The sequence below is a fragment of the Muscardinus avellanarius genome, assembly GCF_963383645.1.
Source record: "Muscardinus avellanarius genome assembly, chromosome: 12".
In the NCBI taxonomy this organism is placed as follows: Eukaryota; Metazoa; Chordata; class Mammalia; order Rodentia; family Gliridae; genus Muscardinus; species Muscardinus avellanarius.
The window spans coordinates 72,181,015-72,252,842 of NC_137798.1; the positions used below are offsets into that span (position 1 = coordinate 72,181,015).

The 71,828-nt window shown below is 48.8% G+C and overlaps 1 protein-coding gene across 2 annotated transcripts; it reads right to left on the minus strand.

Moving 5' to 3' along the window:
• Positions 1-20,045: 20,045 nt before the first annotated feature.
• On the minus strand, positions 20,046-37,163 carry TMEM229B (transmembrane protein 229B; the record flags this gene model as incomplete). Of its 2 annotated transcripts, none has more annotated exons than XM_080707830.1 (2): positions 20,046-20,567; positions 37,107-37,163. In XM_080707830.1, the coding sequence occupies 2 exons, from the start codon at positions 37,161-37,163 to the stop codon at positions 20,046-20,048; spliced, it is 579 nt and encodes a 192-aa protein (XP_080563956.1). The 2 variants fall into 2 exon arrangements, with proteins under 2 accessions (XP_080563956.1, XP_080563957.1); XM_080707831.1 differs by lacking the exon at positions 37,107-37,163 and adding an exon at positions 31,416-31,506.
• Positions 37,164-71,828: the final 34,665 nt, after the last annotated feature.

Consider the following 71,828-nt stretch of genomic DNA (forward strand, 5'->3'; position numbering starts at 1 on the left):
CATAGAATTTGGAAAGTGATCCTGAGTCAGGATTCCTGACAAAGCCATTAGAACACGCTGGCAACCGAGGAAGCGGGCAGTGAGGAAGAAGCCTTAAAAAACCTTGACTTAAGAGGTAGAATTAAAGGAAGTAGGGATATTTAATCAAGAAAATAGAACACTTGGCAGGCAAATAGTGTTTCTCTTTAAGGATGCAAAAGGCTGTCCCATGAGAGGAGCACTGTGTGTGACCCTCTGAAGCCAAACCAGGCCCACAGCGTGGTCATGACAGAAAAGCAGACGGCAGCCCGACTTCAGGAAGAACTTCTAACCGTTTCAGCCAAGCAGGGAGGCTCGGCACCCTCCTTGGAGAAGCCCCGGGAGGCTTGCTCGGTCCTGGCCTGCTCATCCTGCCAAACCTTGAATAAGTGGTCACTCAATCCACCCATGAGGAGCTAACTACAGCCTGGGCCAAGTAATCTCAGCCACAGAGCAGGTCTGATCCTGCAGTGGCTACGATCCACCGGGCCTGGGGGCCAACCTCCCAGAGCCCTGGAGATTTATTTACAAGACGGTCATTATGGGGCTCAGGAGGCTCTGGAAAAGATGCTCATTCACCACACTTCTGTTGCTGATCCTTGAACTCAGAGCCAGAGGAAGGCATGGCCAGTGGGGCTCTCGGCAGGGAGTCCCCCACTGTCCCCAGCCCTTGTGGGCTGATGGGCAGAAACAACCCCCGCTCAGAAACACGTTAGAGACTGAGACAGTGCTGTGGGGCGTGACATGAATGTCATCTCCCGTCTCTACAGCTGAGGCCCAAGTGACCATGTGCCCTAAGTTACTGTCAGGGCCCGAATCAGGATTAGCCTCTTCCAGGTTTTGTAGAGGGCAGGGTAGTTGGGCTAGAGGTTAGGAGCACAGACCAAAGGTGAGCCTCCTAGGTTTGAATCCCGACTCTACTACTTAAGAAGTTTATTTACTTCTTTGTGTCTCCAATTCTTCTTTCCTTCCTGTCTTTTTTTTTCTTTTTCTTTCTTTCTTTTTTTGTGGTACTGGGGATGGAACCCAAGGGCATTGTATCTCTAAGCTATAACCCCCAGCACTATTTTTTTTTTTTTTTTTTTTTTTAGTATTTTTAGTTTTTGAAACAGGCTCCCACTGAGTTGCAAAGGACCTCACTAAGTAGCTGAGGCTGTCTGCGAACCATGATCCTCTGGTATCCACCTCCCGAATGCTGGCATTATAAGCATGTGCCACCACACCTGGCCTCCCATTTCTTGATTATAAGTTGTTACTAGAGATATCAACTACCTCAGAGGATTGGGTGAGGTTTTTTCTATTTTTATTTATTTATTTGAGATAAGGTCTTGCCAAGATGCCCAGTCTGACCCTAAATTTACAATCCTCCTGTGGAGGACGGGCTTCCCAGAGCCTCCTGAGTAGCTACATTGATAGAAGTAAGTGCATTGCTGGGCCAGGCTTAGAGGGATGTTTTGAGGACTGGGTTGATTATTATTTCCAAGGCTCTGAGATGGTCATTTGTCCAAGTTAACACAGACAAAAGGAAGCAGATTTAGAATTTGCGTCCAGCGGAATCTCATCCTGACACTCAAGGTTCTTCTGCCCCCCACCCTCAACTCACCACACTGACTCCTTCCACCCTCAAATGGAAATCTTTTCTGCTATTTTCTTGGGGATGGAGAAACAGCTTCCTTAGCCAAACTTCTGTTTGCTGGATCTGGAGAAGCTTCTGTCCTTACACATGGGGAAATCGAGGTACAGGACAGTCACAGTGGCAGGTCACCCCAGGAAGGGTTACTGAGTAGCTGAAACCTATACCAGATGTCTTTTGAGCCAGGTTCTTTCAGCAAAAGTAGCCAAATAGCCAAATGGTGAGCTCAAGAGCTGTTCCAATTACTCCTGGAGGATTGGTGTGGCACTAGGGCTTTCTGTCAAGAAGCCTGTGTGGCTGGTCAAACTGTCTCTTTTGGAGAAATGGAAGAAGACGTGAGAAGATAGAAGGACCTCCCTCGTTCTTGGATTAGGCAGAAGAAATATTATTAAAATGGTCATCCTACCAAAAGCGATTTTCAGATTCAATGTCATTCTTCAGTCCTAAAATACATAGGGAAGAACAAAAGCCAAAGCCATCTTGAACAATAAGAATTACACTAGACACTTTACAGTGCCCAATTTCAAATTATACTATAGTAAGAGAGCTATGGTAAAAAAATAAAATAAAACCTCCCGCATGGTATTGGCATAAAAAGACACATAGACCAACGAAAAGGAACAGAAGATGCAGATACATATCTTCATATGTGGATTTTTTACAAAGGCAGCCTTGGACAAAGACAAGCCTTTTCAACAAATGGTATTGGGGAAATTGGATATCCATATGCAAAATAGTAAAACTAGACCCCCATTTCTCACCCTATGCAAATGTCAACTCAGATCACAGACCTACCAATTAAACCAGAAACTTAACAATTACTAGAAGAGGGAACTGTACCAACCGCTGTGCTGTGTGCGTGTCTGTTTGTGTCACTTTAAGTCCCACTATGATGTATAATCACATTGCACCAATAAAAGTATAAAAAGGGGGGGCTCCTTTATTGCAGGGTGTGGCGGCACACCTGTATTCCCAGCACTGGGGAGGCTGAGAGAGGGGCATCACTTGAGTCCAGGAGTTCAGTGCTACACAGGGCAGCGTAGTGAGACCCCATCTCATATAAAATAAAATAAAATAAAATTTTTATTTTTTACTTATTTTTAAATTTTTATTTATTTATTTATTTATTTTTGCAGTACTGGGGATGGACCTCAGGGGCATTCTACCTTCGAGCTGTACTCACAGCCCTATTTTTTATTCTTTATTTTGAAACAGGGTCTCACTGAGTTGCAAAGGGCCTCACTGAGTTCTTGGACAACTAGCTGAGGTTGTCCAAGAACTGCAATCCACCTGTCTCAGCCTCCCCAGTGCTGGGATTCAGCCATGCCGGCTGAAACATATATATATATATATATATATATATATATATATATATATATATATATATTGGTGGTACTGGGTCTTTCTACCTCTGGGCTATACTCCCAGACCCATTTTATTTTTATTCGAAAACAGGGTCTCACTAAGCTGCTAAGAGCCTCACTAAGTAGCTGAGGCTGGCTTTGAACCTATGTGATCTTCCTGTCTCAGCCTTCCAAGCGCAGGGATTACAAGCGTGCGCCACCATGCACGGCCTGAATAAAATTTTTAAATTGCCCCTTTCTCTGGGTTCAGGTGCTTCCTGAGCTCATCAGCCATTGTACAGAGAAAGCCCCAGAAGGATGTGGCAAGGGAGCAGGGATGGGGTGGAACCAGGTAAAGTATCCCTCATCAAGCATGGAGACAGACTTTGCCTGAGAGACTCCATGACCCCCGAGATGCCTCTCATCGGCCCACTCAGGTACACGAGATGCTGACTTGTGGAATCCTTGAATGACCTCTCCTTGGGTCAGGCTGTTGCCTTCCTGCCCATCAGAGATGTATAAATAGATTTCACTGCACCTATTTTTTCCCCAAAGTAGCTGATAGTCTGAGTTGTTCCAAATCCTGTAGCAGCCAGGGAGGCGCCCCTGTCTCTGTCATGGTGGGGTAGAGGTTCAGAGAGGGGATGGGAGGCTGTGACTCCAGAGTAGGCTGCTGAGTCAGACGGGGCATGAGCTGGACCGTCTGCTGGGCCCTGGCTGAGGTTCCCCAGCTGCACAGGGAGTAGCAGAGGTGACCGGGCTTGCAGCTGAGTCAGGGGCCTCTGAAGATGCAGGAAGCAGCAATAGTAGAGCCTGGCTTTGTTGCTTAATGTCTGCCTGAGCTCTGGCAACCTCTTTGAGCCTCCGCTTTCTTATCTGAAAAAGTGTGGGAGAATCATTCTCCCCTCTCAGGAGGACCTTTAAAAGGGTCTCAAGTCTTAGCACATGCAGGGCAAAGGCTGGCTGGAAGGCAGTACAGGGAAGGGCAAGCTTGGCTTCTAGAACCACATGGTTTGGGTTCAAAGCCTGGCTCTGACACATACTATCTGCAGGTCCTAGATGTGCTGGGGGGAGAGGAGAGAGAGAACTTAACCTCTCTGCTCCCCAGTTTCCCCGTCTGTAAATGATGTAGTAATAGCTGAATGCGTTGTGCGACTATTTGAGAATTGCACTGGCTGAACACTCGCAGAGCACTTAGAATGATGCTCATAATTCATAAGCACCCACTAAATACAAAGCTGGCATGCATGTTCACCCTCACAGACCCCTGTTGAAATTCCTCTCCAGGGCCAGAAAAATAAATCCCTCCTTGAAACTGCCATCCCTCCTTCCCTCTGAGAATGGCGCCTTGAATTCCTTTTGCTTCTTGCAGCACTAACTTCACACCATTCTCTGACCTTTCCTTTTGTTCAGCTTTCTGCCTCCTCCTCCTCCCAGTGTCAGCAGAAGCCCTTGTCCAAACTCTTGTGTGAAACCCAGGACTTAGCTGGGCTTATTGAGTGAGCATAACTCCAAACAGCCATCCAGACGGTGCACTGGATCACCTGCCATTTACCACTTACCCACTCACTCATCAGACAGTCAGAGCGTACCTTAAGTGTCTCAGGTATTTCATCAGGCACTGGTGGCACAGGCCAAAGAGTCAGTCTCTGCCTTCAAGGAGCTCACAAATTGAGAGGTCGAGAAACCAAAAACCCAGATCATTCAGTAGACTTTATTAAGTTATGTAAAGCTATGCAAAATAAATTATGTAAAGCTCCCATTCGGGAGGCTGAGACCTGAGGATTGCGGTTCGCAGACAGCCTCAGCTACTTAGTGAGGCCCTCTGCAACTCAGTGAGACCCAGTTTCAAAATAAAGAATAAAAAATAGAACAGGGGCTGTAGCTTGGAGGTAAAATACCCCTGGGTTCCATCCCCAGACCCTCAAAAAAGAAAAAAGTTATGTAAGTTATATAATAGGAAGGGCTGGAGATACAGCTCAATGATAGAGCACTTGCCTAGCATACACAAGGCCCTGGGTTCCATCCCCAGCAACACACATACACACACACACACACACACACACACACACACACACACACACACACTAAGGGGAAGCCTTGTCCAGGCTTGGGACGGGAGCAGTCTCCTGGATATGATAGCTTCTTTCTGCTCAGGGCAGCTGTACTGAGCACTTCTGGAGGCTGCTGGGCCTTCTGCCTGGCCAAGGACTTGGGCCAAGTCTGGCCCCTGCCAGTCTCCCTCTGCCCATCCTGGTCCTCAGGCTCCTCACTCCCTGGCTCCTCCTCAGCCTCTCACCCCCCATGCTCCCTCCTGCCACCGGTTTTTCCTATGCCACCCCTTCTGTCTGCAGTGCCTCCCCACCCCAGTTCATATTTAATGACTCTTTTCTTTTAAACCTTGGTGCAATTTTGACTTCATCCCGGGAGCCTTTACTGACCTCACTGACTAGATCAAATCCTCTGCTACACACACTCCTAGAACTCTGCACCCTTACTAAACAGTTCTGACATACACATTCTGTGATTATCTAATGCTTATCTTTCTTACAGACCAAAAACAGGGTGGAGGAATAACTGAATGATTGACTGACTGACTGACTGACTGACTGAATGTTTATACTAACTGGATAAGGCAGGATGATGTGTTTGTTCATCCCGAGGGACTACAGAAATTACGGCTTCCTTTTGAAGTCATCACCATTTATAATAATTATAACCATCATTTATCATAACGTCACATAGGCCTCATTTGTTCATTCACGCATCCATCCGGTCTTGATTCAGCATTAGCTTGGGGTGAGGCACAGTCCCAGCACTGGAGGGAGGAGATGTGAAAGCTTCACAGGCTCCCTGCCCTCTGGAGCTCATATTTGGGTGCAGAAGACAGAGAAAAGAGACAAATGTATACGAGACTACCATCTTTGGAGAGCAGTGGCTGTCACAAACTCCCCGGTGCAGGAGGGATCTTCAGAGCTTGTCCTACCCTCTGGAACCTCTCAATGAGAAGGATGACATTGGTTCAAAAGATCAGGAAAAAGTCTGGCCACTTTAAAATGACTCCCTAGCACAGGATGAGGACTCTCTGGTTGGTACCAGATGCTCAGGAGCAGGAGACTGGCTGAGCTAAGTGACAAAGGACATTGGAGGCCCTGGCTGTGGTGGAAAAGGGCAGAACTGCTGTCTAGTGCCCAGCATCCTTCTCAGCTGGTCAGCGCTGTCATCAGCTGGTGACCCCTGGGGCCTGGCACCCGTGCCCTGGCAGCCAGGAGCGGGAAATGAAGGTGGAGCCAGATGGCCATCCATTGTGGCAGCAGTTCCTGAAGCCCTTGAAACCTGAGGAGGTGGCTAAGGACAGCCCTGGCCTCTGCTCCCTGTCCTGGGGTGAACTTCTGGTTTCGGGTTGTTGTTACCCTGAACGCGGGACCTGTTACAGTGGGTGCGGGAAGACAGGGTCAGGATGGGGTCCCTGGAGAGGACATGTTTGTGGGGGGCTGGAGTGGAGGTGAGGAACCTCTTTAACAGATTGGATTAAATGCCGTGTGGTTCAAGTTATCAAATGCTTATTGAGCCCCTACTATGTGCCAGACTCACTGTTCTGGGTGCTGGGGTACGGTAGTGAGTGAGCTGTGGTCCCCAGCCTCCTCTATATCATTTGGGTAACAGCTTGTTCTTTCTAAAGCACTTGTTAGGCTCTCAATTGATACTTGTTATAGTCCTGGGAGTCCTACAAGGGCACCCCACATATGACCAATTTTCTTCCCATTTCTCTGCCACATTGAGCCAAAGCTGGGGCCTTTGCCAGGACACTGGCATTACGCTGTTTAGACTCTCCAGCTACTACAATTGTAAGTCAAATAAATCTCTGTACCTTATAAGTTACCCAGCATGAGGTATTTTGTTATAGCAATGCCACATGGACCAAGACACTGTTGTTCTCATTTGATGCATGGGCAAGTAGCGACAGAAAGGTTAAGTACTTTGTTTAAAGGGAAGCTAAATAGAACTAGCCTCCCAGGCCTTGTTTAGGCTTTCCACTGCCCCCTACCAAGGGGAGTCAGAGTACTGGTATTTATATTCATTTTTAATTTTAATATAATTTTAAATTTTATTTTTAAACTATTTCCTTAGCTCTTGTGAAGGTAATCTGGTGAGTAAATATGTGTTCAATTTGGTGTATCTGTGGAGAGATTGCTGGAGGATCATATTCAGTTACCATCTTATTCTGCCTCTCAAATGACTGTGTGTGTGTGTGTGTGTGTGTGTGTGTGTGTGTGTGTGTGTGTGTGACTGAGCCTTGAACCCAGGGCCTCACATATGCTAGGCAATTGCTCTACCACTGAATTACATCTCCAGACCTTTTTATTTTGAAGCAATCTTGCTAAATTGCCCAGGCTGGCCTTAAATTTGTGATCCTTCTGCCTCAGTTTCCTAAGTAGCTGGGAGTATAGGCATGTGTCCCCATGTATGGCCTCCCTGTATTGATTTTAAAAATGTATTTATAGCCGGGCATGGTGACGCACACTTGTAATCCCAGCACTCAGGAGGCTGAGACCGGAGGATCGTGGTTCGCGGACAGCCTCAGCTACTTAGTGAGGCCCTCCGCAACTCAGTGAGACCCGGTTTCAAAATAAAGAATAAAAAATAGGGCAGGGGATGTAGCTTGGAGGTCAAATGCCCCTGGGTTCCATCCCCAAACCCGCAAAAAAAAAAAAAATTTATCATGGTACTTGGGATTGAACCCAGGGCATTCTGTCTCTGAGCTCCACCCCCAGCTCTATTTTATTTTTTGTTCAGAACCAAGATCTTTCTAAATTGTTGAGAGCCTCACTAAGTTGCCCAGGTTGGCTTCAAACCTGTGATCCTCCTGTCTCAACTCCCAAGTAGAGGGATTACAAGCATGCACCACCACGCCTGTTCCCTATATCCTAATCACTAGTGTCTAATAGGAAAACTTGATGAATTGGGAAAGGCTTCATAGAACCCCTGAGCTTATTTCCCCCCATTTCCTATTTCATTTTTAGCACCTTCCTGATGAATGGAAACAACACCCTTGACAGGCAAGGGGTAGACTGGAGGCCTGGTTAAAGTTCTTCACACCAGGAAGCCCATCCTGATAAGCCCTGCTCAGGAGGCCTTGCTGGCTGGATGCAAACACAGCCTGATGGGAAGCAGGAAGGCCTCCCCGGTTACGCATAAGCTCCTGGGGACCACAAACACTGCTTACGCTTCTGTGTCTCTTAGCACCAAAGAGCACACTGTGGTCCACTTAGGCGCTCAATAAACCTTAATTGATTAGTTGATTGGGAACAACAACCATATAATCAAAGTGCCTGGAAGGACAATCTCCCACAGGCTGCCAGCCAGTGGGGAGCTCTGGGAACAGGTAATTTCAAATCAATGTGCTTGCTCAGCCCCAAGGCAGTTTAAAGTGGATGACTGAGGCATTATTTTAGAACAGCACAAAATTGCAAACATGCAAATACTCAGCAATGGGGGAATAGCTAAGCTAACCAGGTTATATTGAGATTCTGGAAGACAATGTCATTACTTAAAAAGCAAATATGTTGTCTATTTCTTTTTTTCTTTCTTTTTTCTTTTTTTTTTTTTTTTTGGTGGTGGTACTGGAGGAACCCAGAGGCCTTCTACTTCCGGGCTACACTCCCAGACCTGTTTTATACTTTGTTTGGAAACAGGGTCTTGCTAAGTTGCGGAGAACCTCACTAAGTAGCTGGGGCTGGCTTCGAACCTGCGCGATCCTCCTGTCTCAGCCTCCCAAGCGCGGGGATTACAAGCGTGCGCCACCACGCCCGGCTTGTTGTCTATTTCAATACAAAGAAATGTAAACCAAAATGGGGAATGAAGAATCTGAGACAAATGTAGAAATACACATACATGCACTCAGAAAGGCAAGAAGAAGACCTCACCACATAGTAGCTCTTCCAGCGGTCCCAGCTTTGTTTTTTCTATAAAGTTCTGTAGGCAAAGGGAATGTTATAGCAGGGTCATATCTGTCACACTGTCTGGTGTCTCGGGAGGACTCCCTGGGCCAGATCACCTGGGGATCCTGGTGCTGACAATAACAGATCATGAGACCTCAAATAACCCACTCTCCTGACCCTTGTTTTTTTTTTTTTTTTTTTCTGTACTGGGGATAAAACCCAGGGACATTCTACCTCCAAGCTATACTCCCAGCCCTATTTTGTATTCTTTATTTTGAAACAGGGTCTCACTGAGAGGCAGAGCCTCACTAAGTAGCTGAGGCTGTCTGTGAACCGTGATCCTCCTGTCTCAGCCTCCCGAGTGCTGGGATTGCAAGGTGTGCCACCACGCCCGGATTCCTGACCCTCAGTTTTTAATCTGTGAGAATAGAAATTATAATACTTGTCCTGCCCTTCTTACCAGGTAAGAATATAAGGAAATTTAGACCCTTTATTTACCTCATGTGATATAAAATTTACAGATGTAGAAATAATGTCTGACTATGGGATGCTGTCACATCTGGCTCAGGAATCACAGCATATAAATGTTATGACTGGTTACACCTTGTCATCCCAGTACTTGGGAGGCTGAGACTGGAGGATTACAGGTCAGAGAACAGCCTCAGCAATCTAGTGAGACTCTGTTTGTTTCAAAAGAATAAGAAACCGGGCATGGTGGCACACGCTGGTAATCCCAGTACTTGGGAGGCTGAGACAGAGGATCCCAGGTTCGTGGTAAGCCTCAGCAACCTCTGAGGCCCTCCACAACTTAGTGAGACCCTAAAATAAAGAATAAAATAGGGCTGAGGGTATAGCTCAGAGGTAGAATTCCTTTGGGTTCAGTTCCCAGTAACACACGCATGCACGCGCGCACACACACACACAAATAAAATAAATAAATAAATATTAAAAATTAAAAAGGGCTGGGAGTGTAGCTTGGAGGCAGAATGTCCCTGGGTTCAATCCCTAGTACTACAAATAAACAAATAGATAATAAACAAACAATAAATGGTTAATTTTATTACCTTTGTAGAATCCAAAGAGTCTTGCAAAATTTGATGGGTTTTAGGTAAGGAATCATAGATCTTACTAAGTGTATTAGGCATATTACTTTAACTTAACCTTTACAATAATCTTGTAGGGTTTTTTTATCCATTTTTTACAGGTGAGAAAATTTGTGTGTATAGAGGTTAAGCAACTTGCCAGCCTATTTAAAATAGTCAGATTAGGACCATTCAGAAGCCCAGGATTTGGCCACCATGCCCACACCTGCCAGAGCCAGAAATGCCTGCCAGAGCGGCATCTGCTTGCATTTCACGTATGAGACTAACAAAAGGGAATGTTTCTTCCCATATCTAACATTGATTGCATGCTGGGCACTTGACAATCAGCGTCTCAACTAATCTCCACCTCTGGTGGGGGTAGGGCTTCAGGCTATTATTAACCCTGTTTTCAGATGATTCTAAGGTTACATAACCCAAGTGAGTCAGGAACCTGGGATTCAAACTTAGGTATAATGACTCCAAAGCCTGGGATGTGAATCTTTCACTGGGCGATCAGGAAGTTCCCAGCAGTACATGGAGTGTAGACAGCCACATTCCAGACAGACTGAGAAAGGAGCTCTTTGCAGAGAGTTATGGATGTGGAGCCATCCGGCTCCTTCTGTTTCCTGATCCTTCCCCCTCCCTTACCCTTGTTCTCCCTCCTTCCTTCGGAGTCAGCTGTCGTCTCTAGGAGATGAAATGTAAACCAGGATTGGGTCAGGTACCTTTAGCAGAGTTGCAGGAAGGGAAAATGTAGAAATAACTAGAAGGATGCACAAGTGTGTCAATCAGAAGACGAGTTGCTTCTTAGGATGCTCAGGGCCAGGCAAAGGCACAAACGGAGACAATCCTGCAAAAGGCGCCATCTGGTCCTGCTGGTCAGCAGGCCTGAGACCCTGGGGGAGCAGATTGAGTGAAAGTCAGCAAAACAACACCTAATGTCATTTTGGTTTTACTTTTAAAGGGATCCATAGAAAAGGCTTGCCCTTTGGTGTCAAAGAGGTCCTGGCGCGCTTCGGCCTCCTGCCTGGGCTGGGCTCAGCAGGTCAGACTGTCGCAGGGGTTGCCAGTGGGAAAGGCAAGAAGATCTGGACACTAGCTGCCCTTGACTGCCTGCCTCTGAAGAATCCTGGGGACCTTACTGCAAAAAAAAAAGACAGCATCTAATTGGATCAATCTCAATTGGGTCAGGTCTGTATCTTGAGTACATATACAATTTGAAAGATCTGGATGAGTTACAGATTATAAAAAAAAAAAAGGACCTAGTTTGGAGCACTTCCATATTGGAGTTTCCTCCATATCTCAGCAGTCAACCCAAGACTCAGGAACAGATGACAGGGTGCTGAGCATAGGCTGTACAGGGCAGGGCTCCCAGAGGGAGGGTGGGGATTCGATGGGAGAGACTGGCTCAAGGCAGGAGCAGGATCGCATGAAGGACAGAAAGGGAGAGTTTGAGAGCTGAAGATGATGATCATAAAAGCCGGGCATGGTGGCACACACTTGTAATTCCATCATTCTGGAGGCTGAGAATGGAGGCTCATGGTTCGCAGACAGCCTCAGCTACTTAGCGAGGCCCTTTGCAAGTCAGTGAGACCCTGTTTCAAAATAAAGAATAAAAATAGGGCTAGGAGTGTAGCTTGAAGGTAGACTCCCCCTGGGTTCAATCCCCAGTACTGAAAAAAAAAAAAAGATATGATCACAGGAGATGGTCAGATGTTTAAAAAGAAGTGGGGTGTGTAGCAGTGTTTGGATTGTCAACATACACAAGGTTTTCACTGTGGGATGATCGTAAGCAAGAGAACCAATTAACATAAACCATTTTTTTTCTTCCGGTACTGAGGATGGAACCCAGGGACATTCTACCTCTGAGCTACATCCCCAGCCCTATTTTTTATTCTTTATTTTGAAACAGGGTTTCACTGAGTTGCAAAGGGCCTCACTAAATAGCCGAGGCTATCCGGAAACTGCAATCCTTCTGTCTCAGCCTCCCGAATGCTGGGATTACAAGTATGTGCCACCATGCCCAGTTTTTTTTTTTTTTTTTTTTTTTTTTTTTTTTTTTTTTTTTTTTTTGTACTAGAGATTGAACCCAGGAGCATTCTACCTCTGAGCTACCTCCAGCCCCCACCTTTTTTTTTTTTTTTTTTGAAACAAGATCTTGATAATTTGCTGAGAGCATCACTAATTTGCTGAGCCTGGCCTTGAACCTGTGATCTCTCCTGTCTCAGCCTTTCAACTCCCATCATTACAGGTGTGGGCAGAATCTATTGGAAAGACACAAGGGGCCCCTCACATAAAGGAAAGGCTGACAAACAAACTGAGAAAAAAACAGGCATCCAAATGCCACCAAGGAAATGAGTAGGAGGGATTACCAGGCAGCCCATTTGAGAGAAGCTGACTGTTCTGGTCAGGGTCAGGAATCCATCCTGAGCCTGGAGAGACCCACCAAGATATGTCTGATGACAGAAGGGTTATTCTGCAAAGCAGGAACTAACATATTGCAATTAGGAAGAATGTTTTAAGCTTCTACTAACCAGGGTCACTAATTCATTCTTATTGACCCAATTTGGACACTGAAAGTCCCATGTTCTAGGAAACCCCTAGTCTCAGAAAAACTGGGATGCCTGGTCACCCTAAAACCAACAGGTAGGTGGGTCATAGTTGGCCAGTGAAAAATCTCCTAAGAAAATACCCATAAGGCTCCCCTCCCCAGGACTGGGGATTGAACCAGGAGCATTTGCCCTCTAAGCTCCATACCAGCACTTTTTGTTATTTTTATTTTGAGACATCATGGATCACCTGCATGGCCCCTAAGTCCAATGGTAAGTGGGAAGCCTTGGATCCTGAATGTTTGCCACTGGAAGAGGCAAAGAACGATTCTCCCTTGGAGCCTCTGGGAGGAATGTAGCCCTCCTGACGCCTCCATTTCCAAAGACTGGCTTCAAGAGGTATGAGACAATACGGAACTATTATTTTAAACCACCTGGTTTCTGGCCCTTTGTTACCACAGCCCTGGGAAACTAGTGTAACCCTGTATACTAAGAAGCTTCCCCCTTTACCATCTAGTGGAGCTATATAACTTCTTTCTTCCTTCCTTCCTTCCTTCCTTCCTTCCTTCCTTCCTTTCTCTTTCTTTCACTACTATGAATTGAACCTAGGGACATTCTACCTTTGAGCCACCCCCACACACACACTCATTTTATTTTTTTGCTTTGAAACAGTTTCTCACTATGTTGCTGAGTCTCCTTTAATTGCTGAGGCTGGTCTTGAACCTGTGATCCTCTTATCTCAGCCTCCCAAGTACTGGCATTACAAGTTGGCACCACCATGCTCAGCTACATTTAACATTTTAGCTTTGCAAATAGCTTTCACATGTGCTAGACTTGAAAGGCATCCAAATATCATAAAATACTGCCGAGCGTGATGGCGCACGCTTGTAATCCCAGTACTTGTGAGGCTGAGACAGGAGGATCACAGGCTCGGGACCAGCCTCAGCTACTTAGTGAGGCCCTCTGCAACTTAGTGAGACCCTGTTCCAAAATAAAGAATAAAGCCAGACGTGGTGGCGCACACTTGTAACCCCAGCATTTGGGAGGCTGAGACAGGAGGATCCAGATTCGCAGACAGCCTCAGCTACTTAGTGAGGCCCTTTGCAACTCAGTGAGGCCCTGTTTCAAAATAAAGAAAAAAGCTGGGTGTTGTGGTGCACGCTTGTAATCCCAGCATTCAGGAGCCTGAGACCAGAGGATCACGGTTTGTGGACAGCCTCAGCTACTTAGTGAGGCCCTCCGCAACTTAGTGAGACCCTGTTTCAATATAAAGAATAAAAAACAGGGCAGGGGTGTAGCTTCGTTTCCATCCCCAGACCTGCAAAAAAAATAAAAAGAATAAAGAATAAAAAATAAAAAATAGGCTGGGGATGTAGCTTGGAGGTAGAATGCCCCTGGGTTCAACCCCCAGTACTGGAAAAAAAATATCATAAAATACAAAAGGCACCTGACCTGTCCAAAATCCTCCCTGAAAAGTCTTCTGTTTATACTGAAACAAGAGCAATTTGCAAAGCTGGGCACAGTGTCATGTGCTTGTAGTCCAGCAACTTGGAGTGGCTGAGACAGGAGAATCTCAAGTTCAAGGTCAGCCTAGGCAACATAGTGAAAACTTATCTCACAAAACAAAACAAAATAATGACCAAAAAAAAAAAAAGACCATCTGTAGAGAAATATGATAACCCAAGATTGCAGACTGGTTGGCAACGGACCTTCTCTGATGTCCATCTGGAATGGAACAAATGAGAGGGTGCGTGTGAGCACTCAGCGTAGCACTGACCGCAGTCGCGGTCCCTGCGGCCACAGCGCCAGCCACGAAAGGAGCTGCGGCCACAGTTAAAATAAGACCCAGTTCCTGTAACCTTGGATCAGTGGCTCTTCTCCTTTACCTGTTTCCCTGCCCACCAAAGGTGGTGCCCCTGTCCCTTGGTTACACCAGGATGCAGTGTGTGTGTGTGTGTGTGTGTGTGTGTGTGTGTGTGTGTGTGTTTGTGTGTGTGTAGTCCTGGGGATTGAACTCAGGGTAGTTATATATGGGTTCACTCAGAACCCCTGAGCTACACCTGGAGCACTTTTTATTTTTAGTTAGGGTATTGCTAAGTTATCATGCACTGTCCTCAAACCTTCAATCCTCCTGTCTCAGCCTCCCGAGTATTGTGATTATGGGTGTAATCAGTCACTGGGACTGGCTGACAATACACCGTTCTGAGATGGCTATCTGGGAAGAAAAATCAAGGTTATGGTTACTTAGTGCTATAAACTAAGCATTAGGTGTTTGCAAACATTTGTAAGATTTCAAAAGAAACAGATACTTGGCATTAGCTCTCTTAGGGTATTTCTGTCAATGCAGTGTCCCTAGAAGGTCACTTTGGATTGGATGAGGAAGAGGGCAGAGGAAGGGCAGAAGGAAAGCATTAAAAAAGGAAAATACCAGCTAGGGGTGGTGACACATACCTGTAATCCCAGTACTTGGGAGGCTGAGAAAGGAGGATCGTAGGTTCAAGGCCTGCCTCAGCTACTTGGTGAGATCCCATTTCAAAAATTAAAATATAGCCGGGCATGCTGGCACACGCTTGTAATCCCAGTACTTGGGAGGCCGAGACAGGAGGATCACACAGGTTTGAAGCCAGCCTCAGCTACTTAGTGAGGCTCTTAGCAACTTAGTGAGACCCTGTTTCCAAATAACTTATAAAAATAGGGCTGGGGGTATAGCCCAGAGGTAGAAAAGCCCCTGGGTTCTACAACCAGTACTGAAAAAAATATATATATATGTACACACACACACACACACACACACACACACACACACACACGTGGATATGTTTTATATCCACATATATATTTTTAATTTTTAATTTTCTTTGGCGGTACTGGGATAGAACCCAGGGCATTCTACCTCCAAGCTACACCCCCCAGCCCTATTTTCTATTCTTTATTTTGAAACAGGGTCTCACTGAGTTGCAAAGGGCCTCACTGAGTAGCTGAGGCTGTCCATGACCGCGATCCTCCTGTCTCAGTCTCCAAATGCTGGGATTACAAGTGTGTACCATCATACTCAGCTACATATATATTTATTTTTTTTAAATAAGTGTTTAAAACACACATATCTATATATCATATATATTTAAAACACACACATATGATATATATATATATGCATGTATATATATGGCTGGAGGTGTGTGTGTGTGTGTGTGTGTGTGTGTGTGTGTGTGTGTGTGTAAAATCCTGGGTCCTCTCGGTCTGGTCTCTGCCTCTTGACTCTTCTCGGACACTCCATAAAGTAAATTGTTTTATTCTGTTTGCCTTTCTATAAAACCCTATTCTAAGAGAACCACCTTAGAGATTTTTAATGCTAACATGTAAATGATTACTAGGCTTTATACTCTCTCATTTTTATAAGGGGGAAAGCTTTCAAAGAAGAGAATACCTTCAAGTGAGTAGGCAGGAGATGAAAGATTTTCTCAGTGATTCAGAGAGCACACTTTTCTCTCCCCCAGTAATTTAGGTCTCTCTCTCCCTTCCTCCATCTCTCCTTCTCTTTCTTCCTCCCTTTCTCTCTCTCTCTGTCCCTATCTCCCTCCTTCCTTCCTCCTTTCCTTTCTCTCATACTGGGGATTAAACCCAAAGGTGTTCTATTTCCACACTACACCGCAGACCTTTTTACTTATTTTATTTTATTTGCAGTACCAGGGATGGAACCCAGGGTGCACCTCCAAGGTACACCTCCAGCCCTATTTTTTAGTCTTTTTATTTTTTGAAACAGGGTCTCACCGAGTTGCAAACGGCCTCGCTAAGTACCTAATAGGCTGTCTGCGAACCGTGATCCTCCAGTCTGTGCCTCCCGAATGCTGGAATTACAAGCATGCGCCACCATGCTCGGCCCTTTTTATTTTTTTAACCTTAAAACAAGATTTTGCCCAGGCTGACCTCGAACTTGGCATCTTCCTGCTTCTGCGTCTAGTGGCTGGGATTACAGGTGTACGCCCCCTGGCCACACTGCCACGTTCTCTAGTCTAGCTACCGCAGGGGGTTCCAGCCATCTGGGTTTAGCAGGACAAACTGAGCACCTTCTAAACCCTCCATCCTCTTCCTAGAGGTATGAAGTGGGCGGGGCACCCTGCGGGGAGGGTCCAGGAGAACCAGCAGTCAGGGGTGCTTACAGTAGGCAAGCATCCACTCTCTCCAGAGGCACTGTTCAGGGACCGCACAGTTGCCAGGAAGCTCTGCTTCCTCCAGGCCTTCAGTGTCATGCAAGGGGCTGTGGCCTTTCTGCTCTCCGGGGTACCCTCAGCCCCATCCTTTAGGCCTTCCCACCCCTTTGGACATTCTGAGTTATGGCCGGTGTGTACGAGAGGACACCTGGGCAGGTGCAGCCAACTCATCCTGATAGATGAGACAAAAGGCTTGAACCAGCATTTTACTACCCAAGGGCTGGGGGCCATGTGGGTGCAGTCAGTTTACTCCAGAGGTCGGTGGAAAGGACTGACAGGGAGTGCCGCCTGCCTCCCTGGCTTACGGTGGCGCAATGGTGGGGTATGGAAGAGCTCCCGGGAAAGTAGTGCCACAGAAGAGAGAGGCCAGAGCCATTTCCGGAACACAAACACCAGTCTATTTTACGTGTACAGATATGAAAAGGAAGAGACAGAGACCAACAGAGACACAGCAGGCAGTGGGCACAAAGCCCAGTCATGTGTCCTTCTCAAGAGCTGCCTACTTGGAAGACAGTCCCACCCCTGCCCACGGTTCCTTTCTGCAGCTCTTCTAGGTCTGAGCGGTCTCGGGTGGAAGGCGCTCCCTCTCGGTCTTAGCCACAGCGCAGGGCTGGGCCTCTCACCTGCCTGCCTCCCCTGCTGGGATCAGCACAGCCAGGGCCTCCTAAACGCAGGTTCTCATGGGAGCTCACCCACTTGGCAGCTGCCTCCCCAGGAGACCTATGCAGAGTGAGGGACCAGGGAAAAAGGGCTTCATGGGCATCCCCTAAATATTATTGCTGTGAATAAGCATAGGCCATTGTGACTCCCTGGCACTGAGGAGGGACAGGGCACAGGAAGCCTAGCAGACGTCCAAAGCAGCTCGACCATGCAGGGCACACATTTGTGATCTGTAACTCAGAGAGCACACAGCTCTTGCCAAGGCCTGGCTCAGGACTCCAGAGGCCCGTAAACAGCCAGCAGACTCCACCAGATACCCCTGCCCCACTGCTTGGCAGAGCTAGGATTACTCCAAACTCCGAGAGCCTGGGCACTAAGGGACTGGGGCCAAATACTGTGAGATGGGAACTTTGCGGGTCCCATGGTCACGCTCCAGTTGCACTCCTCCCCTTGTTGGGTATCTTTGCCCTGTAAGAGGCCGTAGGAGCAACGGGAGCATCTAGGCCCACAATACAGCCAAGCGCACAGGCTCACTCTGGGAACACCTGCATTTGTGATTATTAGAGTCCAGAGAAAATGGGGACAGGGAATCCGCACTAGGCAACACCTGAAGTGGTAAGCCCTGGCGGGGCACCTGAGGGCTCGCTCTTGCTGAGAACAGGGGAGGTCTACGCTGGGAGACCACTGAATCCAACTGTAGAAGAGGTGTGTAGGTGTGTGGCCCAGAAGGGTGTGTGAGTGCAGGATGAGACAACATGGTATTGGGGGAAGGGACCAGAGTAAGGATTCGCCTCTCCACCTAAGATGGAAAGCAATCCAACCCCACTGCAAGCCTGACTCCCTGTAACCCTAAAGTTCTGGAATCGGGGCCACAAGAGCATCAAAGGCAGGACCAGAATCTACTTTGTGATTTGAGGAGCCCGCCCAGGGGACAGACTGGGAAACACCTTGCATCCTGCCCTGGACTGGGTGAACTGCAAAAATTGCTGCCGAAGGCTGGTCTCCAGGGCTGCCTCCCGCCCAGGACACCCCTACTGCCGCCCAACCTGGGGCTGTCTTCATGGTCCAGGTGGAATAGCCACCAAGAAGAGGGGCTCCTCTCTCCAGGTAGCACGGTCACTTTTTAATGATTTCTAAGAAGGGGAATGCTATTTCTACCTCAGTCCCAGCGGTCAAGATGAGGCCATGTTCGATGGGATGGCTGACTTTTTAATGGACCCCCTTCCCCTCAAAGAGTGGGAAGTCAGAGCCGGGGGCCCTAGAGCGAGGATGTCCACTGTCCACTGCCAGCAATGGACCTGTCACGGGGGAGGGGAGACAGCCAAGATGGCGATGCTGATGAGCATGGCAGGTTAATACTGTCTGAGAAGCAAACTCAGAGGGTCAGCCTTGCTGTAGGGGTTGGGGGACAGCCCTGAGCTTTAGCCACAGAGCCGGGGCCATGGTAGAAGCAGAACAGATCCCTTCTCATGCAGGAAGCTACTAGGAGCCTTCCATGGTCCTCTTTGTCTTCCTCTTCTCCATGGATCTCCAACACTGGATAACTGCTCCTCCATCTGGAAAGCAAGGCTGCCTGACTGGCCTGACCAGAAACCAGACAGGGCCAACAGGACCTAGAGCTCAGCCTTTTCCCTGGCTAAACACTGTGGATCCACAGGGCTCCCTGGCCCAAGTGTGCACTGGGGCACACCATTTGTTTTCAGTAAGGCCCCTGCAGGGGAGGGGGCACTGCCACAGCCCCCAGTCCAGGGCTGGGAGGTGGAACTTGGCACCTCCCCAGGCATCAGGCCAGGGGGAGGCATGGAGGGGAAGGATGAGTGGAGTCTGCCTCAGGGTTCCCCCTCTTGCTGCTGCTGTGTCGGCTAGGGGTTGGGGCAAGACAGGTGTGCTGGCTGACAGGTAAAAGAGCTATTAGTGGTAAAGGCCTTAAAAATAAGAGAAAAGGGGAAACGCCACCGAACACACAGGGACTGAAACCTCCCAAAGCCCAAGGTTGGTGGGAATCCAGCACCACAGGGGCCCCCAGAAGGCCAAGGGAGCAGCGTGGGGCCCTGGGGGAGGGAAGAGGAGCCAGGGCCAGGTTTCCCAGCCCTTGCAGACCAGCACTGCTGCCAAGCAGCCTCCTGGCTGCCCGGTCTCTCAGGCGCAGCTGAGCAGGCCCCCGGGGAGGTATTGGTTGCAAGCAAGCACCTGAATATTGCCTAATGTAACGAGCCAGAGCCCAGCTAGATCCAGGTGAGAGGGAAGGAGGTGGCCGGCAGCAGCCCAAAGCCTCCTCAGGCTCGCCTCACACCTGCAGCCCCATCCTCAACATCCCTTGGCCAGGACAGGTCCCATCCCTTCTAAAGTCATCTATGTAGTCCACCTGTCACCCAGCCATAAGCTCTCCGCCGCCGGTCCCTGGGCTGGGCGGAGATCCAGGTACCCACCAATGTCCTTCTGCTGCCTCTGCACCCAGCCCCCACCCCATGCCACCCTGAGCCGATGGGGCTGTGTGCACTACTGGGCTAAGGCCGCTGGGGGCAGGGCTTGTGCTGAACAGCCACCTCTTTGTCCATGGGTCCGATGAGAGACTCCCCCCCACAGCCCTCGCCCTCAGTCGCCGGCTCAGTCAGTCTTAACGTGGCCATTGGCCAAGGCCGAGGGGCCTCCGGGCTCCCCGGGCTCAGCGTCCTTGTCAAAGCGGAGGCGGAGGGTGTTCCGGATGATGAACTGCTCCATGATGAGGGCCCCGCAGAACCAGGGCACGGCATACTCCAGGGTGATGAGGCCCATGAAGTCAAAGTCGAACTGGGAGTAGTCCCAGGGGCAGGCGTTGAACTGGCGCAGGATGAAGCCGGTGGTGAACTCCCACACGTAGGTCCAGAGCGTGTAGATGAGGCAGCGCACCAGCAGCGGGCAGCGGCCCCGGAGGCGCAGGTACATGCGCTCCACGATCAGGATGGACGTGCCGTAGATGAAGAGGGCCCACACGCTCGTGACGCCCGGGAACTTCCAGTTAAAGTTCACCACGAACTCCCAGGCGGCTGTGAACATCACCTCGCAGAAGTAGCCGTGGATGGCGTACAGGTACCAGCGGGACAGCGCCGTCAGGGGCTCCGCAGAAGCCATGGCGCGGACAGGGCCCTGCTGAGGGGACACACAGGAGACAGGTGAGGGAGGGAGCCTTGCTGTGAGTCTGTCTGCGGTTGCCAGGCTGGAGGGGTTTTCAGTCCTGCCTCTTTCTCCTTCCTCCTTGGTTATCATTCTTGGCCTCCCTCCACAGTCAAGCCTGCATTTCTTACTCTTTCTTACGTCATGAGAAACATGTATAAGAAAACCCAGCCCACTGATTGCTCTGTTAATTCTACTCACATAACTGGGAGGTGTCTACTACACTCTATCCCTTTTTATTTTTCCGCAGTTCTGGGGATGGAACCCACGGGCATTCTGTCTCTGAGCTACACCCCCAGCCCTATTTTTTTATTCTTTATAATGAAACAGGGTCTCACTGAGTTGCAAAGGGCCTAAGTAGCTGAGGCTGTCTGCAAACCGTGATCCTCCTGTCTCAGCCTCCCGAATGCTGGGATTACAAGTGTGCGCCACCACGACTGGCTTCTATCCCTTTTTTATATTAGTTGAAGAGTTGGGCAGACATGGTGAAGCCTGCCTGCAGTCCTAGTACTTGGGAGGCTGAGACAGGAGGATCACAGGTTTGAAGCCAGCTCGTTAATTTAGAGAGGCTGTCAGCAACTTAGGGAGACCCTGTTTCAAAACAGAAAACAAATAAATAAAATAGGACTGGGAGTGCAGCTTAGAGGTAAGATTCCTCTGGACTCAGCCCCTAGCAAAACACACACAACACACACACACACGTTGGCTCTTTTGGCTTGTCACTCCTATTTCTAAGCTACTAGCTGATCTCTCACCAGGCCCATCCACTGGGAAATCTCGTCTCGCTCTCCTCCTCTTTTTTTTTTTTTTTTTTTGTACTGGGGATTGACCCAGGGCCATTTTATTTCTGAGCTACACCCTCAGCCATTTTATTATTTTAATTTTATTTTTGCGGGTCTGGGGGTGGAACCCAGTGGCATTCGACCTCCGAGCTACATCCCTGTCCTGTTTTTTATTCTTTATTTTGAAACCGGGTCTCACTGAGTTGCAGAGGGCCTCACTAGGTAGCTGAGGCTGTCTGCGAACCACAATCCTCCGGTCTCAGCCTCCCGAATGCTGGGATTACAAGCGTGTGCCACCACACCCGGCTTCTCAGCCATTTTATTTTAAAACAGGGTCTCTAAGGTGCTGAGGCTGGCCTTGAACTTGCATTCCTCCTGTCTCAGCCTCACAAGCACTGGGATTATAGACATGTGCACCACACCCAGCCTACAACTCCTTCTCAAACAGTTCCATATCACTCCTATTTCTGAGATCTAAGCAACCTATCATTGTTCTATGTGGGTGATAACACATTCTGGATCCCCCCCCCTCCTTTTTTTGAAACAGGATCTCACTAAGTTGCTGAGTCTTACAAAGATGCTGAGGCTGTTTCTAAATCTATAATCTTACTGTCTCAGCCTCCCAAGTACTGGTGTGCACCACTGTTCTGGGCTCATTTTAACCATTTTTAAATGTACAATTTAGTGGCATTAAGAACATTCACAAGCTGGACATGGTGGCACACATTTGTAATCCCAGCATTTGGGAGGCTGAGCCAGGAGGATCGCAGTTTGTGGACAGCCTCAGCTACTTAGTGAGGCCCTTTTGCAACTCAATGACACCTGTTTCAAAATAGGACTGCGGGTGTAACCCGGAGGTAGAATGCCCCTGAATTCAATCCCCAGTGCCGGGGGGAAAAAAAAAAAAAAAGAACATTCACAAGGTTGTACTACCACTAGCACCATCTTTAGAACCTTTTCGGGGCCAGGATGTAGCTCGGTGGCAAAAGCACCTGCTTTGCAGGTATGGCACTCTGGGTTCGATCCCCAGTTCCAAAAAGACAAAAAAAAAAAAAAAAAAAAAACCTTAAAAAAATAAGCTAGAACATTTTCATCACCCCCATCAGAAACTCTAAACTCACGCTGGGCATGGTGGCGCACGCTTGTAATCCCCGCGCTTGGGAGGCGGAGACAGGAGGATCGCGCAGGTTCGAAGCCAGCCGCGCTGGCGTAAGAGACCCTGTTTCAAAAATATAAAATAGGTCTGGGAGTGTAGCCCGGAGGTAGAAGGGCTTCCAGGAACCCCAGTACCACCAAAATAAAATTTTTTTTTTTTTGTTTTGAAACAGGGTCTCACTAAGTTGTTGAGGGTCTCACTAAGTTGCTGAGGCTGTCCTTGAACCTGCGATTGTTCTGTCTCAAACTCCTAAGTACTGAGATTACAGGTGTATGCCACAATGCCCAGCTGAATTTTCTTCCTTTTTAAGGCTGAATAAATGTCACTGAATTTATGGAGCACATTTTGTTTATCCGCTCCTATGTTCATAGACACCTGGCTACTGTGAATAATGTTGCTATGAACATGGGTGTGCCAACATCTCTTGGAAACCCTACTTCCAATTCTTTAGGGGTCTATACCCAGAAGTAGAAACACTAGATTATATGGTAATACTATGGTTGACTTTTAAAAAACTGCCATGCTGTTCTGCGTATTTTTACATTCCCAGGAGCAATGCACAAGGGTTCCAGTTTCTCCACATCCTAGCCAATTTGTTTCTTGTTTTCTCAGTCATGGCCATCCTAATGAGACACCTAAAGTAGCATCTCATACGGTCACATTTGTCTTCACCGGGGCCGTTAAACAGGGTCTTGGTGTCTGGGTCCAGTGTTGAGAAAACCAGTGATCTGCCGCTGCTCCCCCTCCTCCATTCTGCTCCTCTTTCAGGCTCCACCAATGTTCAAGGCCCAGCTCCCATCCTGTCCGGCCTCCCTGAAGCCTGCCTGCCCACACACACAGCTGCTCAGCTTCCTCCTCTCCCTCTGCCAGAGGGGATCTGGACCACTCATTGGGACAATTATAAGATGCCACTTACTGACTTTTTGATGTGCATGACCACAAGGTCATGACCTAAGCAGCCTGTGAACTCCTTGGGGGCAATGGCTGTTTTATAGCCCTGTTTTGCAGCTATTGACACAGTCCTCTCCTAAGCAGGGCTCTCTAAATGAAGCATTATATTTCTGCAGAGGGTGGCAGGGGAGAGTTCAGGGTTGAATCGAGAATGGGAAGCTCTGGCCGGGCACAGTGGATTGCCGGTTCAAGGACAGCATGAAACTTAGTAAGATCCTGTCTCCGAATAAAATAATAGGGCTGGGGTGTATCTCAGTGGTAGAGCATTTGCCAGGCATGTGCGAGACTCTGGGGTTCAATCCCTAGTATTGAAAAAAAAAGTAAAGAAAAATATAGGAAACTCTGTCAGCTGTCAGTAGGCACCTGACTTGCCATGTGTCAATCTTTTTCCCAAGGTGGCACAGGGGACAGATAAGTTGATGGGATTATATCGGCAGTTTGTCCACCTGTATGAGACCTCCCTCTCAACTTTCAGCTGACATAGGTATGCCGCAGTACCAACCTACCCTGGAGCATTGCTTTATGGACTTCCCAGCACGTTAGCCACATTTTCCCACTGGTTCTTAATTAAGAGTCATATGAAGGACAGGTAGTTTTAGTCCCATTTAACAGATGAGACAGTTGAGGCTCAGAAAAGAAATATCATCTGCCCGTATCCCAAGGCCAGTGAATGGAAGGGCTAAGACTACAGCTGAGAGCTCTTCATTTCTACTTCTGAACATCCTATTGCATTCTATGTGGGCCCAATATCACTCCCCTGCCCAGAGACATTCTGTGGCTCCTTGTCCCCCTGTATTCAAGACTCTTCATGACCTTGCCCTAGTCCACTTTCTCAGCCATATTCCCACCACCCAACCCTCCCTGTCTCACCTCCCTGCCTTTGCAAAGCCTATTCCTGTACTTCTCACCTCCTCAAGTACAAAGCCAGCGTGCAGATGATCTTTAAGAACAAAATCTTTCTTCACCCCCGTCAAAAATCCTCTCTTTCTCCTCTGAATTTCCACAGCACTTCCCCTGTCCCTGTTTGGTACAGATTATTTTGTTATATTACATTAAGAGCCCTCAGTCCTGAGCCAGAGACCTCTTTCCTATGTTCTGTACTTCCTAGAGACCTCTACCTAAATGTCTCAGAGCTACCTCAGACTCCTTTCCTAAATCAAACTCATTCTCTTCCCCCTAAACTTGTTTCTCTCCTCTGACCTCATCCTGCTTAATGGCCCACCATGCACCCAGTTAGAAGCCAGAGGCCCCTAATGACTCTAGCTTCCTGTCACATCCCCCCTTAACTAGAGTTCCTGCCAGTCAGGACCCATCTGTCTGAGCACCATCTCCATATCCCCAGTGCCCAGCATAGCCCAGCACACCGTTAAACACTCAGCACAAACATTCAGGAATGAGAATAGTTCTCAAATCGTTAGCAAATACGACCTAACAAATCATCCCCAAACTCAGTGGCCTAAGTCGCCTCTCATTTACTAGTACAGCTCACCTGTCTGAGTATTGGCCGATCTTGGCTGGCTTTGACCGTGGGGCTGTGAGTCATTTGGGGCTCTGCTCTCAGCTTGGATGGGGAAGTTTAGCTGGGGTGGTTCTTATCTTATCTCTCTCTTATCCTCCTCCCAGGCCTAGCACAGGAGCCTCGACATACCTTTCTAACTATACAGACAGCAGTACAAGAGCAAGTAAGTCCAACTGCACATGCGCTTTATGAAATCTGGTCAAAGAGTGCCAAGGAACGGAGGGAGAGGAGATGATTAATGGGTACAGGGGCACAGCTGCGTAGGAGGAATAACTTATATGTCCTCTAGCACTGTAGGGTGACGATGGTTGGCCACAAGTAATTGTCCAATTCAAAATAGCTTGTAGAAAGGATTTTGAATGTTTAAAAAATGATAAATGTTCACGGTGATGATATACCAGTTACTCTGATCTGATTATTACGTGTTGTACACATGTATTGGAATGTCACACTGTACAATTAGAATGTGCCAATTCATTTTTTTTAGTCAGATATTAGTGCATGCCTGTAATCCCAGTACTTGGGAGGCTGAGACAAGAGGATCACAGGTTCAAGGCCATCCTTAGCAACCTAGACCCTGTTTCAAAATAAAAAATAAAAGGGCTGTGGATGTAGCTATAGGTAGAATGCCACTGTGTTCAATTCCTAGTACAAAAAATTAAAATTAAATTAAAAAATGTTTAATATTAAATTCTTTTAAAAATTCCACAATAATTAAAAAATCTGATTAAAAAAAAAAAAACTCTGGTTAAGGCATGCCCACTAATATCTCATTGGCCAAGCCAAGTGATGTAGAGAATCCATCAACTTCTATTCGAAATCACAGGACAAAGAGTGTCCAGAAAGCACAACCTTTCCAAAATGCTGACCTGATGTTTCTCCCCACGTAATGTCCAATAAGGAATCTTCAACATCTATACCCCTAGGGAAGGCTGGCAAAGCCCTTCGCCACCCAGCTGTGCCTTGGAGCCTGTCCTCTGGGTCTTGACCAGCTTTTGCTCCCTGGCCTGCCGTTCCCACCTGCCACTGTGACTCCTCCGCACTCCATGGCCCCTGAATTTATATCCCTCTTCCCGAGACTCCAGAGCCGTCTGCTGCCCCACCTGCTGCCTCTGCACAGCTCACCTGCCTGTGGCGACAGTGCCTGGCTTTGCCATGATTCATCTGAAAGCCAGCACCAGTAGCCACATGAGAAACATTTCGTATGATGTTAAGAGAAAAGGGCAGGATTCAAAACTGACCATTTCGCCGGGCGTGGTGGCACACACCTGTAATCCCCGCGCTTGGGAGGCAGAGACAGGAGGATCGCATGGGTTCGAAGCCAGCCGCGTGCGCTGGCTTAGGAGACCCTGTTTCCAAATAAAAATGTAAAAATAAGGACTTCCGGGAAGATGGCGACCGAGAAAAGCGGGGCTTAAGAGCCCCGCTAACAACCAATCTCCATTACCACAAAACCAGCGCCTTTCATAGCCAGAAAACACCATCACCAGAAAAACAAAAAAAAAACACCAGGCTCCAGAGAGAAAGCGGACTGAGAACAGAGCTCAGGACCACAGAGGAGACACACGCGCCCGAGGACGCGGCAGCAGCACCATACTGCCGGCGGCAGCGGCGAACTCAACGGACAGCTACAGCAAGCCGAGGTGAGCCACTGCGGAACAGCCAGGCGGGATTTCTCCGCGCAGAGAGCGTCTAAAGCTCCCAGTGGCCGAGCTCAGCACACGCTGCAGGGATTCAGAGTGGAAATCAAAACCAGAGAAGAAAAAATACGCCAGCCTCACGGCCGAGGGCATGGCAGAGGCGCCATATTGCTACCGGCGGCGGCAGCAGCAGTGAATTCACCGAGTCCAGTACAGCTACATCTGCGTACTCAAGAACAGTGAGTCAAATTGCGGGCCACAGAGGAGAAATCCCAGTACTGTACCTCCTGGGACTTGACCCAGTGAGGGAGTGGTGGTGGCAGAGATATCACACCATAGGAGAACGTGCAACCTGGCACCCCCCCTAGTTTAAAGCAGCCTCTATCGACTCCCTGGGTCGGAGACTCTGTGATACAACCCAGTAAAGGAGTAGTGGGGTCTGAGATAATACAGACTCGAGATCCAGAGCACCTTAAGTGAAGTCATAGTGACCTAAGGGAAGAACCCAGAGAAGGCACAAACCTCCGAAATCATGGGAAAGAGGAATAACACTGGAGTAATGAATGCGCACAACCCCACAACATCAGAACCCGATAAAACAGAAAATCAGAGATTTCTAGAAGATCAAATCAGGAAAATAACTGTAGAAATAATAGAGGTGCTTCGAAAAGAACTCAGAGAGAGCCAAAAAGAGATAAAGGATGCAATTAATGAAGTAAAGGCCTCAATTCAAAGCACAAACAACCGATTAGAACACATGGAGAACAGAATCTCACTCTTAGAAGATGAGCAATCCAAAAATGAACGCATAGTTTCTAATCTAGAAAAAAATATCCAACAGCAGGAATCTGACATGGAAGAAATATGGGCCCATCTTAAGAGAGCTAACCTTAGAATAATTGGAATAGAGGAGGGAAAAGAAAGTGAAACCAAAGGGATCAACAATCTCTTCAAGGAAGTAATAGCAGAAAATTTTCCAAATATAGAGCAAGAGGTTGACACACAGATCCAGGAAACTTATAGAACTCCCTTTAGACAGGATCAGAGAAGAGGATCCCCACGCCACATAATTGTCAAAATGACCAATGTGGAAGCCAAGCAGAGAATCTTAAAGGCAACAAAAACAAAGGGCCAAGTGACATTCAGAGGCAAACCAATTAGAATCACTCCAGACTTCCCAAACCAAGTCATGAGAGCCAGAAGGGCTTGGAGTAACATATTCCAAACTCTGAAAGAAAACAACTTCCAGCCAAAAATTTCCTATCCAGCAAAACTTTCTATCAAATTAGATGGAGAAATAAGAAGCTTCCATGACAAACAGAAACTGAAGGAATTTATGTCTTCAAAACCAGCACTCGAGAAAATACTCAAAGAGATTAACTACAAAGAAGAAATAGGTAACACTCACCAGAACTAGAGAAACAAGATTTTTCATCCAACAGACAACTAAGATTGGTTATCTGTGGAGATTCATTATTTTTGTTAGTCTTTACCTATCTCTAAATTGTATTGTTTGCCTTTATTGTTGTTAATTTTTAGGATTTCTAGTTGGAATATTAATATACCTTCAGATATAGCATTTGGAAATATTTTATCCAATTCTATTAGTCACTTTTAACTCTGTTTACATTGTCTTTGGATATACAATATTTTTTTTTATTTTCTAGGGAGTTTGTATATTCTTCTGTTGCCTGTGCCATTGAAATCATAACCAAGAAATCACTGCCAATTTCAATGTTGTGAGGTTTTATGACCCAGATTTTCTTCTAAAAGTTTATAGTCTTAAGATTTATATTTAGGTCTTTTATCTATTTTGAGTTAATACTTGTATGTGGGATTAGGTAAGGGTCCAATTTTATTCTTTTCCATGTAATTATTATTTTTCAACAATATTTAGTTAAAAGATTATTATTTCTACCACCAAATGTTCGTGGAAACCTTGTCAAAAATAACTTGACAATATAGGGAAGAATTTATCTCTAGGCTTTTATTTAACTACAGTGGTTTATATATCTGCCTTTAGAACAGTATTACACTGTTTCAATTATTGTAGCTTTATATGGTTTGAAATCAGAAAATATATATCTGCTAGCTTTGTTCTTTTTCAAGATCGTTTTGGGTATCTAGAATTCATATTCCATATTAGGATAGATTTTTTTCTGAAAAATAAATATATGAATATATGATAGTTTCACCTAAAAAAACAGAAAAAAATATGCTCTGGTAAGAAATAAAGCAAAAAGAAATATTGAAATGTTATCTTTAAGTTATCAAAAGCTTGGTATCAGACAAATGAAACTGTTATGTGAGATTAACATTTTTAATTTTGGCTAAATTGCTATAATACTAGATGTCAACCACTAAGCCAAGCATGGGAAGGAGGGATGGGGAGGGAATGGGGTGGGGATCGGGTGGGGGCTGACTGGGCGATGTGTGCATGTATGTCCACAAAAGTTTGTATCCCACTATGATGTATGAATACAGTGCACCAATAAAATAAAATTAAAAAAAAATGTAAAAATAGGTCTGGGAGTGTAGCCCGGAGGTAGAAGGGCTTCCAGGAACCCCAGTACCACAAAAAAAAAAAAAAAAAAAAAACCTGACCATTTAACATGATAATGATTTTTCAAAGACACATATTCATAAAAACATGCAAAACAGAGAACAACAATCAACCATCTCTGGGTGGTATTTGTGATTCTTCTTTATATTTTTTTGTAGACTAAAAATTTTCCCAACAATCAAGTATAACGTTTTTGGGTGTTTTTTTGTTGTTGTTGTTTTATTTTGTAAAGTTCTTTTTTTGTGTGTGAGGGTCTGGAGATGGACCCAGGGGCATTTGACCTCTGAGCTACACCCCCTGCCCTATTTTTTATTCTTTATTTTGAAACCAGGTCTCACTGAGTTGCAGATGGCCTCACTAAGTAGCTGAGGCTGTCCGCGAACCATGATCCTCAGGTCTCAGCCTCCTGAACGCTGGGATTACAAGTGTGCACCACCACGCCCGGCTAAATATAACGTTTTTGAAAGTAAAATTTTTATCTTAAAAATGCTTGCTGAAGTCTGTAATGGTGGCACACACTTGTAATCCCAGTATTTGGAAGACTGAGACAGAAGAATCCAGGTTCACAGCAGCTTGAGCTACTTAGTGAGGCCCTCCACAACTTGTGAGATCCTGTTTCAAAATAAAGAATAAAAAAAACAGGCTGGGGGTATAGCTCAGAGGTAGAATGCCCCTGGGTTCAATCCTCAGCACAAAAAAAAAAAAAAAAAAAAAAAAAAAAAATGCTTGCTGAATGGGAGGCTAAGGCAGGCAGATGGCAAGTTTGAGTCCTGTCTCAAAATATAAAGGTCTAGGATGTAGCTCTGTGGCAGAGGGCCTCTGGGCTCAATCCTCAGGACTGCAGGGGAAAAAAAATTCTACTTGAATACAATCAATGCTCCAGAAAGAGCATCTGTTCTTTCTGGCACAGAGCCAGGCTTTTGGACAGCCCCTTCCTGCTTCAAGTGCCATCTCCGACCTGAGGCATAGTCACTGGGTCTGTCTCCTCCAGCCTCCGGGGAGGCTTCCCTGCCAAGCAGGTTAAGTCTTCCCTCACCCTCAGCAGCAAGCCAGTGAGCCAAGAAAGATGATAATCCCACATACAACCTAGGGGAGCAAAGGTGAGCATCCAGTGTCCTGGGTTGCCGAGGGCCAATGCAGGGGAGCAGAACCAGCGCTCTGAGGGTCAGGCTTGAAAAAGGGTAAGCATTCCCAGAACAGCCTCTCAACCCCTCATTTCATCCAGAACCCCCTTTCCTGGGTGAGGAGGGAACAGACTCACGCCCCAGGGGAACACAAGGTGGGAGGGACAGACAGCCCTGAGGCAGGTGGCCCAGGCACAGTGATCCAGAGAACACAGGCCTACTCCCCTGCTCAGGTCCCTCTGAATTTAGGCTGTCCACCTGACTGCACACAAATGCTTGGCTACCCCGAGACAGGAGGAAGGGGCTCCCTGGGATCCTGGGTGGGGACAGGGCCCCTTTGGAAGTGTCCTTCCTCAGCAGCCCGACAGGCTGGGTGACCTCATCACTCTGGCCAGCCCCTCCTTGGCCTTGCTTCTGAACTGGGATGGCCAAGGATGCTTTCCTAGCAGGTAAACACCTCTCCAGTGTTTCCCAGGTGATCTGGAGGAGCTGCACCCTAAAATCCTATCAGCAGAAATTAGACAAAGAGTAGCTGTTCAAGGGCGAGAGGTACCTGGGGTGACACGGGCCAGCTCTGAGCGGAGGAGGCTGAAGGGGAGGGCGGGGGTGGGCCAGGTCTGGCTTCTGTTGCTGGGCAGCAGGAAGTCCTTGGATAGAAGAGGGAAGTACACCCAGGCAAGGGATTGGCCAGAACACAACTGCTTCACACCAGCAAATGGGGGCAACCAAAAGACGGGCTGAGGACGGAAGATGGAGAGAAGACAAAGCAGTGTGCGATGCTGACACTGGCTGGGACGCAGCGTGGTGGGAGATGCTAAGATCGGAGGCAGAATATGGTCGGGTGCATGGTCAAAGCCCCGTTCCCCAGCCCCATTTCTAATGATCACAGAAGCCGTGCCCAGCCTTTGAATTGACTCATTCACCCTCGGCTGGGCCCAACAGGCCCCTACTCCTTGTCTTGGTCTCACCCCGCCCAATGGTCCCCTTAGCCCCTGGCCCCTTCCCATACCTCCTACTCCGTCCCCTTAGCCCCTGGCCCCTTCCCATACCTCCTACTCCGTCCCCTTAGCCCCTGGCCCCTTCCCATACCTCCTACTCCGCCCCGGAGTCAGAGCCTGGGAAAGCCTGCAGCAGCAGGAACCAGCAGCCCCGTGGACTTCGGCCTCTTTCTCCTGGTGACAAACACAATCACCCTGAGGTCCAGGACTTGGAGGCAGGATAATCCAGTGAAGAAATTCAGGGCGGGTAGAGGAAAGTGTGGGTGGGGCCAGAAGCCTGAGAACAGTACTGAGTGAGGACCCTGTGGTTTCACAAGCAAGGTTGTGGGAAAAACACTAAATTCCAAGCACCCTCACAGGTGCCGATAAAGGGCCTAGAAGCACCATGTCCCCGGAAGGGCCAGAACTCAAGTGACCCCCGAGGGCACAGGGCCGGCCTGGCGAGCTGGCTTGGGGTGTCCAGCTCCCTCGGAGGAGCTCAGAGGCTGCTCTCAGAGCCTGCTGGGTCTTCCACGGGGCGGCTGAGGACAGAGGGGCAGCTGAGAGGGGTGAAGGGTCCACCACAGAGTCTAGGACAGGCTGGAGGCAAAGCCAGATGGAGCGCCTGCCCTCGGCTTTGCCAAAAACTCTCCCTGTTTCTTTAGGCCGCGATGCCACAGCAGAATGATTCTGGGTGTTTTCGTCCAGAGAAGCATCTTGCTAGAAAATGAAGACTCCCCTCCCATGCACACAGGCTGGACAGGCCTCATTTCATCCCATTCATTTGCCAAGTTTCACTCCCCATCCCGAGACACCTAAACCAGTACAGTTCCACGCTCCAGGGAGACACTCGGCCCTCTGTGTAAGACCCCGTGGGTAGGGGGCAAGGATTTGGAGACCCTGGGTCCAGCTCCCAGGCAGGCTCTGTGCTGGGGGTCAGTGGAGTCAGCGAGGAGGGCCAGTTGCTAGTTCCAAGGCCTGAGAGCGGCCTGAGCTGCCCCCTGTGGCCATCAAGCTAGGGGAGGAGACACAGCCTTGCCTCTGGGCAGAGCGGAAGCAGGTGGAGGGAGGCACTCTTGGCCCCAGGGGCTCAGCTGCTCTGAGTTCCACCTTTCTTGCTGCAGGCACCCCCAGGATGGCCCCCTAGGATCAGTGATGCTGCCCCCTCCCCAGGTCACAATAATAACCAAGCGCTTTCCTCGGTTAACTCAGGCAGCCCTCAAGCCCATTTCGCAGATGGGGCAAGGGAGGCAACGAGAAGCTAAATGACTGGCCAGTTTCTTACAGCTCCAAAAGGCAACGCTGGGCTGCAAGTCGGGCCTTGGAGTCTTCACCGCTAATCAGCACTCGGTGCTGCCCCCAGAGGCTGACCACAGCTCCTCTGGGGCACTACTGTGTCCCAAGTCTCTGCTTCTGGAAGGCTGGGTTGGCATCTAGAGGACCAATGGGAAAAACACTTCTAGGTGGGTTATCACCACGGCTGAGAGCTGGAAGTCAGAGCTACCAGAGGCCCCCAGTCTATTCCTCAGGCCAAGTTCTAGCAGGACCCACACATAGGTGTCTCAAGGTCAAAGCGATGCTCACGAGACCCTGGCAGCAGCTGCCCATCTGGACCTCAAGTCACAAGACATTCAAAGACCCCCCTCACCAAGCACACATAACCCAGGCCTTCCTTGCTGCCAGCCCACCCTGCTGCTAATGGCATCTGAGACAGCCCGGCCCTGCTATGGAAATGCCAGCCAAGAGCAGTGGCCGGTGTGCAGGGTGCCCAGCGGAGCCATCTGCCCAGAGCAGCAGCAGCCAGAACCATTCCATGCAAAGGATTTTAGAGGAGCTCAGATACTCAGCAAATCCCAGCTGGGAGGCACAGGGGGCAAGTGGGCTTAGGGATGGGAGTCAGTCCCGGCACGGAGGTCGACAGGGCTTGGGAAGCAAAGGACACCCTGCAGGTGGGGCCCACAGCAGCGCTGGCACCTTCCCTGGGACGAGCTTCTCATACCTCCAGGTGGCTGCCTCTCCCGTAGCATCTGGGTCTCCAGCAGCCACCCTGAGACCTTCTCAGGTCCCTCAGTCCAGGAGGCTTCCCTGTCACTCACATCATCCCAGTTTATTTTCTTCACAGAAGTTTCGTCTTTGAATACTTTGCTATCTGTTTATGGTTTTTCTCTTCCCAATTAGAACAAAGGTTTCATGAGGGCCTGGACTTTGTTTTCTTCACTGCTGGGTAACCAGAGTCTGGAATGATGCCCTGCAATGATGCCTATGCAATGGATGGATGGATGGATGGATGAAGGATGAAGGATAGGTGGATAGATGGATGGATGGATGGATGGATGATGATGGATGGATGGATGATGGATAGATGAAGGATGGATGGATGGATGGATGGATGGATGGATAAAGGATAGGTGGATGGGTGGGTAAAAGATGAATGGATAAAGGATGGATGAATAGATGGATGGATGGATAGATGGATGGATGGATGGATGGACAGATGGATGGATGAAGGATGGATGGATGATGGATGAATATATGGATGGATGGATGGATGGATGAAGGATGGATGGATAGATGGATGGATGGATGATGGATGGATGGATGGATGGATGGATGATGGATGGATGGATGGATGAAGGATGGATGGGTTCAAAGAGGCCTAGGTCCTTAAACACTGATGAGAGCAGTTATAAATGGCCAGCTTTCTCCTTCTTGGGTAATATGGCCTTTAGAAAATTTTAATTCTAGCATTTAAAAATCTTATTAGAGCAGGGCGTGGTGGCACATGCTTGTAATCCCCATGCTTGGGAGTCTGAGGCAGGAGAATCACACAGGTTCAAAGACAGCTTCAACTACTTAGTGAGACTCTCGGCAACTTAGTGAGACCCTGTTTCCAAATAAAGTATAAAATAGGTCTGATAGTATAGCCCAGAGGTAGAAAAGCCCCTGAGTTCCACCCTCAGTCACACCAAAAATAATAATAATAATAATAATAAGAAGAAGAAGAAGAATAATAATGATAATAATAAATAAAAAGCAGGCTGGGGATGTAGCTCAGGGGTAGAATGCCCCTGGGCTCCAGCCCCAATACCACACACACACACACACACACACACACACACACACCTTCCACACCTTCTTAGGCTGGGCACAGTGGCATATTCCTATAATGACTTGGAATGCTAATGCAGGAGGAGCACAGGTTTGAGGTCAGCCTGGGCAACTTAGTAAGAACCTGCCTCAAAATAAAAAATAAAAATGGCTGGAGTGCAGCTCAGTGGTAGAGCACCCATCAGATCAATCCCCAGTACCAGGGAAAAAATTCTTATTAGCCAGCCATAAATTTAAACATTATAGAAAGAAATGACTTAGTAAGCAAAAACCTCCCCTTATCCCACATTTTGGAAAAAGTCACCATTAATGGTATGCTCTGTAATCATCTAGATTAAATTGTCTTAAAGAATCTAATCCATGCATCATAGAAAAAAAAAGCATTCATACACCCATTATCGTTTCCCCTTTGCAACCGTCCCCATGTGTATTTTACAAGTTACCATAATGTACTTATTCTATAACCTGCCATTTTCACTTATTATATAAGTGTTTTTACAAGTTGTTATATACCCTATGTGCTCATTATTATAATGGCTGTGTAATATTCCACCAATGGGAAACTGTAATTTACTTAACCAAGATGTCCAACAAAGGGAACAATATGTCCTGTTTCCACTATTACAGATGATACCACAGAAATACTTTTTATACCTATAACAAAAGAATTTAGCCATTTTCTTCCTTGAGACTATTTCCAAACTGTGTGTGTGTGTGTGTGTGTGTGTGTGTGTGTGTGTGTGTGTTTTACTGGGGATTGAACCCAGGGGCATTCTACCTCCAAGCTCCACCCCCAGCCCTATTTTATTCTTTATTTTGAAAGACTATTTCCAAATGAAAGATTTCGTGTGTGTGTGTGTGTGTGTGTGTGTGTGTGTGTGTGTGTGTGTGTGTTAGTTACTGGGGATTGAACCCAGGGGCATTTTGCCTCCGAGCTCCACCTCCAGCTCTGTTTTGAAACAGGGTCTCACTAAGTAGCTGAGGCTGTCCTTGAACCCATGACTCTCCCATCTCAGCCTCCCAAGTACTGGGATTACAAGTGTGCACCACCACGCCCGGTATCAAATAAAAGATGTCTTAATGAATTTCGTAATGAGTTCCAGAAGCAGAATCACCAGACCAAAGGGCAGGACAGTCTTGACAAGGCTCACGGTGTGCACTGCTCAGGGGAACCACCTGATGTGGGGCCCAGGCCTCGCATCCGGGTCACTACGTTCCCAGAGTGCCCTCCTTGGCCACCTCCCCGCTCCCAACACCCGCCCTCCACGGCCCAGCTCACTCACACCACCCTGGCTACAAATGAACTCAAGAACATCTTCATGAAAAGTGTGTTAGTCACAACCCGATTTTGCAATCCCACACTGAATGGCAAACAGGTATGGTCCCAGGCAGTAACCTATCAACTAGGTGAGTTAGGATTCAGGGATTGAACCCAGGGCATTCTATCTCTGAGCTATATTCCCAGCCCTATTTTTCAAAATTTTATTTTTTTTTAATTTTTTGTGGTACTGTGTAAGGAACCGGGAGCATTCTACTTCTGAGCTGTACCCCCAGCCCTATTTTTTATTATTTATTTTGAAACAGGGTCTCACTAAGTTGCAGAAGGCCTCACTAAGTAGCTGAGGCTGTCCTCAAACCTGTGATTCTCCTGTCTCAGCCTCCCAAATGCTGGGATTACAAGTGTGTGCCACAACACCTGGCTTTTTTCTTTTGAAAGAGTGTCTCACTAAACTATGAAGGGTCTCACTAAGTAGCTGAGGCTGGCTCTGAACCTGCAATCTTCCTGTCTCAGCCTCCCAAGTATTGGGAGGGTTACAAGTGTGTGTGCCACCATGCCTGGCTTGCCTACTGCTAACAAATCCTTTGCCACGCTCTTCCCACTCTGCTTACTCCTACATGGAGCTGAGGCTCTGGGCCTCAAAGCGCCAGCTCCTTGCGGGGGGGGGGGCACCCTTCCTGCCGCCTGCCGGTGCCCATCCCACCAGATCATCTGTGCTGTGCAGACATAACATCCTTCAGGCCAGACAGGCCTCTGGAAGGCAGCCAGTTGTCATTTTTAAAAGCATCATCAAGGAAAAGCATGAAGCAGGGACTGGAATGAAGGCCAGGTGAGGAGAGGGGGCAGGAAGCTGTGCAGGGCTGTCAGGAGGCGGCGATGCTACGGCAAGAGGGCTTGCCCAGCCTGGCCCACTGGGGGTCACTGTCAGGGCAGCTCCAGCTCCAGGAATCCCCACCTCCCAGGGTGCTGGTGGCTGGCCCAGCACCATGCGGCGTGCTCCTGGCATGTGGGCAGGAGCCAGTTTACAGGTGAGGCACAGCTCCCACCGCAGGACGTAAAGCCTGGTGCCTCCTGCTAAGGAGGAGGATGGGAGCCTCCCCCCTCCAGGGGCGCCGCACTCATGCAGCCAGTCTGATGTCAGCGGGGGCTCTAAGATGGCTCCGACCACGGCGCGGCCTGAAACGGATCAGTACTCCCCTCACATCCTAGATCTGCGGCCCTGTGACAGCCCCTGAGATGGACGCAGGCTCAGAACTAGCTCCTAGGCCTGGGCCCAGGCCGATGAGGTGCTGGGTGGGCAGGCCCACCCCAAGCTGGGGATCCCCTGGGTGCCTAAAACATACTTACTTCTCACACCCTTCAGCACACGGCTCAGAACAGACATCAGGGGGCTGTGCAGGAATGTCCCAGCTTAACCTTTGTTAGGGTACCAGGCAGGGCCTTGGTGCCGTTCTCAGCAGCACGGGCAGGCATCAGCCCCAGGGCTCAGCTGATCTTCGGCTGGTGGGAGGGCAGCTTCCATGTGTTCCTGGGAATAAAAGAGAAGGCCTCCATTAGCTTATCTGCCCTGAACCACCAGGCTGGCCAGAGAGGCAAATCCAAGACTCAGGGCCCCGCACCAGGCCTCCAGGGATGCTCTCTGGGAACTCGACACCTCTTCTCTCTGCTCCATCTTCTCTGGTCTGGCTAATCCAGCCATGAGAGCCTGGGACCATGGGGGTAGGACTCAGGGCTTCTGGAGCCGTGAGTGAAGGAATGCGTGCACTCTTGCAAATCTGAGATGGGATTTGATTTTAGAGTCTTGCTCTATGCTCAGTTTCAAATTACACTGTCACCTTCACCCTGCAGTGGGGACATCTGTTACCAAGGACAGCCGAGAACCTCACAGAAGGCAGACAATGTAGGGCGTTTGTTTCAGCATTTGGGTAGTCCAGTACAACCACACACAGAAAAGCAGACAAAGAAAATGTGCACTCACCCACCACCCTAATATTTATCTCACTTTATTATTCACAGCTATTACTGTAGAGGCCCTTCCTATTAATACGGACAATTGGCTACTAGCTAATATGATTAGCAAGAGTCTCACTACTTGCTGAGACTGCCCTCGGGCCTACAATGCTCCTGTCTCAGCCTCCCAAGTACTGAGATTACAGGGGTGCTCCACTGTACCCAGCCCCAACATGAAAGTGCTGACACTTCCTTGGAAACCCACTTGACGCAGCACCGTCTGCTCAGGTCCAAGGACGGGGCCTGGGCCAGCACCTGGCTGCGCAGAGCACAGCATGTGGCTGGGTGTGGGAGGTGGCACCGTCCACCGTGCCTGGGCCCCCCAAGCAGGGCAGACTACAGAGGGGCCAGCTCTCGGATGCCCGGGCTCTGCCCCACCCCCGGGGATCTAAGCAGAAGCAAGTCCTCCCTTCTTGTTCCCTGAGCTGGCAACATGTGACACAGCAGAGGACTTGAGAAGTGAAAGGGCCTGGTAAAGGCCTAAAATGCACCCTGTGTAAGTGTGACTGTGGGGGGTCCTTGGGTCCGGGGCCTCTCAACAGAGAAAGGTGAAGGCCGAAGATGTGACGTGCCATGCACGCCCTTGCCCGACCTTCCCCAGCCCCTCCACAAGCAGGAACCTCCAGCCCTCCCCCTCCCAGCCTGCCCGAAGGTAGGCAGGGGTCACCCCAGCACGTACCAATCACCTCGAGGAAAGGGCCTTAATGGGGCCCATCTGGTGTCCCTCCTGCCAGCCCCACCCTGTCCCAGGGCTGGGGCGTTCAATCCCACCTATTGGAACTTCCCTTTCCCTGGGTCCTAAGCAGGCCACAGTGTTAGCACAAGTCAAAACAGAAACAGAAACCTAAGACCACATCCTGGCAGCAGAGCCTGGCGGTGCTGCTGTCAGCCCTGGCAGCCCGGGGCCGGCTCAGGTGCTACCCTGGCTGATGGAGCACCATGGTGGGAGCAGGTCCCACCGGAGCTGGCCTCTGGCTAGACACCTCCGGCTTCCTGGTCTGAAGGAAGGAGCTGGTGGGGGTGGACAAGGTGCTGGTGCAATGGGGGTTCCACCTCGTCCTGCAAGTGTACAAGCTGCCCTCAGCTCCCGCTGACACTCTCTGGCCCTCCAGAGCAGACCCCAGGGGACAGCGGCCTCGAGGCTCATGAGTGTGTGAAGAGCCTCCAAGCAACTCCGGGAGGGCGGAGCCTGTGCTCTTCCAAGTGCATCCCCTGCACGTCGCCCCGTGGAGCAGGGAGGGCAGATGTGAGCACCTCCCTTCTAAGGACAAAAACACTGCGGCTCAGGACCCTAAGAGACCTCTCAGTACACACATCTGACGCAAACCCCAATCCTTGGGCTTCAGTCACCCCTTTCTCCATACAGCATCCCTTCAAACTACTTCTCCCCTAAGCCTCATCCTTTAAAGCACACGTCTGCACAGGCCTGCCATTCGGTGTGATTACTCAGTCCATCCTGTGAGCCTCTTATTTTGCCAACATGCAGCTGTGTTTCTCCTCCAGCCTCTCCATCAGTATGCCCAGGGTGCTCCTGGGAGCCTGAAGGAGCAGGGACCACGTGTGGTGTCCAGCCCCGTCACCTCCTTGTCCCTCTTCCGCAGCCCACTCGCTCCCACTCCCTGCAGACCCTGCTCCCCCCTCACTCCCTGGTGAGGTCATCCCATAGCCTCTGGTCACCCGTCACGGACGCTCCCAGGGGACTCTGCCCGTACTTCCTTCCACACACCTTGTCCCATCTGCGAATTCTTTCATCTGCGTTTGTCTCCCTCACCACAAGACGACCTCCAGGAGAGCACAGACTTTCTGTTGGATGGATGGATAAGCAAGGTGGAGATGATTCAGCTAAATTCTTGGGTGACAGAATCATCCAGCGTGTTAGCCAAGCCTAGTAGTCTGGTGTTTGTCTCCCATTCCTAGGACACCATCCTGGGAGGGCTCTCCCACTAAGCACCATAAGCTTGAGTCTACACAGGCCGAGGCTGTCTCCACAGAGAACTGACAAGCTCGCTCATTCTTTCTCCCTTCTCCAGTGCCATCGCAAGGCCTGAGAGCTGTGGGTGGCTTGGGTCTGGACAGTACAGAAGACCTGTCTGATATCACACAAGGAGGGGCTGGGGCAGGGACAGAGCGTCCCAGGCATCTGGGGAGACAGTGCAGGCTCCTGGATGGGCAGGGGCCAGGCTGGGTCAGGTCAGAGAATAACAATGCCTGCCCTGTTATTTCTACAGTGCACTGGCACTCCCAAAAGGCAGAGCCAGCTCCCCCATGAGGATTCATTTCCCAAAGAGGTTTAACCAGCAGCTGCTGGCAGGAAATTCCCTCTGCATCATTTTCTCTCCTCTCTAACTATTTAGGGTAAGCTGGGCTTGCAGAATTGAGCCTCTGCTTCTCTGACCGGAACCCAAATCCTCCTACCCACTGCCACCTCTATAGCCTGGAACCTAAGACTGGAGCTAGAAGTGTGCAGGCAAATACCATCCCCTTTCTTTCCCACTCTCCTCCCTCTTAACCCTCCCCAAATTTCCCAGGAAAGGGAAAAATAAAATATCCTCACGTGCAACACAGGATTCTTCTGTCACACACACCAGATGTGTAGGGTTCCCCCAACACCAAGTAGTTCTCCAGCCAACATTGAATACAATTCATTTTAATTCAAGACACTATCTACCCTGAGCGAATGCCAGACCCCGAGTTTGGAAAGCTCAGTCGCACACAACCGCCCCCACGTCACACGCCCATTACAAGCTGTAGGTTGCATCTATACTTGAGATCAACTGGCTACAAACCAGGGTTCCCATGACCCCTTCTTGGGTCCCAGTAACTCGCCTGGATGGCTCACAGAACTCACAGAAACACATACCTTGATTCCAGGACAGCCAGGTCAAGAGGCAAGGTCCAGGGAGGCAAGGGTTTGGACTGCCACCCTCTTGTACCTCCCCATGTCCAGCGGCCGGGGAGCTCATCATGCCTTGTTATCCTTGAGTTTTTATAGAGCTTGCTCTCCAGCCCTCCCCGCCCCACTTTTCCTGGAGGAGGTGGATGGTCGAAAAGTTCCAACTCTCTAATCTTCTGGTCCGTTAGTCTTTAGTGGAATCCCATCCCCAGGGGGATGTCCAGCCAAATTCCAAGTACTTCATTGGCAGAAACTCTGATGTGGTCAATGTGGCTCATTATAAATAACAAAAAAGTGACACTTCTGTCACTCAGGAAACTCCACAGGATTTAGAGTTCTGTGACAGGGACCAGACAAAGAACAAATATATTCCTTATTATATACATCCTCCTATGCAGGTGCCCACAGAGTAAAGAGAAGAGCCCCCAAGACCCGCTAGGGAGCCTTGGGGTTACACAAAGCCCCCAGCTCTTCCCCATGACCCAGGACAACAGCTTTCACTTATCCTGTAGCAAGGCCAGGCCGGAGCTGGAGGACCTGGCAGATCCCCAAACCAAGGAGCGACCACGCTCAGCTACAAATGCAATCAATGCTCCCCTCCCCGCGGGAGAACGGTCGGTCAGTTGTCTGGGCAGCTCCCCGGGGGGAACTGCAATGGCAGCCGGCTGGCCCGCTGCACTCCGCCCTGTCCTTCTACTTGGCCCCTCTCTCTGGGCTTGGTCTCTGGCTTTCCCTGCCTGCTGACATCCCGCCTCCCTCCTCTGTTTTACTTGGAGGCCTCTGTGTCCTGTCACCCTCCTCTCTTCCAATGTACCTCTCTGAGCAAACCCTGACTGCCCAGCGCCTACACTCGGCGGGTGGTCTGCGGCCCCTGCCTCTTTCCGATCCATCTCATCCGATCCCCGGCACCGGGCAGCTCCCGCTTGCTGCCTGAAAGGCTGGACAGCTGCTGGGCTCTAATTAGCTGCCTGGCCGCTGTCCCAGAGCGAGGCATGTGTTACTGTAAAGAGCGCCGCCTCACCTCCCCTTCATCAATAATCCCTGCCCAGATCCCATCACACGGCAGCCAGGGGCCCTAGAGCCCCGTTACAGGAGACAGCAAGCCTCCCGTCCGCCACAAGAGATGATGGCCTTGCCAACAAGGTGACCCTCGTATGTGGGCTCACCCCATTGCTGCCTGGGTCCTTTGGTGCCCCGGGCTACCACACCACACCCCTTCAGGAGCAACAGGGACCCTGCCCTTTCCTGCCTTCCAGTGTGTGTAGAAAGAAGCCTGGAGGGTCTTTACAGGACAGGCTGGCTTGCTCCCACTGAGAGTGTGATGCGAGAACTCTGGCTCTGTATCTCACAGCCCTGTGCAGCCACAAGGGACCTCCAAGCCACCAGGACCCCAGTGCAGGAGGTCCTCCACAGCACTCACCAGAGGCCAGGCACTGCCCAGGCGTGAATAAGGCAAGGCTTCTGCAGCCTGGAGCTCACAGGCCGAAGGAGCCAGACACCAAGGGAGCTATCTCACACACTCTGAGACAGCTCATACGCCACCAAGAAAGGGAGGGCCTGGCGGGGCAGAGGACTCTGGCCTCTGGAGGAATCTTCAACTCAGACAGAGGTCAGAAAGGGGAGGGTGTCACAGGGGCTCCCCTCTCCCTGCTCTGAAGAGAAGCCCCAGCTAGATGTTACCTGCAAATCAAATTTATTTCCTTCTTTCCTCCCTCCCTCCCTTCCTTCCTTCTACATTCTTCTACCTCTGAGCTATACCCTTAGCTCTTGTTATTTTTTTTTAAATAGGGTCTCTAATTTGCAGAGGGTCTAAGTTGCTGAGGCTGCTCTTGAACCTGCAATCCTCCTGTCTGCCTCCCAAGTACTGAGATCACAGGTGTGCGCCATCACAGAACCCAGATGGGCTTTGCCGCCTCCTTCCTTAGCGACTGTCCTGGGAGATAAAAGTCACTGCAGCGTTCTGAGGAAGACCCCAGCCACCTACAGTCTGTCTGCCTCCTGCCTGCCTCCTAACCTCTTTTTGCACCCCAATGCTCTCAACCCCCCAAGACAGATCTTTGAGGAGCTACTCCCTCTATCTTCTTCAGGGCTGGCTTTGGGTTAACCTGATTCCTTCCCACCAACTCCCACTGCCTAGATTTCAGCCACTTCGCACAGTGAGCAGCCCGGCCCTTTGACTCTCATAACAGGACGCCATGGAAGGAGCTGTGGAAAAAGTGGACAGAGGGACCAGTAAGTGATGAGACCCTGAAGCAGGTGGAACTAAACAGTTTGAGACACAGTAAGGCCAACCAGCTCAGCAGTACAGCGTGTGCTTGGAGAAAGGAGGCCCTTATAATGAAGAACATCCTAAGACAGGTAAGAGTTTCTCCCTTCCAGAACATATTTAGTTGGCACAAGGATCATATATCTAAATACCATTTGTCTATCTGTGCTATTCTAAAAATGAGTGGTTCTTCGCTTACAGACAGAGAGGAAGAACTCATAATAAGAGATGTCAGATTCTAGTTGGGCGTGGTGGCACACACCTGTAATCCCACTTGGGAGGCTGAGACAGCAGGATGGCAGGCTCGAGGACAGCCTCAGCAACTTAGTGAGGTCTTCAGCAATGTAGCAAGACCCTGTTTCAAATTTTAAAAAACGGGGTTTGGGGGGTGTGGCTCATGCCCTGTGTTCACTCCCCAGTACTAGGAAACAAAGAGAGAGAAAAGAGATCTGATTCCAGGTCAGATGGACTAGTACGAGCAGGATGGCTGTGACTTTGGGGGCTCCAAATCATCCTTCTGGTTGCTGACCAGACTTCGCCATTTCCCCTAGATTGGTAGAGAAGATGACTGGCCGTACCTTCATCAGTGACTTAGCACACCTTGACTATCCCCTGCAAACAGGACTCACCAAGACCAAAGACAAGGTACAGGCAGTGAAGAGATTCTTTTTCCTACAAACCCCAGAACTGCACTGTCCAACTGCGTAACCACGAGCCACATGTGGCTATTTAAATTTAAATGTTAATTAAGTAAAAGCAAATGCAATTTTGAAAAAGTCAGTTCCTCAGCTGTAATAGCCCCATTTCAAGTACTCAATAGCTACATGTGGCCAGCGTCTACCATACTGTGCAGATATGTAGCATTTCATCAACAGAGAAAATTCTATTGGACAGCACTGCTCTAGAATTAGCCAACAGTGACCAGAATATCACCAAGGACATGGACCTAAAGCTGAGCCCTGTTCCCATCCTCCTGGGAACCCTCTCTTTCTAAGTAGACACCACCTTCCCTAGTTCCTCAGGCACAGTCCTAGTTAACCTTGGCTGCCTCTGGGAGACAGAGGGGAGGGTTAACCTTTGTTCATGAAAGTGACTGTCTACTGTCTGAAGAGTGGCTTACATCCAGAGGCCAGCAGAGGGCCCTGGCTATGGATGAGTGAGACTGAGGGTGTTACTGGAATGCCTAAAAATGCCACATTTATCACTCACTTTCTGTGTGCCAGGCAGCTTCCAACAGCCATCTCATCAGTGCCCCCACAAGCCTAGGAGACAGACATTGCCCCAATTCACTCAGGAGCAAGCAAAGCTCAAAGAAGTAAAGGGGCTTGCGCCAGGCGTGGTGGCACACACCTGTCATCCCAGTACTCAGGAGGCTGAGAAAGGAGGATCACAGGTTTAAAGTCAGTCTCAGCAACTTAACAAGATCCTGTTTCAAAATAAAAAAATTAGAAGCTCAGAGGTAGAATGACCCTGGTACACACACACACACACACACACACACACACACACACACACACGTTAAGGGACATCCCTAAGGCCATAGCTAAAACATGGAGGGAGTGAGCTCTCTCCCAGTGCTTTTCTCCCACCTACACCGTTCATGAGAGATGAAGGTGGAGGACAGAGCTGAGGGGACTTGATTTGACTATAGCCATGGCCGCCTCCAGTTGATCATAGTTTCTCCGAAGACGATCATCCCAGGTGAGCCGCCCCTTCTAGCCTACTCAAGTCCATCCATGGGCTCAGGAGCCGCACCCCAAAGTTCTATCTGCCCAGTTCTTGAAAGACACCCCCCCATCAGAACCACAGGAAGGCCATGGCACAGAAGAGAAATCTGAGAAGGGGAGGTCAGAGCACTGCCGTGTGGCATCTCTCCTAGGCTAAGAAGGGAGGGGCAGGACCCACGTTTTATTTTGTAGAGCTATTTGGACCATGGCCTGGATAACAGCTGACATAGAGCATCCATTTGTCAAACTAGGTAGAAGGAAGGGCAGAGTGCAGGTCCTCAAGAGTGAGGGGCCAGGCCGCAGGGGTCCTGGGAAAGACAGGAATGACAGTGTGTCTGGGGGAGTCATGGCAGGCGCGGGCTGCTTTCCACTTGACCAGATGCGGCCGTCCCTCTCCTTTAGTCACGGCCTATGGAAAAGGTTGGCACGCACTTGGCTGGGAGCCGCCTCCAGCCGCGCCAGGAACTTCCACCCTGAGCCGTGAGCCCAGACGCCCAGGGTCCCACCCGGCCGCTAGCTGGACAGCTCCATCTACTGCGAAAGCACCCAGCCTTGCAACAGGCTCAAATTATGGCTCCAAACAGCAGTTAGGCAAGAGTAATTAAAGGGAATGTTATCTCAGTCAGTCTCTCATTAGCCACGTAATTAGACTGCTGAAAATAATTAACATTCCTTTTGACAAAGGAAACAGAGGACCCATTACATTCATTAGGATGGCTCGAACCAGCCGGAGGAAAATCAGGAAGAGAACTCACTTCCTTCCTGGGCTTGCACAAGATGCAGCAGCACTGGGTGGCGAGTCCTGCCCGCCAGGCTGGTGGCGAGTGGATGCATGTGACAGTGATACTTTGCCGTCTCTATTACAGATAATAGCAGCACACACATGTGTGCGCAGAGGATAACTTGAGGGGAGACCCAGGACTGTCAGGAGGGCAGCCAACAGAGTACACCTGCCTCCCCCAGGGACCTGGAAGTAACAGAAAAGACATTTTATAGAAAGAACAAGTCCATGCCCAGTGAGGTGCTGCACTCCTGTAATCCTGGTACTTGGGAGGCTGACACAGGAGTATCGCAGGTTTAAGGCCAGCATGTGGGAACTTAGCAAGACCCTGCTTCAAAATTTTAATTTTTGTATTTATTCATTTATTTATTTTGTGGTGCTCAGGATTGAGCCCAGGGAGATTCTACCCCTAAACTATACCCCCAGCCTTATTTATTTATTTATTTATTTAGTGATACTGGGGACGGAACCCAGGGGCTTTTCTACCTCCGGGCTATACTCCCAGACCTATTTTTTATATTTTATTTGGAAAGAGTTTCACTAAGTTGTTGAGAGCCTCACTAAGTACCTGAGGCTAGCTGCAAACCTGTGCAATCCTCCTGTCTCAGCTTCCCAAGTACTGGGATTGCAAGTGTGTGCCACCACGTCCGGCTTATTTTTCTTATTTTGAAACCAAGTCTCACTAAATTGCAGAGGGCCTCACTAAATTGCTGAGGCTGGCCTCCAATCTGTGATCCTCCTGTCTCAGCTTCCCAAGTACTGGCATTACAGGCATGTGCCAATGTGCCTGGCCAAAAAAAAATTTTTAAGCAAAAATAAATCTATTACAACACTAGAAAACAAGAAATTATATGGGTTACCTGAGGATAGAGGTAGCTAAAAATAAATTGATAGTGAAACCACTCACCCTAAAAAATAATGCCACAAAAAACAGTAACAGCTGACACTCACATAGTACTCATACAAAACAGACACTGTTCTACACTGCCACGTTTTATTTCACTTAGCTCTCACAAAACTCCTTTGAGATATAGGCTATTATTATCCTCAGAGTATAAGCAAGATCCAAAGCAGTTACCTAGCTTTCTCAAAGTCGCAGTGCTAGTTAATGGCTACCTAGGATTGAAACCCAAGCACAGGGCTGTGGCCCACACTCCATCCAAGGGGCAGCGCCCAGGCTCCGCAGTGGAGCCAGCAGACGGGCCCAGGAGGGGCCCTGCGCCGGTGGTTACCGGAAGCAGCCGGGTCTGTCATTCCCTCTCCTAGCTCTCCGCCAGGCCTGTGCCCTGGACGCTGGGGTAGAAAGGCAAGGAGACACTTAGACCAGCCCCTGCCACTTACTAGCAGACATGTTCCAGCCTCCTGTTCACAGTCAGCGATGGCCAGGCGCCTCGAGACATTAGCAGCGGGGCACGCAGGGGGTCACCCCAAACGGGGCAAAACCGGGGCTGTTAGAGAAGCCCCCAACTTAAAATCAAAAGAAATCCTAGCTAGAAAACAAAGTTAGTAGAGCCAACAGAATGGAATTCTTTAAACAGTTATTAAGATCCTCTGAAGGATAACGAGGGGCTACTGAATCCAAGGCAAAGCTGTTACCCAGAAACAAAAAAGGCAAATAACTTAGAAGTAAACATCTTATACTAAGATGTATTACTTTTCAGAATCAAAACAGTTATTTTTTATGTATTTGTTTATCTTTTAGCTGGAGGCCAAGCACAGAAGAAAGTTATTTTTCAAATGTGTAACCTGAGATAGATGCTGGATAAGATTTTGTTGAACGAAATACTTTGCAGAGCAAAAGGCAATGGATCCTGCCCCTTGAGCCAACAGGGGCGTAACCACGGTTCCTCAGGCGTGTCCACTTCCTGATGCCTCTGGGTCTCTGCTCACAGAAGCCCCCCACCTGGAATGCCCTGGTCTTTCTTCGCTGTTTATCTACATTTGCCAGTCCTTCAATACCCACCCAAAGATCACCTAACCTATCCCAGTGTGTAATCCCAGTACTTGGGAGGGTGAGACAGAAGAATCACAGGTTCACAGCCAGCTTCAGGAACTTCACGAGGCCCTCGACAGCCTAGTGAGACCCTCTTTCCAAATATAAAATAAAATAGGGCTGGGGTATAGCTCAGAGGTAGAATGCCCCGAGTTCCATCCCCAGTAACACACACACACACACACACACACACACACACACACACAGGAAAAAATGGTTATCTTCCATGATAACCATGCACCCTACTTAACCCACCCAATCCTTCTTTCCCCAAAGTCCTAAAGCACTTAATTATCCAGGGCCTTGGGATAGCTCTGATTGAGCTACTCTGCAGGGTCACAGCATCGACAACTTATATGCCCTTTACCTTGCAGTGAGTCCAAGTCCTGTCTCGACTCATCACAGGCAGCTTAGACACAGAGAGGGCACTCCGCTTCTTATACCCAGCTGTGCCCAATAACGCTGAGTAGCTTTCGCAATGACATTCCTACAGGTCAGTGGAATGACGAATGAGCCTGTTTCTGGAATAGGAAGAGGAAAACACTCCTGGAGACTCAGTGACTCAACGGGGCTGGGCTCCACATGGCAGGACTTCCACAAGGACAAAGACCCATGGACCACCTGGTTCTAGAGAGCTCTGAACTCCCACTCCTTGAGTTGGCCAGAAGTGTTTGTAGGCCCAAAGCAGATGGTTAGACTGGAATTGGAACCGATGTGTAGGGCAGATCCAGGGAGAACAGCGATGGCCATCAGAAGTTCCAACTCTGGGATTCCGACCTGCCACAATGTCCCTCATGGGCACATTTTCTCTCCCAGTTTGGCCCTCCCCCACATTTTCCCCCCCTCTATCATTTTATTCCTTTCTTTCCCCAAGATCAGCAATTTTCCAGGAGGCCTCCATCCTAATGCCAGAAGACAGAGTCAATTTTGAGGTCTATTCTTACATTCACTTTTTTTTTTTTTTTTTGGTGGTACTGGGGTTCCTGGAAGCCCTGCTACCTCTGGGCTACACTCCCAGACCTATTTTTACATTTTTTTTTATTTGGAAACAGGGTCTCTTAAACCAGTGCGCGCAGCTGGCTTTGAACCTGCGCGATCCTCCTGTCTCTGCCTCCCAAGCACGGGGATTACAAGCGTGCGCCACCACTCCCGGCTTTTTTTTTTTTTTTTTTTTTTTTTTTTTTTTTTTGCGGTACTAGGGGTGGAACCCAGGGGCATTCCACGTCCAAGCTACACCCCAGCCCTATTTGTTTATTCTTTATTTTGAAACAGGGACTTGCTGAGTCGCAGAGGGCCTCATTAAGTAACTGAGGCTTTCGTCAAACCAGGATCATCCTATCTCAGCCTCCCAAATGCTGAGATTACAAGCATGCGCCACCATGTCCAGTTCTCTATTCTTACAGTCAGCTAATAGTTTTTTGTGTGTGGTATTGGCGATTGACCCAGGGGCATTCTACCTCTGAGCTACACTCCTTTATTTTGAAACAGGGTCTCACTAAGTTGCGAAGGGCCTCACTAAAGTAGCTGAGGCTGTCTGTGAACCCGTATTCTCCTGTCTCAGCCTCCCAACTACTGGGATTACAAGTGTGTACCACCATGCCTGGCTACATGTAGCTAACATTTTCTGGCGGTTTTTTGATACCTTTCTTGTTTGTAGCCCCATAATAATGAACCAGGCAATACTTGTCAAAGCACAGCTTCGAGGTTTTATATGGCACTTCATTTAAAACACACACACACATGCACACACTTATTATCTTCTGAGATCCCGCCCAGGCTTTCTAGGTCAGTTGACCCATTTCTAACACCCCAACATCATTCCTACCACCTAATTCCAAAATAATCTTCCCAGATTCAAGCACTATGTCCTCTTCAGGCCCACTGTCCCAGCTCTGTGTGGCCACTTTAAATAGTGTGCAGCTGAACAGCTTTTCAGCTTTTTCAAGTCTTTAAAGAGCTAGCCGGGATTGGTGGTGCACGCTTGTAATCCCAGCATTCGGGAGGCTGAGACAGAAGGATCAGAAAGAAGGATCACGTTTGCAGACAGCCTCAGCTACTTACTGAGGCCCTTTGCAACTCACTGAGACCTTGTTTCAAAATAAAAAATAGGGCTGGGGTGTAGCTTGGAGGTAGAATGCCCCTGGGTTCCATCCCCAGTACCGCAAATAAGTAAGTAAATAAATAAATAAATAAATAAATAAATAAAGTCTTTAAAGAGACTCACGGAGGAGTAAAGGGAACCACTGTACAGGCTCATTTATTTATTGCATCTGTTATGTACGGACCACTGAATGCTAAGTAGGTTGACATGAGCGCTGAAGCAGAACAGCGGGGCTGGTTGTTTTTAAAACACTGGCAACTAGACACAGTGGCGCAGACCTGTCTGTGATCCCAGTATTTGAGAGGCTGAGACAGGAAGGTGGAAGGTTGAAGGCCAGTACAAGGTAACTTAGCAAAACCTTGTTTCAAAATAAATTAAACGGGTCTGGGGGTACAGCTCAGTGGTAGAGCACAACTAGGTTCAATCCCCAGTACTAAAAAAAATAATTAAATAAAAGTTTTTTGTATCAGAAATTAGAATTATGTTAATTCTTTTTAATTTTTTTTTCTGGTTCTGGAGATTGAACCAAGAGTGCTCTGTCTCTGAGCTACACTCTCAGCCCCTTTTTTGTTTTAATTTTGAAACAGGGTCTTACTTTTTTTTTTTTTTTTTTGCGGGTCTGGGGATGGAACCCAGGGGCATTCTCCCACCGAGCTACACTCCCAGCCCTATTTTTTATTCTTTATTTTGAAACAGGGTCTCACTGAGTTACAAAGGGCCTCACTAAGTAACTGAGGTAGCCCTGAACCACGATCCTCCTGTCTCAGCCTCCCAAATGCTGGGATTACAAGCGTGTGCCACCATGCCCAGCTAGGGTCTTACTCTCATTGGCCCCAATCTGCAATTCTTCTGTCTCAACCTCCCAGGTTTTGGCATGTGACACCCTTACCCCGCACCTCTAAACATCTTAATCCAATCCAACCGGCAAATTAGGGGTTGCAATCCTCAGTGCTAACAAGGGTCAAGCAGCCAACACAATTAGTGAGGACTACTAAGAAACAACACAAATTAGTGCGGGGCTATTAAGAACGCGTGACTGCTGGGACTCACTGAGTGATTCACCAGGAGGAGGAGTGAAGGGGAGGAGTCAGGATGATACCCCGGCTTGGGACCCAGGCGATGGTGGCATCATTCCCAAGAGAAGAGGATACAAGGAGAGGCCCCAGGCTGGCGATCGACACCGGACCCTGTTGCAGATGCTCTAAGTGTGAGAGGTCGAAGCAGACACGCAGAACAGCCTGCTTGAGGCTGGAGAGGAGTGTGGGGTCCCAGCCGGATGGATACCGCAGAGGAGCAGACACGTGGGGCCACAGCAGGGCTGGCGGAGGATCAGGCACTGTGCAGGGAGCTGAGGAAGAACGAGGGAGGCAGGAGGACAGCCACGGAAGGGCCCTGGGACACAGGGAAGTGGGGGCACAAGGGTACCCGAGGCCATGGTCAAGGGCAAGGGCACTGTTCGTGGGAACTGGAAGGGCTGGCAGCAGAGGCCATGCTGACGGTTTGAGGGGAGGAGAGGCTACAGAGGAAAGTAACTGAGGCAGCGTGTGCAGATGACCGGGGAAGCCAGCCCGTGAAGCACAGGAGAGAAAGAGAACTGCGGCAGGCATAGACCTCATGAGGGAGGCATGCTCCCTCCTCTCCTCTCCCTCTTCTATCAAGATGAGAGATGTCTGCAAGCTTGAAGAAGGTACCTGGAGGGGGAGCTTGTGGACAGACTATAGGCTGTGGGGCACACACAGATGCCCGGGCGCTCCTGAGATTGTGGGAAGAGAGGAGGGTGAGCCCATTGTAGGGCAGGCAGGACTCGTGTGTCATTTTATTTTATTTATTTATTTATTTATTTATTTATTTTTGTGGTAGTGGGGATGGAACCCAGGGGCATTCTACCTCCAAGCTATACCCTCAGCCCTATTTTTTATTCTTCATTTTGAAACAGGGTCTCACTAAGTTGTGGAAGGCCCCACTAAGTAGCAGAGGCTGGCCGCGAAGCCGGATCCTCCTGTCTCAGCCTCCCAAATGCTGGGATAACATGTGTGCGCCACCACGCCCGGCTTTCATTTTTCTTTTAATTAATGAACTACTTGATTTTTTGCAGGACTGTAGATCAAAACCAGATGCTAGGAATGTGTTCTACAACTGTGCCATTTTAATCCTCTTTACAGAGAGGAAGTCCAGGGCTAGAACACAAGCCTCCTCTCGGGTCCTGGGCCCTGGTTTTAGGCCTGGGGAGGGGGGCAGCACTGACACCTGAAAATCCCCCACACCCTGCAAAAGAACTATTCTTCAGGTCTCTAGAATGTCCCAATGAACAACATAGAAGTGAAAAGCTCATTTATAATTGAACACGTCTAGAACCTAACTCTGTTCATGAAATAAGAATGAGGGATCTTTGCTTGCTTGTTTTTGTTTGTTTGTTTGTTTTTAATTGTGGAGCTGAGGATGGACCCCAGGGCATCTCATAGCAAGTACTCTACCACTAAGCTCCTTGGCATAGTTTTAATGTATGCTGAATTGTCCAGGAATGACATTAGTAATGCAGATTAAGTGCATGACGGTCATATCAAACTTCAGCAGCCCTTTACCTGGCATGAGTCACCCACACAGCACACCTGCAGCAGGTGGGCATTCGTGTTTACATTCTAAGTGATCCTAGGCAAAGGTTCAAGCAACTGACTGTATCCTTCTGTCTTCTATGGTTATGTCCATGCAATCCCTATTAGAGTGCAGGATACTGCATTATAACTTTTACCTTTATTTCTCTTTTAGGTTGCAGTTGAGGTATTACCTTAACTTTTTTTTTTTCAGTATTGGGGATTGAACCCATGGCATTCTACCTCCTCTGAGCTATACCTTAAGCCCTATTTTTTTTTTTCCGGTACTGGGGATGGAACCCAGGGGCATTCTACCTCTGAACTACACCTCCAGTCCTATTTTTTATTCTTTAATTTGAAACAGGGTCTCACTAAGTTGTGGAGAGCCTCACTAAATAGCTGAGACTGGTGACAAACCCAGATCCTCCTGTCTCAGCCTCCCAAGTACTGGGATTACAAGCGTGCTCCACCACTCCCAGCACAAAAATAGGTAAATTTTAAAAATAAAATATTATGTATATAGGTAGGTCACAGTATCTGTGAGTTTTAATCAGAATAATTAGGAGTCAGCATAAATATTTGCTAAATTAAAGAGGGTAACATTGCTGGTCATGTGCCCCAGACCCAGAGGAAACGGCAACGTCAGCACAAGCAGAATTAGAGTAAATTCAAGTTATCAGACTCACAGGATAAAGACAATGGCTTTTTATTTTTTAATTTATTTACCTTTTGTGGCATCAGGAATCGAACCCAGGGCCTCAGATGTGCTAGGCAAGCACTCTACCACTGAGCTACACCCCCACCCCAATGATGGTCTTTTATTGACATCGATATCAAAGCCCCCAGATGATGAGGACACAGACGACGGGGTTGATCCACGGGGCTTAAGAAAAACTGTTGAACAGAACACCTTTGGGAAATTTAATTTCCCTCATTAATTCAAATGATACTCTCAGCGTTTTCCAACATCATGACAATGGGAGGAAAATCACAAGTCATCTGGGGGGGCAGGGGAATAATGAATGGCTCAATGTCTGGGGGCAGAATTGTATTTAGAGGAAGTCAAAGAAACAGGTGCCAGGCTTGGTCTGCGGAATATCTTCCCTAATGGATGAGAAGATGAGTAAACAGTATGTAAGAGGATGCTTAAGGATATTTATGGAAAATGCAGGATCGTGAGGAATCTTAGACAAGAATGAGGAGAGAGAAGTGATCATCCCAGAGGACCTCCAATGGGCTGAAGGGGCTGAGCCAGAAATATTTATGGCGCAGACTCTGGAAGGGGTGGTTATTTAATGGTGGGGGGAAGGAGGCCTGACCTCCCACATGCCTGGTCATCACTACTCAATAGGACAAAGGGTGAAAAATAAAAAGAGACACGCGCTTCAATTATGAGTTGAAGGCTGACTCACGTGTCCTTCACAATACGAGGATGCTGAGGAGCTGAGGAGGAGCCTCCCGCCTCATGGCTCTCCTAGCCTGGCTCCTCCACACATGTTACTCTGACCCACTGCTCCTCTCAGCTTCCTCACTAAACATAAAAATAAAAAATAGAGCCAGGCATGGGGGTGCGCACCTATAATCCCAGGACCTGAAGGGTAAGACAAGAGGATCTCAGCTTCAAGGCCAGCCTCAGCAACTTAGTGAGGTCCTCTGCAACTGAGTAGACCTTTTTCAAAATAAAAAGGGCTGGGGGTCTAGTTCAAAGATAGAATGTCCCTGGGCTCAATCCCCACTACCAATAAAATAAAAATAAGCTAGGCACAGTGGTACATACCTGTAATCCCAGTACTTGGGAGGCTAAGACAAGAGGCTCACAGGTTCAAGGCCAGTGCACAGTAACTTATCAAGACCCTGTTTCAAAATAAAATAAAAAGGACTGGAGGTGTAGCTCAAAGGTAGAATACCCCTGAGTTCAACTACTACAAAATTATATAAGTAAAATAAAACACAACAGAACACTTTAAATTTTATCAGCATACACTTCTGTATTGTTTTCATGCTTTAAATGTTGATTTAATTGTGTGTGCGTGTGTGTGTGTGTGTGTGTGTGTGTGTGTGTGTGTGGTACTGGGGGTGGAACCCAGAGGCTCTTCTACCTCTGGGCTATACTCCCAAACCTATTTTATATTTTATTTGGAAACAAGGTCTCACTAAGTTGCTGAGAACCTCACTAAGTAGCTGAGGGTGGCTTTGAACTTGTGTGATCCTCCTGTCTCAGCCTCCCAAGTGCTGGGATTAGAAACATGCACCACCATGCCCAGCTCATTTTTTTAATTTTAAAATTCCAAATTAAAACAGTTGTAGTGGTTAACAAGCACATGATGCTCAAATGAGTAGCTGCAGCTCTTCCCAGACAGAAATAGAGAGATGGGGCTCTCCTAAGCCAAAAGAAACATCCAGATATAGGAAATGCCTCCAGGAGCCATCAAGTCATTCAGCCTGAGCTAGCTCTGCCAAGGGGCCACAGGGCCCCACCATGCTAAGCCAAAATGTCACCCTCCGGCACACACCCCTGAGGATGCACCTGTTCATTCCAGAGCCGTGCCGTGGGGAAAGGAAAAGCCTTGGTTTAAGCGTCATGCAGGGCCGGGGGGTGGGGGTGGGGTGGCGCATGCTTGTAATCCCTGTGCTTGAGAGGAGGGGACAGGAGGATCGCGCAGGTTTGAAGCCAGCCTCTCTGGCTTAAGAGACCCTGTTTCCAAATTTTAAAAATATACAAAAATAGGTCTGGGAGCATAGCCCGGAGGTAGAAGGGTTCCATGCCCAGTACCACCAAAAAAAAAAAAAAAAAAAAAAAAAAAAGAGTCACGCAGGGACAGAGCCACAGGCAAGGACTAGGGTAAGACAAGAAAGGCAAAAATATAAGAGGGTGCCCCAAAACTTACAAATCAAGATAAATGTTATTTTAATCAATAGTTTAAATCAGTAAAACATGGGTCTGTAGCTATCTACAGCTATCTACATAGGAACCAGAGCCAACATTAGGGAGAAACCAAGGCAGCAGGGCTCTGTAATGTCTGAAGAGTCCAAAGATCTGTCCCACCCCAGCACCAATAGCAGCTCTATTGAGAAGCATCCATTCAGCACCACAGCCCTTAGCCAAAGCCCTTAGAATTCTGAAATTTTTAGATCTTTAGAAAAGTAATGTAGAACACATTTATAAATTATATAATCCCCACAGCCAGGTCTGGGGCGCATCTCCTAGTCAGATGCATTAATGTTTCTGCAATAGCATCTAAGAACATTCACATCCTCCTCTGTGGCTAGACTGTCACTAGTCTTGTTAGCCCAGGTAGCTTCTGGCCAACTTGGTGGTGCACGCCTGTAATGCCAGCTACTGGGGAGGCAGAGGAGATTTTGCAAGCAAATCTGAGGCCTGCCAGAACAATTTACCAAGAACCTGTCTTTAAAAAGGGGATTAAGGGCCAGGCATGGTGGCGTATGCTTGTAATCCCAGCATTCTGGAGGCTGAGACAGGAGGATCGTGGTTCGCGGACAGACTCAGCTACTTTAGTGAGGCCCTCTGCAACTCAGTGAGACCTGGTTTCAAAATAAAGAATAAAATGCCGGGCGTGGTGGCACACGCTTGTAATCCCCGTGCTTGGGAGGCAGAGACAGGAGGATCGTGCAGGTTTGAAGCCAGCCGCACGTGCTGGCTTAGGAGACCCTGTTTCCAAATAAAAATGTAAAAATAGGTCTGGGAGTGTAGCCCAGAGGTAGAAGGGCTTCCAGGAACCCCAGTACCACCAAAAATAAATAAATAAATAAATAAATAAATAAATAAATAAATAAATAAATAAAAAATGGAGCAGGGGGTATAGCTTGGAGGTCGAATGCCCCTGGGTTCCATCCCCAGACCCACAAAAAAAGGGGGGGAGGGAATAAGGATTGGGGATATAGCTCAGTAGTAGAGTGCTTGCCTAGAAGGCTTGACTCTCTGGGTTCAATCCCTAGTGCTAGGAAAGAAGAAAAGAAAACGAATAGAAAAGCTTTTGATTTTAGAATGTTTCAGATTTCGACATTGCCAATAAAGGACTATGGGTTTTATTAACATTACATTAACGTAAAAAAGGTAGCAGATTGGACCCAAAATGTTTGTTTTAAACATATGCTAAAAAGAGAACTGCCAAGTCATTACTGGTGATTAACCAGAGGAGATCAATTTCTTAAAACTGGTGAAGTCCAGAGCAGACTTACTGCAGTTACTTCCCTCCAGCTAATCAACTAATATTATTAAATATATTCTGTATGTAAGCCGAGCATGGTGGTGCACACTTGTAATCCCAGTACTTGGGACGCTGAGACAGGAGGATTGTAGGTTCGTGGCCAGCCTCAGCTACTTAGTGACTTAGTAGGAACTTGTTTCAAAATAAAGAATAATAATAATTAAAAAAAAAAAAAAGGCTGGTGGTGTAGCTCAGAGGTAGAATGCCCCTGGGTTCAATCCCCAGTACTGAAAAAAAAAAAAAAAAAAAAAAAAAAAGTTCTGCATGTAAGTTAGTAGGAGCCAGGTGTGATGATACATGCCTAGAATCCCAGTACTTGGGAGGCTGAGACCAGAGGGTTGCAGGTTGGAAGAAAGCCTGAACAACTTAATGAGACTAGCAGCAACTAACTGACTCTGTTTCAGAATAAACAAAAAAGGGAAGGTTGGGTTGTAGCTTGGAGGCAGAATGCCCTGGGTTCAATCCCAGTAGGAGAGAGAGGAAAGAGAGGAGAGAGGGAAAGGGAGAGGGAGAGGGAGAGGGAGAGGGAGAGGGAGAGGGAGAGGGAAAGAGAGAGAGAGAGAGAGAGAGAGGGAGAAAAGAGAGGAGAGAGGGGGGGAGAGAGAGGGGAACGGAGAGGGAAGGAGAGAGAAAGGAAGGATAAAGTAAAAATTTATGGGGCCAGAGGGAAATATTATATAATATTATATAATATTGAAAATTGAACGGATCTAATTCACATTCTAATCCACAGCCACTTTTTTTTTTTTCCTTTGTGGTACTGGGGATTGAACCCAGGGGCATTCTACCTCCGAGCTACACCCCCAGCCCTATTTTGTAGTCTATATTTTTAAATAGGGTCTCACTGAATTGCAGAGGGCCTCACTAAGTAGCTGAGGCTGTCCACGAACTGTGAGCCTCTTGTTTTAGCTTCCTGAATGCTGGGATTACAATCACACATCACCACACCCAGCTCACTGCCACCTTTTAAAGATGATGAAACCAGGGTTCACAGAGGCCAAAGGCCTTGCATAAGTTAGCAACAGGTAGTTAGTGGCCAGCAGAAATGAGGGTCTGTGTTTGCTAACTACGAGTTCACTGCCCTTTGCATAGAAGCATATAATTGTGATTTTTTTTTTTTTTTTTATGTGTGGTTCTGAGAATTGAACCCAGGGACATTCTACCTCTGAGCTACACACCCAGTCCTATTTGACTTTTTATTTTGAAACAGGGTCTTTTCAAAGTTGCAGAAGATCTTCCTAAGTAGCTGAGGCTGGGGGGCAAACGTGATTCTCCTGTCTTAGCCTCCCAAGTACTGGGTGTGGCGGCGCATGCCTGTAAACCTAGTACTTGGGAGGCTAAGACAGGCATGAGCAGGGCAGGCCACCTGCGGAGGTAGATTAGGCCCTGGTAAGACATGAAAGGAGTTGTTGGGTGCAAAGGGAGAGCTTAGAAGGGCAAGTAGACACCATGTGCAGAGAGCTTGAATGCCAGAATGAAGGACCTACAGCAACCTTCCAGGGCAGCATTTCCCAATGATATGCAGGCTACCTCCAGGGCTTGCCATGGCTGCCCGCCACCCTGCGGGAAGTGACAGAGGCCAGTGCCCAGCCACTGAGGAGGCTGAGGCAGGAGGATGGTTACGTTTGAGGCCAGCCTGAGCCATTCAGCAAGACCCTGTTTCAAAATAAAACATGGAGCCGGGCGTGGTGGCGCACGCCTGTAATCCCCGCGCTTGGGAGGCTGAGACAGGAGGATCGCATGGGTTCGAAGCCAGCCTCAGCTACTTAGTGAGGCTTTCAGCAACTTAGTGAGACCCTGTTTCCAAATAAAATATAAAATAGGTCTGGGAGTATAGCCTGGAGGTAAAAAGCCTCTGGGTTCCACCCCCAGTACCACCAAAATAAATAAATAAATAAATAAATAAATAAATAAATAAATAAAACATGAAAAAGGCTGGGGGTATATCTCAGTGGTAGAGCACCCCTGGGTTCAGTCTCTAGTAACTACCACCTCAAAATAACGGTTCATACTCTGGAGTCAGATTAAGTTTATTTAAATCCCAGCTCTGGGTCGGGCGTGGTGGCATACACTTGTAATCCCAGCATTCGGGAGGCTGAGACCAGAGGATTGCAGTTCACAGACAGCCTCAGCTACTTAGTGAGGCTCTCCGCAACTTAGTGAGACCCTGTTTAAAAATAAAGAATAAAAAGTAAGGCAGAGGATGTAGCTCAGAGGTTGAATGCCCCTGGGAATCCATAACCAGACCTCCTGCATAAAAAAAAAAAGAAAAAGCATTTCTGGATTACTTACTTATTATATCTAACACAGTGTAAATGCTATATAAATCATTGTTATATTATTGTTTAGAGGATAATGGCAAGAAGAAAAAGTCTGAAAGCCAGGCATGGGGGCACAGGCCTATATCCCACCTACTCCAGAGGCTAAATCTAGAGGATGATGAGTTCAAGCCCAGCCTGGGCAACATTTCAAGACCCTGCCTCAAGATGGGTGTGGTGGCACAGGCCTGTAATCCCATGCTTTGGAGGCTGGATCACAGGTTTGAGGACAGCCTTAGCAAGTAATGAGACTCTCGTCAACCTAATGAGACCCTGTTTCAAAATAAAAATAAGCCGGGCATGGTGGCACATGCTTGTAATCCCCACGCTTGGGAGGCAGAGACAGCGCTGGCTTAAGAGACCCTGTTTCCAAATAAAAATATATAAAAATAAATAGGTCTGGGAGTATAGTCCGGAAATAGAAGGGTTACCAGGAACCCCAGTACCACCAAAATAAATAAATTAGGGCTGGAGGTATAGCTCAGAAGTAGAAATTCCCATGGGTTCAATTCTGAGTAAAACACACACACACACACACACACACACACACACACACACACACACACACACACCTGTGCCTCAAAAACAGAAGTCTGCACATGATGTTCAGTACAGGTACAAATTTTTCTTCTGATCATTTCTGATCTGTTGTTGATTGAATCCACGGATGGAGCCGGGCATGGTGGTGCACACTTGTAATCCCAACATTTGGGAGGCTGAGACAGGAGGATCACAGTTTGTGGACAGCCTCAGCTACTTAGTGAGGCCCTCTTCAACTCAGTGAGACCCTGTTTCAAAATAAAGAATAAAAGATAGGGCTGGGGGTGTAGCTCGGAGGTAGAATGCCCCTGGGTTCCATCCCCAGATCCATGAAAAAAAGAAAGGAAGAAAGAAAGAAACAAAGAATAAAAAATAGAGCTGAGGGTGTAGCTTGGAGGTAGAATGCCCCTGGATTCCATCCCCAGTACTGAAAAAGAAAGAAAGAAAAAAAGAAAGAAAGAAAGAAAGAAAGAAAGAAAGAAAGAAGAAAGGGAGGGAGGGAGGGAAAAGAATCCACATATACAGAGCCCATGGATATGGAGGACTGAGTATATAAGAACTCCATAAATGTTAGTTTCTCTCATTAACTTCATTATTTAGATCAATCAATTTTTTAGCTAAATATGCACTGTAGCTTTGTCCTAAGCAATAATATCCATGACATCCTGGGCTCATTGTGACAGTTATAGTTTCAATGATACACAAGTAACAGGATGTTAAGTCAAAAATCTCAACTAAGATGCTAAGACACAACAGGTATAATGCTCCCAATAAGACACGAGATAAGGATGCACATTTTTTCAAAAGAAAGGCACATATTCCTCCTCCAGGCCAAGGGTGTGAAGGGTTAGAATGGGCAGAGATTGGAAGAGCATCTTTTCTTTTTCTTTTCTTTTCTTTCTTTCTTTTTTTTTTTTTTTTTTTTTTTTTGGCCTGGGGTGCTTTACCTGCCCCCTTTGTGTAAATCTTATTTTTAAATTTTGAGACAGGGTCTCACTAAGTTGCCAAGGCTGCCCTTGAACTTGTGACCCTCCTCTGCCTCAGCTCCCCCAGTTGCAGGGATTACAGATATGCACCATCCTTATCCCATTAGAAGAGCTATGATTTCGCCCTATTCCCATGGAGAATTTGCCCCAAGGGTGAGCTGGTGAGAGGGGCTGTAGCAGGACCACTCAAGAAACTCTAGGTCTGTTTCCTGAGACCGGGAAGACAGGGTGGACTGGCGTCTAACCATCACCTGAGACACGCAGAGGCGAGACACAGACTGGCCATCGCAGGCCCAGGGAGATGACTGAGCGGGGCTCAGCTGTGCTCCAAGGTCCGCTGCACCAAAGGGCTCCCAGGACTAATGTCAGCCACATCAAGGGAGGGCTGGCAGGTCACAGAGGGTCTTGCCCAGGAGGGCTACTTGGACAGACTGAAGGACCTTGGGGAAAGAGGCTGAAGGTAAGTCAGTGGATTTTAGGGGCTGAGGATAACTTGCTCAAGACATCTGGAAGTGAACAGCCCAGCAGTTGGGAATGGAGGGTCCCTGAGAAACCTGTGAGCACCTGCCGCCCAGGACATGGGCAGCCCAGCCAGGAGACAAGAGCGCAGCCTCTGAGCACAGGGACAAAGGAGTAGAGGTGACAGTACCGCACTGAGGCCCTGTCTGTGACCTAAAGTGACCGCGGGATCTTCTACTACCTATGAGTGACCAGAAGCATTACAGGGCCTGACTGAGTTTTCATCCCAGGGCAGAGAAAGAACTAATCCCATTGAATAAATGTGAAGGAACAGTGGGAAACAAAATTAAGTTGCTTCACAAGGATATCTCAGTGAGTCACATTTCTTTATACTCATTAGAAACATAGCTATTAAAATGAAATGTTTGTCCCTGTATCAACTAAAACCATCTCTCCTATCCCCAGTGGGACAGTAATCACCACTAGACATAACTGGTATCGGGCCATAAAGAGATAAGAAAAAAAGTAAAATGGGCAGGGATGGAGAGGATTGGGGTTTCAGTGGGATCTCATTTGCTCCTCAACCTTGAATACGATGAGATGAAAACAGATGTCTACTGATGAATGAGATAATCCATGGGTCCTTAGACAAATGACTTTGTGCATAGGGAACTCAAGGTAGCCCAATTCCATGAACAAAGAAGCCCCAATCCCCAGATTCCTGGGCTGAGTTTATGGCTTGGTATTGCCCCTTTCAGGCAGAGGAGGCAGGTTCTCACTAATACCCATAAACTGTCAACCAAAGTCCTCAAGTCCTGGAGACCTGGGTAGTGGCAAGGAGAGTAGACTCCTGGGCTGAACCAGGCCAAACCCAAGTGCAGACTGAGAAACTTACACCAAATACATAACTCTACAGCTGCCTTCCCTTGGGGAACCTCTCTCCTAGGGAGAGTCAGAGGATGAAGAGGGTGAAGTTTCGGTTTTAAGATAAAATACAGCTGGGTGCCATGGCATACACCTATAATTCCAGTACTTGGGAGGCTAAGACAGGAAGACTGCAAATTTGAAGCCAGTCTCAGTAATTTACCAAGACCCTCAGCAACTGAGACCCAATTTCAAAGTAAAAAGGGCTAGTAGTGAAGCTCAAAGGTAGAACCCCCTGAGTTCAATCTCCAGTAACACACACACACACACACACACACACACACACACACAAGATAAAACACAAGAGGTGCTCCCTAGGGCATAGGAAATGGGGAGTAGAAGAGTACAAGAACACCCCCTCCACAGTCCCACTGAAACAAAGTTCGAATGACCTTTGGGCTGGCTCTGCATCACAAGAGATGCTGGGACGTCCTCCACCTCTGACTTTGTCCGCTAACCTCCACTGTGGCTCTTCCCCTTCTCCTGCACCTCTGCTCTTCCAGCCCTGACTTCCTACGGTTCCAGACCAGCTGTGTTACTCCCTGAGAAAGACCAGGGTCATCCAGAGTCTCCTGGGTCATCCAGCATAACACTAGAAGAGAGCTTACAGAATATCCTATCCAACATTTTTATTTCACAGATAAGAAAACAAAAAGCCAAAGAACTCCTGTCCCATGCCCAGAGTTTTGAGCTGAGACAAGAACCCAAGTCTCCTGGCCTCTAGGACTCTGCTCCAGTATGCGGTACCGTGCTCACTCTCAGAGGGACCCACTCGCCTTGCTAGGCCACCAGCTCAACCCTCAAAATGGTAGAAGAGGCTGTTAGCTAACTTGCCAAGGATGAACAAGGACAGATCTCAATGAACTAGCTGGTCATCTCTGAATGGAGGCATGAGTGGTCATAGATCCTATCTCAAAAAATGACAGAAGTTTAGTGCTTTCTGTACTTTAAAGAATGTACCTGGGCTGGACAGGTAAGCAGGCCAGTGGTGCATGCCTGTAATCCCAGCATTTAGGAAACTGAGACAGGAGGATCAAGGTTCGTGGACAGCCTCAGCTACTTAGTGAGGCCCTCTGCAACTCAGTGAGACCCTGTTTCAAAATAAAGAATAAAAATAGGACTGGGGATGTACACAGAGGTCAAATGTCCCTGTGTTACATCCCCAGTACCGAAAAAAAAAAAAAAAAAAAAAAAAAAAAAGGAATGTACCTGGGACTCAGGTCCTAATTAGCTCTCCTGGCTGCATTTTAAAGATGGGCAGGGCCGGGCGTGGTGGTGCACGCTTGTGATTCCAGCACTGGGGAGGCTGAGATAGGAGAATTGCACAGGTTCAAAGCCAGCCTCAGCTACTTGGTGAGGCTCTCAGCAACTTAGTGAGACCCTGTTTTCAAATAAAGTACAAAAAAAAAGGTCTGGGAGCCTGAAGGTCTTGTAGCCTGGAGGTAGAAAAGCCCCTGGGTTCCACCCACAGTACCACAAAAAAAAAAAAAAAAAAAAAAAGATGGGCAGAAACTAGGTTTGGGAGGTTGGGGGGGGGGGTGAAGCCTGGAGTCAAAAATGTTCAGATAAGCTGCTATGATTAGTGAAAAGAAAATACTGCCGGGCATGGTGGTACACACTTGTAATCCCAGCATTTGGGAGGATGAAACAGGAGGATCGTAGTTCAAGACAGCCTCAGCTACTTAGTGAGGCCCTTTGCAACTCAGTAAGACCCTGTTTCAAAATAAAGAATAAAGCCGGGCATGGTGGCGCATGCTTGTAATCCAGCACTTGGGAGGCTGAGAGAGGAGGATCGCACAGGTTCAAAGCCAGCCTCAGCTAGTGAGGCTCTCAGCAACTTAGTGAGACTCTATTTCCACATAAAATAAAAAATAGATCTAGGAGTATAGCTCAGAGGTAGAAAAGCCCCTGGATTCCATCCCCAGTACCACCAAAAAAATAAAAGTGAAAAAGAATAAAAAATAGGGCTGGGGGTGTCACTCGAAGGTAGAACCCACTGGGTTCCATCCCCACTACCATAAAAAAGAAAAAGAAAAGAAAATACTACCCAAGAGTCTGTTCAGCAAGAAGAAAATGGTGGCATTAAAATAAAGTGGGAGTGGGGCATAGTCGTACACACCTGTAATCCCAGTACTTGGGAGGCTGAGACAGGAAGGTTGCAGGTTCAAAACTAGCCTCAGCAACTTATGGAGGCTGTCAGCAACCTAGTGAGACAGTATCAAAATAAAAAATAAAATAGGCCTGGAGTATAGCTCGGAGGTAGAATGTTCCTGGGTTCAATTCCCAGCAACACACACACACACACACACACACACACACACACACACACACAGAGAAATGGACTTTCTGAGATATATTCCTATGCCAAGCAGAAAGCCTGTTCCCCTTATAGTAAGTCCCAGGCCATCTGGTCTACTTCCTTCCCCACTGCAGGGTACAGACCTCTTCCCTCCTTCCTGAACATTCACTAGGATGCTGGTTTTCAAATAAGATCTGTACTTCCATCTTCCTTTACCAAACTTTGTTCACTCCATATCAACTCTCCTTGTACATTACCTATCTCCATTTGGGGGGAGATGGAACCCAGGTGCATTCTAACTCCAAGCTACATCCCCAGTCTATTTATTTATTTATTTATTTACCTCTGGGCTATACTCCCAGACCTATTTTATACTTTATTTGGAAACAGGGCCTCACTAAGTAGCTGAGGCTGGCTTTGAACCTGTGCGATCCTCCTGTCTCTGCCTTCCAAGCACAGGGATTACAAGCGTGCGCCACCACGCCCAGCATCTGTGTCTATTCTAAAGTGGTAGATAAAAGTCAGACCAGTACTCTGGTTGTCTTATTCCTAGCTTTGGAAAATGTCTCCTTCTTTCTCTTTCTCTCTCTCTCTCTCTCTTCTTGTTTTTTGGTACTTGGGATTGAATCCAGAGGGATTCTATCTCTTAGCCAGCTACATCTCCACATCTCCAGCCCTATTTGATTTTAAAACATGGTCTCACTAGATTGACAAGAGTCTCACTAGTTGCTGAGGCTGTCCTCGAATCTCCTGTCTCAGCCTCCCAAGTCCTAGGATTACAGGCATGTGCCACCACACCCAGTTTTGTTTGTTTGTTTGTTTGTTTGTTTGTTTGTTGAGGTACTAGGGATTGAACCCAGGGGCATTCTACCTCCGAGCTACACCCTCAGACCTATTTTTTTGTTTGTTTGTTTATTTTGAAACAGGGTCTCACTGAGTTGCAGAAGAAGGCCTCACTAAGGAGCTGAGGCTGGCCGTGCACCTGCCATCCTCCTATCGCGGCCTTCCAAGTACTGGGATTGCAAGCGTGCACCACAATGCCCAGCTTTTTTTTAAACTGGGAACAAGAGGGAAGGTGACCCTAAGGACTAGGGACTAAGATGGGGTCTGGCCATGGACACTCGTGAGAAAAGCAAGGGTTGTCAGTGACAAAAAACAGTGACAGGGACTCCCTGTGAGTGTTCCACAGAGTGGCAGTTATGGCCTACAAGGTGGGCTTTTCACTGCACCAGGGCCCGGCCCTCCGCAGAGTGTGAAACTGTGAGAACATGGAGCCCCCAGGAAGCACATTTTAGCTCAAAGCATGAATCACTCCTCAGAAGTCCAGAAAAGAACCCCCTCTTTGTGGCTGTTCAATCTCCTTGGCTAGCGTCCCTGTCTCCTCGGGGCTGGTGTCAGGCCCTCCTACAACTCAGGAGAAGCGGCCTTTCTGATGGAAACGGACCATTCCAGAAGCTCATGTGACAGGGATGCCTCTTAAAAAGTGAAACAATGCCGGGCGTGGTGGCGCACGCTTGTAATCCCAGTATTCGGGAGGCTGAGACCGGAGGATCGCGGTTCGTGGACAGCATCAGCTACCTAGTGAGGCCCTCTGCAGTGAGGGTTTCAAAATAAAGAATAAAAAAAATAGGGCTGGGGATGTGGCTCGGAGGTTGAATGCCCCTGGGTTCTATCCCCAGACACACACACACACACACACACACACACACACACAAAAAAAAAAAAAAAAGTGAAACAACGAATGTATGAACCAGCTTGAAAGCATTCCTTACTCAAGTCCAATGCAAATGCAGTCAGAAGCGGAGGGCCCAGAGGAGAGGAGAGGAGAGGAGAGGAGAGGAGAGGAGAGGAGAGGGGAGAGGAGAGGAGGCAGCAGGTGCTCTCTCCAATATGCCTCCTTGTCTACTACCTGCCCATAACTGCTGGCAGGTGAAGGCTTGTACACTGGCATGCTTCTGGAGAAAGGAGCAATCTGAAGCCCCAAGCCCTGCCCATGGAGACAGGCCCTAATTGCAGTCGTGCTATTCATCCTGCAGTGCCAGCCACCGTGGGAGCCTGCGGCCTGGGAGGATCTCAATTCCCTGGAAGCCGACAGAGGAAAGGATAATGGGGGGCTGGATGTTCAGAGACTGGAATGGGCCACAACTGTTGTTATGCTCTAAATTGGATCGTGACCGACCCCAGCAGAGAAGCACCAACATCAGAGGAGGATGGAGAGTTTCAGAACCATCCTTTGAAAGAACCAGAGGCCAGTGCCACTCTCTGACCTCGACCCCATTAAATCTAGACACGAGGTAACTGATGTTAAAGTGGACGTGGGCTCAGAGCAGAGGAGAGCAGGAGTCTACTGCCCCTGCAGCCTGAGACAGGTGCGCCCAGGGAGGAGAGCAGGTTTTCCTTTTTATCCCAGGAATGTGCTGGCTTCCTCCCTCCACCTCAGGTCTATGTATGGATGTGTTGCCAGGGGTGGAAGTCACTTCCTTTTCCTTGGATCACAGCAGCCAGGAGCATCCCACAACTCAAAGACTGACTGAGGCAGATGTACATCCCGAACCAAACGCACAGGTACCAAGAATTCTCCCAAAGCGTCTTTAGCTCATAATGGAAAAGTCTAACTTGATTCTAAACATTCTTAAATCCCAGGCAAGGCAACCTCTCCCAGCACATGCATTCACACACACACACACACACACACACACACACACACACACACACACCATGACCACTGTGCCAATTCTTAGCATGACTCAGTTTCTCTCAAGAGAAACCCTAACTGAAAATGGTCCCTCATCCCCCTTCCCCCAAGTCAAGTTATACTTTTCCTTTTCAAACACTGAGACTTCTGAGAAGGGAGCAAGGGAGCGGGGAGAGCAAAGAGCAGAAAGTCTGGCCAGAAGGGCTGGGTTTCTTCCTGCCAGACCATCAGAATCCCTCCCCATAGTCTCTTCTTGACCAGGTTCTGCCACAAAGGGAGCCAAGCGTTTGCCAAGGCAGAAATTATCCACATCTTAAAAGGACTGTTTAAAAAAAAAAAAACCTAAAATCCAAACCACCTTGTCTATAATTGGGGGGTGGAGTGAGTGGGGAGGAAGAAAGGAAAGGGTACAAATTTGAGAGCAGTCAGGCTGGGGAGGGTGAGCGGCCCCTCTCCTCCCTCAAGGACAGCCAGATCTGATAGGATGCTGATAAGGCCAGGCTGCCTGGCTTTGCTGCCCACACCCAGGTCTCTCTTATGACATAAGAGCCCCCGACATCATCAGAGACCCTCCTCAGAGCTTAGAGGGAGACTGTCACCAACGTCCTGGCTGGACACTGTCCCAGAAAAAGTCCCACCAGGGCGGAGAGAGCTCCAAGAGGTCTGGATAGCAGAGGCAGACCAAAAAGACATGCACTGCCTGTGTGCCACACCAACACCTTTTCTGATAAAAAAACCTATACTTTAAAACCCAACACTGAGCTTTCCCTACCACAAAAGCTGTAATTTAGCCCTTGCCCGTAAAGTGACACCTTTCCATTTAGAAGCAATACCCAAATCTGATACAACTGAAAGAAACGCAGTATAAGGCTCACTAACTCATTTAATCTCTTTCATTCAAGGACCCAAGGCTCTTAACTTGCTTTATAAATGTAAAAATTCATGCCTCATCACTTTCAAAGAGGGAGTCAGGGGAATATCACTTTCCATCTTGCAATCTGTACATATGAGGAACAGTGAGTCCACAGAAGACCACTGGGGGTGGGGAGGTCAGGCCTCCAAAGCATTATCCCCAGCTAGGAACAAACAGGGCGGGATAAACCCTAAACGGGACTGCCCAGAGAGGGGAGAGGTCCACTAGAGTGGGGCTGGCTGGGCTTTCTCAGCCCACCGTCTGTCTCTGACTTCAGCCACAAGTTCCAGAGATGCAAATCTAAAGTTCAAGGCACTTCATCTGCTCCTGCTACCTCTGAAATACTGGCCCTGAAACTCCCTCATCTCTGTATCTTACTGTGGCCAAAGTCAGCACTGAATCAGCTAGTTATTTCCCTCCAGGGACCAGCCCCTACCATCCCCACCCCTATCTCTGTCTCCAAACACTGAAGCCTTATCTCAGCCTCTCTCCACATCTCTGGGGGCAGGTGTCCCCACAGCCCCCCCCCCCGCCCCAACTTTTGTATCATTAACTCACTCGCAGGAGAGGCAGGAGGCTCCCAGAAGCCCAGAGTCTTCCAGTGCCTGCAGTCTGCAGGCGAGCAGGTCTGCCTTCTGAGCAGGGGGAAAACCTGAGCTCCTGAAGGGCTGTCCTGCTCAGGATGGGGGCCAGTGGTCACATGCAAGCCAGCTGGGAGCTGGAGGCATCTCGTTCCTGGGGACACAAGGTCGGGGACCTGGAACCTGGACCATTTATTTTCTAGAGAGAAAGACACTGTACCATCAAGACAAACGGTTCGGTCCTCCTCTTGACCCCTCTCCCTGGTTCAGCCAAGAGGTTTCTGGAGAAGACCCAAGTATGAAGGCCACAGTAACAGTTTATTTCTCACTGAGGAGCTGAGAACATGGGTGAGTGGAGCCCCTGAGGTTACACTGGCAGGCAGCTCCCCAAGAGTCCTGAAGAAGCATTAGAACGACCTGCCACCCCTAGATCTGTACCTGAAGCAACCAAACGCCCCCCCCCCCAGGAAACCTTGGCGAAAAAAGGGAGACAGAGTTGGAGAAAGAAGGGAAGGGGGTCAGTTTCTGACTGAGCAGAGAAAGAGGGAAAGGAAGACACCTGGGAGAGGTGCCAGTGCCTCCTGCCCTTGCCTGGAGGGAGCCAGCCTCAGGCTCTCAGCCCAGCCCCGCGTCTCCCACCCAGCCCGGCGGGTGCGGGTGTGGAGCCGGCGGTGGGGCTGGCCGCGGGCCTGGGGGGTGGGGGGAGAGCGCCCAGGTGTGCAGCCCCCCAACACCAGCCTTCGCGTGCACTGGAGAAGGCAGCAGGGTCATTTGGACAGGGTTCCTCCCCTTCAGGAAAGTCCTCTGCCTCTAACTCCAGACGCTCGGGGCTCCCATTCCCAAGCCCGGCTCCCCCCTTCTGCCCGGACTGGCGCCCCCTCCGTCCTCCCGAGGCGGCCTCGGGGGCGTTCTCCGCCTGGGGGAAGAGGTGTCAACCTTCGGCGCCCGAGATCCCGGGGCCGACCCCGCTCCCGCGCGCCTCCCGGGCACCCCTTTGTTTCCGGCGGGGAAAGTTGCCAGGGTGCACCCCTCTCCCCAACACGCCCCCCGCGCCCATCCCCCGCAGGGCAGCCCGCGGGCGCAGCACCCAAGCCGCGGCTCGAAACCGAAAGCGACGGGACGCGGGCGGCGGCGGGCGCCCCCTCCCCAGCCCGCCCGGCCCGCCCCACCGCCCGGCGGGAGGCCTCCCCGCGCAGCGGCACCTACCGGAGCGGGGCGGCCGGCTGCAGGCCCGGGCGCAGGTGCCGCCGGCAGCGCGCCGCCGCCCCCCACCCCGGCCCGGCCCGCAGCGCCCGCCGCACTCACCCATAGCGCGGATGCGGCGCAGACTGCACATGCTCGCGCCTGACAAGCGCTCGCCCGCGGCCCTGCTTAACTCCTGCGCGCCCGCCGGCCGCCCACCCCACGCCTCCCCAGCCCCGACCCCCGGCTCCCCCGCCCGCCGGGCCCCGCCAGCTCTCCTGCCCTGGAGGTGGCAGCTGGGACCCCCGCCCCCCAGCTGGGAGGAGTTGCGGGGGGGTGGGGGCCCGGGCACGATGTGCTGGCGCTGTGGGCGTCTGGCAGGCCCCGGGCAACCTGAGGGCCGCGGTTCTATGGTATTGCAGACCCACTGTGTGCCGGCGTTGTGTTCTGTGCAGTGCATTCGTTCAGTCAGACCAGTTCATTTTTTATTATTATTCCCATTTCCAAGATGGGGAAAGTGAGGCCCGTGAGAGATAAAGAATTTGCCTAAGGCAAGGCCTGAATCTCCAAGGTCCACAGTTCGGCTTGTACCATTAAACAGAATAGGTTCTTTTTTTTTTTTTTGTGGTACTGGGGGTGGAACCCAGAGGCTTTCTACCTCTGGGCTATACTCCCAGCCCTATTTTATATTTTATTTGGAAACAGGGTCTCACTAAGTTGCCTCACTAAGTAGTTGAGGCTGGCTTCGAGCCTGCGCGATCCTCCTGTCTCAGCCTCCCAAGCATGGGGATTACAAGCGTGTGCCACCACGCCAGCGTCAGAATAGGACCTTTCTGAGATCAATCTAGGTTCTCTTGGGAGGTGGAAACTAATGGATGTCATCTGGGAGGCATGAGGATTCGGGAACATGGGACATCAGTGGCCCAGGGGAGGAGGAGACAGGTACCTGGGACTGGTCCTGGGTCTGTAGAAAGTCCAAGGCCAGAGAGGGAATGCAATCTCCCTTTCCCATTCCAGTCCCATGAAGAAAGGACATTTTAAAAAATTTATGCCACCTGGAGGGGGTGTTGTTTTTAAAGAACTAATCCAGAGAGATTGCTCTTTTCTAATTTCTCACACTTCTATGTGCGCCTAGGTCTCCTGGCGGTTTCCCTAGGGCTGGAGGTCTAAGTGGTAAAGCAAGTACGTAGCATTCAAAGGCCTTGGGTTAGACTCCCCAACGCAAACACGTACACACACACACACACACACACACACACACACACACACACACACACCTAGAGGGAGGTGGGAAAATGGGGAGAGATGACGAGACTGCAGTCCTTACTTACCCCTTTTTATAACATGCTCCAAGGACAAAGCTTTCTGAGGGCCAAGGCTGCAGTCTTCCAGGATGGACTTGAGAGCTGGCCTTGCCTCGCTCTGGGCTACTGTCCTACTCTTTGAAACTGACCTGATCCTGTGTCTTCCCCTCACTGCCTGATGGGGCCACGGGTCTTATCTATGGCCAGGATATTCAAAGATCAACAAAGGTGTGTTGCAAAACAGGGAGTGGGTACGTGGCTCAGGAGCTCTATGCCCATCCCCAGACACAGCCTGTTCTTGGGGCTGGCTAACCCATTCTTTTCCAGAAAAAGCACTGGATTTCGAACAGAAACAGAGGGAGTCATCTTGGGCTCCTCAAACTGTATAGGAAAGACATAGGATGAGGTGCCATTGACAGAGCCGTTGAGCTTGTTATCCTCCTCTGTAATGGAGATCACATCACCTCATTCTTACGTATACTCTGATGACCCAATGATGTAATGCATGAAGTCTTCAGCACTCGGTAGGCTTTCAATAACAAGAGACTGATTTCTACTAGGAGCGAGGCAGGGAGAAGGGGTCAGGGTTGCGAAGCAGGCACGTGGGCTGTGCCTCAGACATTGTCAGAGAGACAGGAGACAGACCCCTCTCGGGGACACCTTAGCAAGAAGCAGCTCCATTAAGTCTCCAGGCCAAGTCCAACCAACAAAGGCAGGCATCCTCTGCATCCCTTGCCATGAGGGAGGCGTGGTACTCCTATTCCCTGTGTGCTTGGCAGCCCGCTCGGCTCTCTTCTGGTCTCTGGGAGGCAGCATTGTGCAGAGGAAGGCGTAATGGGCTGGGAAGGCAGGAAGATCTCAGTTCCCGGCAATTTATCCATTAGGCATGGTAAACTCAGTGTCTAGTGCCAACAATATTTTTAGGGGCCCACAAAAATTAATTTCTTTTAAGATCAGAGGCAAAAAATAAGACTTGAGGTCAAAGAAAATGTTTTCATATACAATATTAATATTTTATCCTTAGTATAGAAACCATGCTGCCAGTTACAGACTCACGAAGAAGGAAGAGTTAGAATCTAAAGCATCAGGCTTGGCATCATGCAATCTCTATCCTTCTCTCCCATGGGCTTAACATGACTGGAGTTTTTCTCACTTCGACATTGGGGATCGTTTCTTCCTAACAATTCAGATGGTATCTTACAGTGGACAAGTCTTCTCTCTTTGGGCTGGGCTGCTATTTCTATCTCCTACTTCATAAAGGAGAAAATCCAAGCTCCAAGTGGTTGTATAATTTGTTTAGGTTAGAGCACTAATAAATAGCATAGTGACACAGGCCGGGCGTGGTG